The 54,143-nt window shown below is 27.5% G+C and overlaps 2 protein-coding genes across 2 annotated transcripts; one reads left to right on the top strand and one right to left on the bottom strand.

The window, feature by feature from the left end:
- Nucleotides 1–25,984: 25,984 nt before the first annotated feature.
- LOC111286605 (zinc finger CCCH domain-containing protein 55-like) lies at nucleotides 25,985–31,718 on the top strand. Its single transcript, XM_089762076.1, has 9 exons — nucleotides 25,985–27,204; nucleotides 27,702–27,878; nucleotides 29,472–29,651; nucleotides 29,739–29,836; nucleotides 29,999–30,250; nucleotides 30,471–30,579; nucleotides 30,748–30,951; nucleotides 31,055–31,081; nucleotides 31,191–31,718. The coding sequence occupies exons 1-7, from the start codon at nucleotides 26,312–26,314 to the stop codon at nucleotides 30,926–30,928; spliced, it is 1,890 nt and encodes a 629-aa protein (XP_089618202.1). The 5' UTR covers nucleotides 25,985–26,311; the 3' UTR covers nucleotides 30,929–30,951; nucleotides 31,055–31,081; nucleotides 31,191–31,718.
- Nucleotides 31,719–35,371: 3,653 nt separating this feature from the next.
- On the bottom strand, nucleotides 35,372–36,186 carry LOC111284306 (putative F-box protein At1g67623). The gene has a single exon (XM_089761562.1). It carries the CDS (start codon nucleotides 36,184–36,186, stop codon nucleotides 35,602–35,604), a length of 585 nt encoding a protein of 194 aa, XP_089617688.1. The 3' UTR covers nucleotides 35,372–35,601.
- Between the last annotated feature and the right edge of the window lie 17,957 nt (nucleotides 36,187–54,143).

Below are 54,143 nucleotides of genomic sequence, written 5' to 3'. Positions count from 1 at the left end.
AATGTAAAAGTAAGAAAATAAATAAAATATTCAACGATATTATTATTAATGTCATCTAATAATAAATATAATATATATTTATTAATTAATGATATTTAAAAGTGTTCAAACATGGTAATTTATAAAACATAAGAAAAAATAATGTACATCCATTGTTTTCATAATTGAAAAAATATATTTTTTCATATTTCAACCCATTTTCATTTTTGTTTTCTAAAAACTTATTTTCATTTTCAACTCCCAAACACATTTTCACTCATATTTTTCATTTTCTAAGAAAATAAAAACAAAAAAAAAATGGCTTTGTTTTATGAAACCAAACATTGAATTTTTTAAAATTAAATTATTATAAAAAATATGTATATATATATATATGATTTCTTTTCACAATTAATATTTTCTTTTTTATAAAAGATACAACAATAAGTTTTTCGGTCACAAAAAGTTTGGTGTGATAAAATTTCAAAAGCAAACGTGGAAAAGTCTTTTTATAATGTTGAATAGAAAATTCTCCATTTGTGGTAAGTTTGGATTCTTGGTTCTTCTATTTTATGTTTCTTTACTGTATTTTTTAGTGATTGACAAGATTATTTTATGAGTTTCAATTGTATTGTTTGTTCTTTAAAATTGCAGTTCATATATGTATTTGATTTAATTTTTTTTTCTGCTTGTGGACTTGAGAAAATTAAGACTCAAGTGTTGCCGACCATTACAAACATTATTATCTTTTATAACCTTGAAATTATTAGTGCTATTCTTTTAAGTGATACACAGTAACGTTATTACTTTATAGATTGCTATTTGTCTTCTACAATCTGTTCTTAAAGAGGATTTCAAGGTTATTAAGATAAAAGGTATAATAAGTCAGCTGATCCATTTAGTTGTTAGTAATTATAGTAGTATTTATTATCTTGCTATTGTGAATTTCTAACTGCTTGAATAGATTAAATATTTTTGGTGCTTCAATCCTCTCACATTTAATATTTTTTTTCCTGAAGATAAGCTATATATAATCTAACATATCCTTTATTAATTAGTTTCATTGGCTAATAATGATGTATTCTCATTCTAATTTAATTTATTCAGTTTTTTATTATATAATTACATAGTTATATTTTAATCATGGTAGAATATAAATTAATTATTGTTGTTTTTCCTCTTTTTAAATTGTAGATACATTTAGCTTTTAATGTTTACTATTTCGATTTAATTCTTACTTTTGATATGTTAAACAAATCTCTTTATCTTATTCCTTATAATTTATTTACAATCTCTTATATTTGAAATTAATAAAAAAATATTATAGAAAAAAAAATCAAATATTTCTTTGTTAATTCAAAATTAAAAAATAACAAACTATCCTTTTAATTTCAAATGTTTTCTTACCAAATCATCTCTTAGAATTTAGGTATGATAATATTGTTTATTATATAAAATATAGAAAATTTTAGACCAATTAAACCTTAGAAAGTTGGCTAAATAAAATTATTTCAGTTAATTTAATTAAACTAAATTGGTAAAAGTATATGTTTTTTAAAATTCATATTACTTGTTAGATTATTTTTAATTTGCTCCTATATTTTGGCCGAATTATTCACAATTTTATCTAAAAGTTAAAATCATAAATATTGATTTAAGTCTACAATCATGTTACGAGATAGTACATTTCTTCTTTAAAAAAAAAAAAAGAGAAAATAAACATTTATCATGTAATAATTTAATATATAATTATGTTGTCAGAATTCATATGCCACTTTTCTTTTTGAAAATTTGAACTATGAATAATATTTATGTTGGTCTTGAAATGCTAAATTTCATTATTAATATGGTGAATATATTTGATTTTATAAAAAATCTAGGTTTTTTTAGCTCGTGCTTCGCACGACTAGTATTATTTAATTAATATTTAATATTTAAATAATAGTATTATAATAATATTAAATATTAAAATATTCTTCAATTAATATTTAATAATAAAAATAGCATTACAATATTATTAAAAGAATAAAACATTATAATATTAATAGTTAATAAGAAAATATTATTAAAATCTTATATATTAAAGTATTAATAAAAAATATTTCATGACCAATATATTAAAATATTAAAAATAATATTAAAATATTACCCAATTAATTTTTAAAATTACATTAACGTTGAAATATTATCAAGTAACATAAAATAATATTAAATTAATATTTAAAATTCAAGTAATATTAAAATATAATCAAATATTAAAATATCATTAAAATAATATTAAAATGTTATGCAAATAATGTTAAAATATTATCCAGATAATACTAAATATTGAAGTATTATTAAATTATTATTTAATATTACAATAATATTAAAATATTAGTGAAACTATGAAAAAATAATTAAAATATTCTTAAATAGTTAATATTAAAATAATAAAAAAGTATTGCAATAATATTAAAATAAAGTTAACTTAACATTTCATTTTAAAATTCTTAAAATAATATTAAAATAATTTTAAATTTTATTAAAATTTTATTAAAACAATATTTAAATATCTTAACATGATATTAAAATATTATTAAATTTATATTTAATAATATCCTATTAATATTTAATATTATTAAATCAATATTCAATATTTTAAATTAAAATTTAATATATTAAATTAATATTTAGTATTATATTAATATTTAATATTATTAAATTAGTATTGAATATTATTAAATAATAGTTAATATTATTAAACCAATATAATATTATTAAATTAATATTTATTAATATTTATTTTTATTAATTAATATTTTTTTATAATAAATTACAAGGGCAAAATAGTCTTTAAACTAATTAAACATATTAACAATATTCTTAATCTATGTCATTCCGGTGAACCAAATTTTATAATACATATTCTATTATATTCCTCCTTTTTTATTCCCACAAAATATCGATTTCATTACCTCTTTATTCCATTCCGTGAAGCAAATGTGCCGTAAATAATAAAATATGAAAACCAATAAAGACGGATTTACTTAGACACGTGTAAACTAAATTAGTTTTACACTGTTTGTTTCATTTTTTTATATGATTTATAGTTGTTAATCCAACCATTAAATTTTATGTTCTATTTAAGTAAAATATGCATACCAAATTTCAAGTAAATTTAAAATATATAACTATTTGTGTGATAATAATAAAATTTTAATCCTTAATATATATTGAAAATGATATTATTCTCAAGCGAAATGATACAAATACTAAATATTTGAAATTTTACATGAATAATAAGTACAAGTAGATTATTAAATCTAACGATTATTTTATAACAATATTTATCATATATAAAGTTATAAAATGGTGTAAAACAAATTAATTTTATACTTATGTAATTTGATCCCTTTATTAATCATATAATATTTTTATGACTTTTCATATATTTGTCATTTTTCTTAAATTCAATTGTTGGTGGAATATGAAAAGTTTTTTTTTTTTTAAATAAAATGATTATGAAAGAGTGAAATCAATATAATAATATTTTATAGATTTTCATTTTCCGATTATTTTAATTTGCTTTGGTGGTAGAAAAATATAAAGGTTGAAAAGTTGATATATATATTTGTTCTCTTTTTAAATATTTATTTTTAAATAATTAATTGCTAAAATATGAAACATAAAAAATTAATATTTTAATCTTTTCGTATTTTACTTTTTATTTGAAATAAATATTGAATTAAAAAAATATTGAATTAAAAACTTAACATGTAATATTTATACATCATTAATGAGCATATTTATTGTTTGCAATCTAATTATGTAAAGATAAATGTGCTAACTTTTTGTATTCTATTTTTTTATGTTAATTTATTAAAAATAATTAGTATTTGTAAATATTGAAATTAATATAATGACTTTTTGTATTGTATTTTTTATTTAAACTAATTTATACTAAGAAAAAGATTAAAACATTTCATATTTGTATTTATTGTGTAGAAACCTAACATTATATAGAAATAAATGGAGAGTAAATTGTTTCTTAATATATTAAATCAAATAAATAATAAATATTTTCTACTTTATCCCTTGTTTATGTTTGTACTCATTAAAACATATGATATAACTAAAAACTCTTATTATAAGAGATCGTGATAAGAAAAATAAATTAAAGGAGTCTTTTCTATTAACTAAATGAAGTTGTTGTTTTGGCAAAAAAATTTTGAGAAAGAAATCTAAATAAATAAATACATTTAAATAGCAATAAACTTATTAATTTAACATTAAACATCTAATATTGATTCTTTTTGTGTATGTATGAACCTAGAAGTGAAATTTTATATGAAATTTCTATTATAACTAATTATCTTTCAAATATCATGCATAGTAATTACCATGGTTTTAATAATGTGTCATAATGATTTTTCGCCTATGGGGGACTCGATCACTAGACTTGGTAAACATTTTCAAGGTCGTCATTAATCTTTTTTGTACGGTTTAATTGGCCATCCAAAAATATAATCTTTTAACAAAAATCTTAAATTTTTTAAAATAATATAATAAAAAAAAAGAAAAAAACAACGGTAAATAATAACAAAAAAATAATCACAATATTAATTAATTAATTAATTAAATCTCTTAATTATCATAAAAAAATATTTTTATTTAGGATCTTATCAGAAAGTTAAGATAATCCTAAACTTGTTCAAAATTTTTAGAATATCGTTGAAAAGTTGGGATAATTTTAAAATTTGTTTAATAAATTTTAGAAACTCACTAAATAGTCGGAATGTTCCTAAAATCATTTTATTAAATAAATAAAATATCTTATGATGAGATTTTGAGAATTTTGTAAATGATAATTTTTTTGAAATATTTTTTAAATAAAGATTTTTTATAAATTCCGTCAAAATGTTGGAGAATTTATAGAATATGAAATAATAATAGTAATATTAATTTCAAAACAAAGAAATATTTTTTTCATAAATAAATTTTAGGAAATTAAATTTAAATATAAAAAAGATGACATCATCAAAATTAAAGGATTACACATGTTTAATTGGTACCGTTCCTTGAATAAGTGACGTGAGGGTGTTAATATCTTTCTTACTCATAACCATATTTTCAGACCCAACCCTGATTTTGCAAACTTAAACTTCTTTTGGTAAATCTTAATTAATTTTAAGATTTTTTATTAAAAGATGATATTTTTGGGTAACTAATCACACCCTACAAAAAAAAGATTAGTGACGACTCTGAAAATGTTCACCAAGTTTAGCGATCAAGTCCCCCATAGACGAAAAATCATTATGATAGCTTGGTGACTCCACTAAAGACACTTGAGAGTCAAGTTAAAAATTAAACATATGTCATTCAAACTTTTATTTTACAGTTTTTTCGACATTTAATTTTAATTTCTTATCTCATCTTAAAATAAAAATAAGAAAAAATGTAAAAATTTGATAGATTCATCTAGTTTTATTATGTTACTTTATTTCTCTTATATTGTTGCTAATTATATTCTTAATTTTCTTTTGATTAATAATTATTACATTCCCTCACACACATGCACATTTGCATTCATGCATGAGTTCTATACCTGGGCTTCCAAATCTATCTGTTTTTAGGAAAGAGTAAAGTAGCCACATTTTTGTGATGTTATAATGCCTCTGCTTGGGCTAGTGAAATACTTCCACTCAAGTTGAACCATTTCCGTTAGCAACCCGCTATGGGTAAGGATCAGGGGCCTTACTAATTCAAAGTGGATAACAGTAAGGATCAATTTGAGAACCTTTTTTAGCCTATGTTAATTACCAAACCATGCATATAATGAACCTTAAAAAACTAACCTTATGTAGAGCTATACTATTTTTGTAGATTATACCCCAAATTAGAAGACATGAGGGAATATTTATTTTAATATGATTACTAACCCTATTTTTCTTTGCTTTCCTTTTGTTTCATGATATGCATCATCGTAAACACTTACATATGGGATGTGCTTGTTAATGTGCCAATATCAGTCAGAAGATTTTTAGTCTAGCTACGAAAATACCATCATGATGTTCTTAATTTTAAAGCCCATACTATATAAAGAAACTAATGTGGTGATAACTCTATCATTACATGCCCAAAGTAAAATGGAAAATTGTCTGAAAGAATCTAAACAGAAAAATTTTACTTGAAGAAATCAAATTGGGACTTTAACAAAATGATTTTTTTGAGTTGGTTCAGATCTAGCACAATATAACAACTCCTAGAAAAATGGCTTTTAAGGAAAAATATGGTCATATTGCTTCACTCCTTGAGGTGTCTATGGAAAATCAGTTGATAAAAGCTTTAACTTAGCTTTGGGACCTTGCATATAGATGTTTCATATTCAATGAGATAGATATGATCCCGACAATCAAAGAGTATACTACATTGATATGGTTGCATCTCTTCAATCTAGATAAAATCTATTGGCAATATCAAAAACTTGGATCTCGAAAGAAACTTGCATGTATGATGAAGGTACCTTCTCAGAATATGAACTCATATATCCAAACAAAAGGCAAAAGTAACTGTATCCCTTAGAAAATCTTGCGTGATTACATCGTCAAATACTTAAAGGATGAATGAGGCATGATAATTATAATTTTGGTAATTTATGGCTTGATCATTTTCCTGAAGGTCTTGGGGCACATTGAGTTATCAGTAATTGACTTCCTCAGGTAGGTGGATAACAAAATCAATCATGTTCTTTCCATACTGACATAAACTTTTAGATCATTGAATCATTATCAAAGAAGAGGATGCTTTATAGGGTGTACATGTTACTTTACATTTGGGTAAAAAGTCATTTTCATCATCCTGTAGGTAAATTTCATCCTACTTATAGTAATAAAAGTAAGCCAACTAAAGAATGTTACAATGTTGAGTGGCCAGTATCAAAGTCTGAGGAAGAATGGGTATTGATTTTGTAAAATCTCACCAGTACTCAAGTTATATGGAGAGTTCCATGGATGTCACGAGAAGCCATGTTGTATAAATGTGGTGACAAGCCATAGGTTCCAATTTTGGGGTCGTAGGGAGGTATAAGCTATGCTCCAGCAATGTTTCATTGACAACTAGGGTCATAATAGTTTTTTCCTATGATTTATAAGCTTTGGGAATTAGAATTCTTTTTTGATGAGTCATGATTTCTTGGACAAATGAAAGAAATTATCAAACAATGGAAACAGACCTAGAAAGTGGATCGTGGGGAGTATATGAACAAAGCTACACCTAAATATCTGATATGAAGGAGTCAACATATTACAAGCAAAGTTGGTCTCAAAGAAGACAGACCATTCCACGAAAAAAATGCCCATTGTGAAAAGATCTATAAAGACACGAAAATTATAAAGCACAAATTTGAAAAAAAAAAAAACATGAAAGCTTGAAAAAAAGAGGCTTTAACATGTGATTAATGAGTGAAAAGATAAGACTGATAAGAGTGAAGTAAAATCTTAAGGCTTAAAAGAGAACAAGAAGAGATTTTTGAAAGTTGGCATAGGTCTATCACTTCAATGACCACAAAGCTTAAAGAATGCAGAACATCTCTGATCCAATTTATTGTCTAAGAAAGAAGAGCTTAGTTAGTCTATGGAAGAAAAAAAATACTATAAAGTCTCGTAGAGGACTTGAAACAACAAATGCATTATCGATGTGAAGCCATTCAAGTTTTGAGAGAGAAACTAGATTGATTTAAGCATAGAACACAGTATTAGAAGGAAGAATATTTGTTGAAAGAATCTCAAGCTACTTACGTAGTAAAACAGATAAAAGAAGTTAGCTTCAAAATAAGAGACATGACTCAAGAAGCTAAACAAGTAAAAGAAGAAGTTTACCTAAAACAGCATAGCCAACGCTTGACCAATTTTCTAGATAGCACTTATGAATAATACATGAGGGTGCTTCTTTTAAAAATTTTAATATTGTAATGAAAAAGTATTCAGTAAAAATAATGTGACGTTATGATGTAGTAGTTCAAGTTTAGACTTAAAATCTTTTACAAATATTAGATTTATAACAAGCACATCATTTGCATTCATGCATTTATGCATTATACGTGTATTTCATTCAATGCTAAATTTTTAAAAAAAATTATGACTAAAAGAAAGAGGCCTTCAAATAATAAATCTCAAAGAGTTTCCCTTAACTAGATCAGGTACAAAAAAAGTTAGGCTATCAAAAAACATAAATCAGACCACTCGTCATCGTTACAACATTCACTCATAAGTCAGAATCATGAAAAATGAGCAAGGATCTAAAATGAAATGGATGGAAAAAGCTTAATTTGATATATAGGAACAAATGATTAGGTCTTAACAAGAGTTGATAGAATAAATGAGTAGGTTTTAAGAAGAGACTCGAAAAGAAATTGCTATAATGATGGACATGATAAGGAAAATGACCAAGAAAAATGGGGTAGCTGAAAAAGTGACCACTAAGAAAGAGCCTCAAGCCTAAAAAAACACCTATGATAAAGAAAATCCATTATATCCACCATGGTTCACTCTATTTTATGTTTAAGCCTTTCATCAAATGCATCCACAAATGACACAAATTGAAAGGCAACCACATGCTCAGTTTAATTTACTTCTCTTCACGATTCAACCATGTACTCAATGACACATTGGTCTAAACATTGGGGCAAGTCCCATTATGGTCTTAAATTTAGATGGCCCAAGAGAACAACAGAAATTAAAGAAAAGCTCATTTGAAAAATCTGATAATATAAAAGCATAACAAAAATTACATCTCTTAAAAGAAAGCTATTGAAGGTGTAAATATTTTTTGCACAATTAATGTAAGTGAACTTAGTTTAGTTTTAGATTTGATAATTTCACCAAAGTTTAAAATACCAAAATTTGAAAAATATGATGAAACCAAATGCCCTCAAGAACATATCACCATGTTCTGTTGAAAAATCGTCGAACATACAAACAATAACAAGTTGTTTATCTATTATTTTTAAGATAGTCTTACTAGATCAGCTGCCAAATGGTATGTTCAATAAACAGGAGTCGTATTCATTCATGAAAAGATCTGACCAAGAATTTATTATTCAATACAAGCATGTCATAGATATGGCTCTATATATATTGTCCTTACAAAACATAAAAAAGAAGGCTAACGAAAACTTTAAAGAATATGCCCAGAGATAGCGACATGTTATGCTTAAGTTCAACCTCCTATCACTAAGAAAAAAATAACTATTCTGTTCATCAATACCCTTCGAGCCTCATACTATGATAGGCTCATTGGTCATGCCATAAAAAAACTTTGCTAATATGGTGATTATGGGTGAAATAACAAAAATGCCATTAAAAATGAAAAAAATTAAAGGGGGTGATGTTTCTAGATCAAATAAAGGAGGGCCACCTAAGAAAAAAGAAGAAATGCAAGCTATCACTACTGAAAAACCAAAACCAAGACCTTTTACCCCATACCACTCATATCCTATTTACTAACCTTATTACCTAACCATTTTTGGCATTTCTCAAAACCCATACCATCATCAACCAATGTAAACCAAGGCACCTATTTTTCAAACTAATGTTCATCCCTGAGCACCTCTACCACGACCTTCCCCTCAGTCAAACACCACAGACTTTAATCGAAAGGAACCCCAAAATAATTGAAAGCAATAACAATTTGATCCAATTTTTATGACTTAAATGGAATTGTTTCCCCCAGTTATTCAAAAAACACTTAATGGCCCGACAACCCATAGAGACTTTAAAACCTCCATATCCTTATGATCTTGAAGCTTTCTAACGAATTTACCTCAAACTTATCCCAATCTTTGTATTGTTTATTACTTTCGGGAAGGTCAGCTTATGAGCATCGATAACAAGCTCTCTCTTACATGTAAAATTTAAAATTTTATTTTAATCTAACAGATCAAAGATAGAGAGGGCCATCGGTGCATCCATAAAAGAATTAAGTGTACACATTATTTCTCAAGCCTCAACTTTCGACTCACTATCTTTATTGACCTTCTATTTTTCAAGGCATAAGAATAACAACTTTTAATTCTTTATCAAGCTCGGACAACTAGCGAAAATCTTTTTATTTGATTGAGATGTGATATAAAATCTCTTACTATCACTAAGATGTCTTTTAAGAGAAAAAAACTCTTTGAATTGAGGGAAAGAAAGAAAAATATTTAAATGTTGACAAAGAATAATAAAAGAAACTATGTATTGAATAGAATTAGGGGTGAGCTAAGTGATAGTTAAATTGTGATAATTAAAAATTTAAATGAATAAAGAATGAAGTGGAAACTTCAAACCAACCACGAATGAATCTCAATATACATAAGGTCGATGTGGCTCTAATTTATTAGTGACCTAATCTAAAGAGTATGATGTTATTATATTGTACACTTTTTTGAAAAAAAATAGTACCCAGAGCTCAAATGTGATGAGCTAAGCACATGTTGGGATAGTCTTTGGGATTTATTATGTCCTTTAGCTCATTTATCACATCTTTGGAGATCATGTTGAGGTTACACAAAGTATATACAAGGACCTTGAAGAGTTCATTCTACTCTACAAGACTCTTTCCCTCGTCAACATTTTTTTTAGCCAAGGTACCCCCTTCTTTTTGTTCCTCATCGAAACCCTTATCATCTAAAAAATCTAACTCTAGAGTAGGAGATAGATCTTAAAAAAGAATAGTGCATAAAAGTAGCTCACTCTTAAAAAAATAGGGATGAAGTGAAGACCCCTCAGAAGAAGACAAGATGTTAAGAAAAACTAATTGAGGGAGGAGAGTAGAAGTGGCAAGAGGTGGAAAAGATTAAACCCCAGAAGAAGAAAAACCTAAATAAGAAAAAAAATCGACCATATGAGATGGACCAACCTGAGAGATGGGGAAAGCAGGTGGATTGTAAAGTTTGAAGTCAATCTGAGTACACAGCTCTTCAATATTCAAAACTCACTCACTTGTTGTCTGAGCATTCTCTTTATTGTGTTGTTGCCATTCTTCGGACATTAAATTGAACGAATAGGTCATCTTCGTATAGTTATGACCTCTAATAACAGAGAGGATCAAGTCATCATCCTACTACTTTTGCTAACCTCATTTTGGCTCTACCCTGTAACTCTTAGCCTATCCAGAACTCATATTAAAAAACATGGTTAAAAATATGTAATAAAGTAGGCATAGAAAAAACTTTGAAGGCAAGAAAGCTATGAAGATAAAAAAATTTTAGGTTGAATTAAAAGCAAAAAAAATGAAAGATAAAAAGTTAAGCCCTATCAGTTCTTTAATATAGATGTGTTTTAGCCTAAAAAGATAGCATGATCCTTGCCACATGTCAAAGTATGGATGGGTAGACATATTTTCATTTTTTTACCTTAAATTTCCTTACTCAAATCATCTTTTTCTTCATTTAATGCTATCAAACCAGCCTAATCAGATGAACCCTAACTCGGACCAACCAAATCAGATAATTGTCAAGGGTTAATTGAGAGTCTGGTTTACTTTCAAGGTTTTAAGTAGAGATTTAAGTCTAAATTTTTGAAAGAAAACATAAGTCTCAGTATGGGTATATGAACTCTAGCTATAATCTTAATCACCTCAGACAATTATCACTTCGGTAATTTTTAAATCGATTATGCACTTATCTTGAAACACACATGCAAGATTGAATAATAATCAGGTCAGACTACGACTCAAAGTTTGTCATCATTTAGAGTCGACCTCTCTCTGTAACGTTAGCTTTTGACAAAATATGCAACCACTTACCCCACACTAGGGATGTTCGTAACAAATTTTGCTATCTAATGCTTAGACCGCTTGATGAGGGGATATAGTGTTATGGGCATATAATGGTTAAAATGGTATAATGATCTTTTTTCCTCATTTAGATTTCAGCATACACTAAAAGGTATCTTGGTCATTTATGTCGACTTGACATGGTAGGTCGGTCTGACATCTCTAGTGCCACTTTAGCTTGGTTCTGTCCTAATTGTCCCATTTTTGTCCCCCTAGCTTACTTATAAATATAGAAACTTAAGCACCATAAAACTAAGTTCATCTAACTCATATATTTCCCTCATTATTACTTTCTCATTTTTTTTTTACCTAATCCTTACTGCCTTGCACTTTAGAGTGCAAACACAAGAAACACCTCATGTCTTTACCTTTAACTATTCTTCATTTTTACATTTACAAGAATACCCTCAAGTTGGAGCTCGACACTATCAAAAACAAAGAGATTTAATTAGTTGGCACTAGTTGAATACTAAACCAATGGCACTGATTGAAAATTTAAGCCCAGCTAGGTTGGCACAAGAAAAAAAATGTTGAAGTTTCATTACAAGAGGATGTGAATCCTTGAGACATTGAACTTTAGATTTAAACTTTTCAAATTTGAATCTTTAAAATTTGGATGTGAAATCTTTTTCAATATGAATTTTTAATTTTTTTTTATGTGAATCTTTATAATTTTTGAATCTTTAGACTTTTTGAGCGTGATCTTGGATATGAATCTCTAAGATTTTTGAATGTGAATCTCTAAGATTTTTTATTATGAATCTTAAATGTGAATATCCAAGATTTTTTAATGTAAATCTTAAATGTGAATCTTGAAGGTGAACTTCTAAGATTTTCAAATGTAAATCTCAAAAAAAATTTGAATAAGAAGTTTCATTTATGGGTTTTTAGAATTATTTGAGGCCTTTACAAATCTTGAAACCTTTTTGAATCTTGGAATTTTTATGAATTTTGGGACCTTTTTAAATCTTGGGACCTTTGCAAATCTTAAAACTTGTACGAATCTTGAAACCTTTACGAATCTTGAAAATTTTACAAATTTTAAAAATTTTTTGAATCTTAAAACCTTTGCTAATCTTGGCGAATCTTGGAACCTTTGTGAATCTTAAAAATTTTATGAATCTTGAAAACTTTACGAATCTTGAATCTTTTGCATTCACTGCATTAAATAAATTCATTGCCTTGCATTACATTCATTATATTCATGTATTGCATGCATTGCTTTTGTTATGCATGTTAGAAAAAAAGAAAAGTTAAAGTTTGAGTTGCAAAATTGAATTTAGGAATTTTTAAATCTTTTCATTCATTACATACATTTGTTGAATATGCTTGGAAAGTAGGAAGGAGAAAGTAGATGTTGAAATGATTTGGAGAAAAGACATAAAAGATGACCAAAGATGAAAGAAATTACTTTGAGGTAAAATTTTTTAAAGTTTCTATGCCTTTATTAAGGAAAAGCTTTTTTCAAATGAAAGAATGATGTATAAGACCTCAAGGCATAATCTTGAAAATCAAATATCTTATTTTATTTTTCAAAAGTTTCAATGCCTCTGTTAAAGATGAGCTTTTTTTAAGATAAAAATGATTTATAAGACCTCCAACCAAAATCTCCAAAACCTCCAAGTATAATTTTAAGACCTTCAGACATAATTTTCAAAACCTCCAGGTATAATCCCTCAAACCTTCAATACTTTTCTATTTTTCAAAAGTTTTAAACCTCAGTTGTGAAAAAGTATTTTATTTTTTAAAAGTTTTAATGCCTCAGTTGTGGGGGAGCATTTTATTTTTTAAAAGTTTCAATGTCTCAGTTGTGAAGGAGCATTTCATTTTTCAAAGTTAAAGCTTCAATGGATGAGTACTTTATTTTTTTAAAGTTGACGCCTCAGTGAAGAAGTACTTTATTTTTCAAAGTTGAAGCATCGATGGATGAGTACCTTATTTTTCTAAAGTTAAAGCCTTGGTGGATAAGTACTTATTTATCAAAGTTGAAGCCTCGGTGGAAAAGTACTTTATTTTTCAAAGCCTAAGCTTCGATAGAGGAGTATTTTACTTTTTCAAAACAAAAAAAAAAAAAACCTAAAACATAGGTGAGGGAGTATTTTATTTTTTGAAAGTTTTAAAACCTTAGTTGTGAGGTAGCTTTTACAATTTTCTTTTTTGATTTTTTTTATCTAAACAAAATGGATGTCTTTTGTCTTTGTACAATTCTTGTTTCATAAAAAATATACAAAAAGAAGAAGCTATAAATGCCCTATTTTGTCCAGGGATTTTCTTAAAATTCATTGGGTTTTGAATGTTAGGCCCTAATTAAGAAGTTTTGGACCTGAGAATTAAAAGCTTAAAAATCTTAATTTTAATTTTGATTTGATTTTATTTATTGGTCAAAATAAAAAAATAAAAAAAAACATGTGATTTGTCTTGGTAGATCGCTTTTGGATTTGATTCAGCTAGATTCAATCTCAGATTCAATAATTTATTGTTGAATCAAGTATGGAAAGCTTGGGGCTCAATTCATGTTAAAAAGAGAAAAATTACACAAAATCAAATCATGGGGATTTTTCCTAAATCTGGTGGAATTAAAGTTTTTTTAATTGAATTGAGATTTGATCATTATAAAAAGACCTTAAATATGTGCTCTAACAGGGGGTCTCACAGCAATTCACTTCAAGATCAAACAAAGGCTATTGAAAATAAAGAAAATTTGGATAAAATTTTGAATCAACAAGGAAGAAGCAATCAAGCAAAATTTTACAAGAAGATTTGGTTGGAGTTTTTGGAAGGAAGATTAAGATTTATAGTAGAAAGCATCAATTTTTGAAATGTGAAAAGTTGTTGGAACCCATAATCCATTAAGATAATGTTTGCTTTCATTTTTTTTTTGGTGATTTTTGCATAATTTTTATAATATTTAATTACTTACTTTTATTTTAATATTTATTGCATGGTATTTATTTTTGTATGAATTTGCATGATTAATATTATATTTGCATGATAAGTTATTTGCCTGATATTTTATTTGCATGATTAATATATTTGCATGAATCTAATTTAATTACATGATTATTAATTTATTGTAATATTGCATGATTATTAATTTAATTGCATGATTATTGATATATTTATTTGCATGATTAATTAATATATTTTTGCATGAATGCATGATTATTAATTTATTATAATATTGCATTATTATTAATATATTTATTATTGCATGATATGATTTTATTTTCATTGTATGATATTGTTACATGGTATGATTTTTTTTATTTTTGATAGAATTTTTGTATCACCATATTATGTAAATAAATAAAAAGACTGGAATTAATTGATATGCATGATAAAAACCATATTTGATAAGGCTTAGGCAATATAACATATAATTAATTTAGTATTAATTTTGGGCGTAAAGGGGTGTTAATATCTTCCCTGCACATAACCGACTCTCGAACTTTAATTGTGTTAATATAGACTAGAACCTATTCTTTTTAGGAACTCTTAGTTTATACTTAATTAATTTTAAAAATGATATAGTCACATAGGAGGTCAATCACACCTTGATAAAAAAATATTGGTAACAACCCTATGATTTTTGTGTTTGATGGGTAGGTTTTCCCAACCTAAACATTATGACAAATTAAATAATAAAAATAACAAAAAATGAAAATTAGAAAATTAGAAAAATAAATAAAAGAAAAATAAAAAGAAAAGCAAAACTTTATGATTAGGTCAGGTCTGAAGCAGGTCGCACTCAAGTCATGCAAGTCAGGGGGTTCTTCAAAACGACGTCATTGTGGCTCAATATAAAAAACACCTTTCAGCCCTTTTCCTCATACTCTTTCTATTGCTTTTCTCTTTAACAAAATTTTTCTTTGACTTCTCTTTAGCAGTTCAATTGAAGAACAAGAACACAACCAAAATTCCAAACTCCGACACTAGAAATTCAAAAGGGCATAAAAAATTCAACACAACCTAGAAACCACCATGAATTCCAAAATCTGACCATCATGAATTCCTTCAGTTGCCACATACCTCGCCAGAATCTTTAAACTTTCATCCAAAAATTCAACAAAAAACCCAAAAAAAAATCCAAAAATTCAAATCAAATTCCCATAAAACAACCTCAAGCCCAAAAATTCAAAATTTCCAAAAATTCACAATAAATTTCAACAAAATCAAATCAGAATCCAAAGACAAAATTCCAAAAACATCCAAAAACTTCGAAGATCAAAACCTAATTCCAAAAAAACCCAGAATCAAAATTTTGAACTCAATCCTAAAAATTCTTGAACCATATTCCCAAGAACCAAGAACAAACTCAAAGAATTTTTAAACAGCTTAAATTAGGTTTCTTTGTGTGCTTGCTAATTGTGTTTTTATAGGGATTGAATAATTTTTAATTTAAAAAATCAATCAATTCAACCCGATCTTCATTTCTTTGTGATTTAATTTGATTTGATTTTGTTGTGAATTAACTTTGACTTTTTTTTTACTTCTTTAACATTTGACTTTGACTCTAACTTTGACCAAAATTAAAAATAAAATTATAATTAAAATTAGAATTAAAATTAAAATAAAAAAATTTAAATTTAAATTTAAATCAACATTAAAATAGTGACATTTTATCCTTTCGGGTCTAAAGTTTTATGATCGATGCTTAATTTACAGTTAAAGGACTGTTTAAATTTCAAAAAAAAATTTTGAATAAAATAAGATATTTACCAAAGGTAAAAGCTGTGACTCTGGCACTTTTTTTTTTTATAGTTTTTATTGCTGTTCATATTATTATGTATTAAGGTATCTGGCAACCATTAGAGTATGAAACAGGGAAAAAAATAGTGTTTTTGGGAAAAATATACTATAAGAAAAATTTTGAGATAATGAAAAGGTTCTTCTTTCATGTGATTGAAGGGTACTTTAGGGGACTTGTCTTATTTTGTGGTTTCTTTTCGGTCGACAATGGACATGAATGGGTAAGGGCCATACTGTCACATGGGTTCTGACAATTTACGTGAACGGTATCTGGGTACCACTCACTCCTTTCACTTTCAGTCTTTGAATCTCCATCAGAATTTTAAGATACATTTATATACTACTATTTTGTTTATTTTGATAATTGTGTTTTATAGGTGTTGGTGCCTTTGTGTTTTGGCATAATTTTAAATAATGATATCAATAATTAATTATTTTAATTGATTAAAATTTATTTTTTTTATGAATAAATTTTATATTCGAATTTTGTTAATGATTATATATTAAGATCATTTCAAATATATAATTTGTAATCACTCATTTAAATTATTAAATATGACATATCTTATCTTAATTTAAAAAATTAAACAATCTATTTATTTTTAAATTTTTCTTAAAAAAAAGAATAATCTTAAATCATGTTGGTCTGCATGTGCTCTTTATGTTTTATAAATGCTTGCACTGCCTAAACTTTCAACTCTATTCAAATTGCTCCCCCTACCACATAAATACAGATGTTTGTCTACTGACTTGTTTGGTGGTGGTTGCAAAGATTAATAAGATGATTTATTATTAATTTATTATTCAGATCTTATTATTATCTTAGTTTAATGAAATTTTTTGATTAATTATCATGTGATATATTAATAGTGTAGTAATTTTTTTAATTATCAAAATTTAATCTCCGACAATTTTAATAATTTAAAAAAAAAAAAAGAAATTTCCCTTTTGGTTTGGATGATTAGCTATAATTAGCAGAGTATGTTGTTGTTAATCTTCATGCAACATATGGACACGCTTAAAGGACCATTAAGGAATTTCATTGGTTGATTACTTGATATGACTTCCATGTCAAAAGAAAAAAAAAATTGAGTGCTTTAATTACAGGTGGAGTTATAATGTCAGTATCATTTACCCCAATCTTCGTGGGAAATAGCTGGCCAACTTTGCAGCAGGAAAAAATATATGCAGGCCATGAGTGTGCCTAACTTGGGTGAGTTTAGTTAAGTTATAATGTCATTATTAAGTCAAAACCATTAACATTTTTGTTAAATGAACAAAGGTGGAAATTTGACAGGGTTTGTTTCTGAGTAGTCTCACTGTTGTCACCCTGTCATAATCGAAAACAATTATATCTTCTCAATGGTTTTCGATTTTCCGTGATTCGGATTCGAGGAGCTATTGATAGTGGTATGCATCATAATCATTTCCACTCGGTTGATTTGGGGGTTGATTTCATTGATAATGTATTTTGAAATTGCTATCCCAAAAATGGCATTCTTTCTTCTTTCGGATGCCTGATAATTCTAAGTAATTTAGAACTATCTTTTGAAGGGTCTTGATTTATTTTTAACTGAAGTGAGAGTAATTATTTACCTTTGTAATGATTATGAGTGCCTTGTAATTCAATCTGCATCAAAGATAGTTAAGAAATAATAAAAAGAGTTTTATATATTGAAGTTAAAATTTTATATTTGTTAAATTTTATTTTTTAATGATAATTATATAAATTAATTAAATTAAATTATAAATTTGTATGAAATTTTTCAACAAATTCTAAGTGAGAAATAGATTCCATCATTTCTTTAAAAATAAAGGGCAAAAACAGTGTTTCCGCAATCAAATTAGTGCAATATTTCCTAGTTAATTAAGCCATCATTTCACCATTTTTTTTTATATATACTTAATAGTTTTAATCAATTTAATGAAATGTATATATTTTAATTTTCATAAAACATTTCACATATATAACTATTAAAGTCATATCACTTGATGAGACGCAAGATGTGCACTAATAATAAAATATAAATGACTCAAGACGGTGTTAGTTGCATCATGTAGTATTTTCATATTCATCTCTTAAAAAGAATAGGAAGAGTAAGATTTATGACATGATAAATATTATAATCTAAGGTCCAATGAATTTTCAACCTAATTAATTTTACTTTAATTTATAACACTAATAATTTAAGGTAATTTGCACACATAATTTATCATAGAAAAATTGATTACCTAAAAATTTTCGAATTCTTATTTTTAGGTCTCATTTTGAATACTGGTAAATGTAATGAGAGTGAGTTTATGAAATAAACTAGATTTATTATCACTGCCTTGTCCTATAAATTTCATTCTTAGGATTCGAACTCACGACGTTCAAAGTAAAGTGTTTTTTTTTTAAAACTCTAACTAGCCAGTAAGGTGTTCGCCTTGGAACCTCGTCCTCATTTACGTGGTGCAAGCTTTGTTCTTGCATATAAAAAAAGTAATTTGTTTGTATAAATACTTTGAAGATGAGGCCCATAAACTAATTGTATGTTTGGTTCACCGGAAAATGTAAGGAAAGGATTTGAAATTCTGGATGGGACCACACTTTCAAAAGTTTGGTTTAATTTTAAGTATGGAATAGCCATTTCACAGGAATCACAAATCTGTGAAATCAGGGAATTGCATTTCTTGACTTTTAGCTAAGAATAACAACTGCTGGTGTCATGGAATTAGGCCTAATTGTTTAATACCAAATCTAACTTTATGAAAAAAGAAGGAAGGATACGGTCAACGGTGGCCAAAAAAGGTTGAAACAGGCGACACAAGTTTGAGTTTTTGAAGTTAGATTTAGGTTTTTCTAGGTTTTTTTTTTTTGAAAAAAATAAATTAGAAAAAAGGAGGCTGAAAGGAACCAAAATATATATTTTGGGATGAAATCGGTGCCAGTCAATGGCGGCAATCGGTGATCGACGACTGCAGAGGACGGTGGAATTTTAGAGAGATAAGCTCTGGTTTTAGAGAGAGAAAAGTGAAGACGGGAAGACGAAATTGAAAAAAAGAAAATAGAAAGTCATAAAATTTTTATTAGTTTTTATTAATTAATTATAATTAATTAAATAACAATTGTAATTTATTTAAATACTATTTGTTTATAAAGTTATAATTAATTATAATTAATTAATTTATAATTAATAATTTAATTTTAAGATAAATTTTATTTTTATTAATTTTTATGGAAAATTTTTTATTAATTAATTATGAATAACAACTAATTTTTACTATTTAATTAATAATCAATAAAAAGAAAGAAAAAGTTAATAAATAATTAATTTTTATTAATATATTATCATTGATATTATATTTATAATTAATTTAATATAAAAAGTAAAAATATCTTTTAAACTTATTCTAATCATTTTTTTGAACTAATTAAATATATTAATACTAATTCATCTTTTATTCTATTTACCTTAATGAAATTTTATAATACATATCTTAATTTATTTTTCCTATTTTCTTTTTTTATAAGAAACTTATTATATTATCTTTTTATTTTATTCTGCAAATCAAACTTGCGGTAAGGGTGATAGGCAAACAGATTGAAACCTTCAATCATGCTAGGCCAGTCCTTTCAATTTTAATCCCTTAAAAAAATATTAAAATTACGATATGGCATAAAAAATTATTTTGAAAATAATTGAGGTCTTTGTTAATCATTAAAATTAGTTTGCATATCTTTTAATCAATAATTTTTTTATATTAGTATCCTCAAAAATAGTCATACATTTTGCATAGTTGAATTTGATTTAATGAAAAGTTACACTTTGTACTTAAGATTTTTTTCATATAAAATATCTTAATTTCATACAATAAGGTTTGATAATATTTAAATATATGAAATTTTATTTTTCAAATCACTAACTAATTAAAAGTTTATTAATCTATTTTTTATAATTATAATTTAAAAATATATCAATAATACATATTTAAAAGGATATACATATATATATATATATATATATTTATCTACATCTTCATGCGGGTCATATATTAGATATTTAAAAAAGTTAACAATTTTCTTAAAAGGAGTTTAGTGATTTTAAGTTATTATCATATTTGAAACATTAATTTATTTTCGCTTAAACTTCAAGATCATTATCATAAAATTAAAAAAAAAATCTTCAAATAGAGCAAATTAAAAGGGATAGTGGGACGAATGACATCTCTTTTAAACCTACGTAATAAACTTCATTTAGGTCTATTATTATTTAAATATTAAAAATACTTTTATATGAATATTTTGATATTTTAAAATAAAATTTATAGTTAAATTTAACTAAAAAAAATCAAATCGTACTTAAATTTAAATTTTTGTCAAAAATTCAGTTTAAGTCAAATTAATTTATTATAAAAGTATAAATAAAATAAAATTTGATAAATGATAATTAAATGTGTTAATAAATCAAGTTAGATTGAATGTAAATTTAATTCATATTTAATATTAATAGTTTATATATTTATTTAAAATTGAACTAATATTTAAAATTTCAAAAAAAATTTAAATTTGTTTATATTAAAAAAATAAATTTTAAACTTATCTATTAAATTTAATTTATATAATAAAAAATTTAAAAATAAAATAAAATTTTACTTATATTTATTTATTTATAATATTTTAATTATATTTTATTTAAAACAGGACGAATCTTAATTTTTTTTATTTAAAATTTAAATAAAACTAAAAATTATATCCTAAATCATTTAATGATTTTTTATATTTTATTCAAATCTTTTAAAATTTGGAATAACCTTTGAATTTGAAGGGATAACTCAGACCTTTGGACGTGGACCCTAGTGAAATAATTTCACGTCATGATTTACTATCATAAAAAGGGGTTAGAAATAATTGAAACACCACCCTTTGTACGATGGGCCTTTAAAGAGAAAGTGATTGGAGAAATTAAAATTTTCTGATACTGTCCTTCTTAGTTGTGCGCACATCCAAAAGTAAATATCTATCCTTGGATCCCCACTTCACAATCATATCACATGAATCATTGCCATCAGACGGTGGAGATTTCTTCTCATGCAAAAACAAATGCTTTGACTGACACATTGACATCATTGAGGCTAAACATTTTTTTATTGCATCAAAATCTTTGAAAAGATTTCATCACATAACAGAACAGGGATGTCGCAGAAGAAAATAAATAAAAAAACTAACAGAGTTGGGGCAGTGGTACTTTTAGATTTTAAAATATTTATTACTGACTCTGGCAGTCAAAATCTTGGTAATTTCTATTTTCATTTGGGTGGACCAATATATTTTTTACTGCACCACAATATTCTTTTAGGTAAAGTTCTGAGTTACCATGTTCAAAATCTAAAAAAGGTAACTTTTTCCTGCTACATGCCATCCTACTCTCATTTGGAGTCAGAAATAATAAATGCTAACATTTGCATTTGCTTTCATATGGAAAAAGTTAGGTTAGTTTTAGTCATTAAGCATAAAAAATTTTTGAATTAAAATTAAATAATTATTTTTTATATAATATTAAAATTTTAAATATTTGTTTTTATTAAATAAAAATTAATTATTAATATTTATTTTCATCAAATCAAAGATTTAAATAAATAAAAATAAATGTTAAAAAATTAAATTAGATAAAAATAAATATTCAAAAACTCAATTAAATAAAAATAAATATTTAAAATTTTAATTAATTACAATAAAATAAAAAATTTTAAATAATTATTTAATTTTTGTTCAAATATTTTTTTCATACTTAAGCATTTGTTTTTAAACATGAGGTTCAGAGTTGTTAATAAATTGTTGCATTGGTTTGATTTTTTTACATGAAAGTATTACAAAACTTAGGATTTGCTATAAATCCCATTTTATTTTTATATATTCGAGATAAATTAAAGTGATTATAAGAATAAGTAATTGTCATTAAATTATACCACACATGATTTTTATGATATATTTTTAATTTATAATTTTTAAGTCATAATTTTTAAAAAATATTTTGAATTCATTTATTTCGTTGTTTCGTCAACACTAGTTAAAATGTGACCAATTTTGACGTTCATATTGATGTTTGCATTAAAAAAAATGAGCTCCTTGGATTTTTTTTGTTGAAATTTATGTTACTCTGACAGTCAGGTAGCGCTTATTTGACATATTACGTTAAAATATTAATGATAGTTAATGAGATGGGTGGATTTAAAACAATTTTTAAAAGTAATGGATTAAAATTTAAAATTTTGAAAATAAAATATTACAAAAATGTCATTGATTTATTAATTTTATTTAAGTATTCTTTAAAAAAAAAAAGTTTTAAGTATTCCATATATGAAACACATACTACTCAAATGTTATCATTGAAATTTGTTTCCTGTTGTAAAATACTAAATGTTCAATTTAATCCTAACGTTTAAAGGGATGTTCAATTTAACATCTGATTTTTTAATTTTAATAAATCGACTTAATTTATTTGAGATTTAACAATTAAAAATTTTTATAAAAGAAATATGGGATGTGTAATACATGCAAGTTAGTTTCCGTGAATAATAATGATATTTTAATGATTACATGTAATTTTCATTTGATGTGGATAATGATTTCATTTATTTATTTATTTGTTAAAATGCCTTAAAACCTACTTGGTTAATTATCTCAAAAATCTGATTTCGGGAAAATCATTCTCACTCTATTTCTTAAACCCAGAATTGATTTATCCAAAATCTATCCAGAATGAAATCAGGCAAATTGAGACTTGAGATATTATATGGTTGTAAAAGAATTTGAATAATTTCTGATAATAGAAAATAAATTCTTGAATCTTCTGTGCAAAAAAAAAATTTTTTTTTTGGTGAAATTTCCTGACGGTCAACGATTGGGTTGAGGTTGCTCGGAAGAACGGAATGAGATGAAAAATGGTTGGCATATTTACTTCAGCAAACGTTTAGGCACGATTAAGTGCCAAAAAGTGAAGCTTTCCAAATATCCAATGTTAAAACCGAACGGAAGAGCTCATCCGAAATTGATCTCCCACCAGCCAATGCTACAAAAATCGTCAAATTCATAAAGCTCTAGCGAAGTCCTTCTCCCCAGAATTTTCTATATAGGTTACCTTCATTAAGCTCCCTCCAACCTTTATGCCAAAGTCGATTAGAACCAAACCATTGAGGAAACCATTGGTTCATCTGAAACATTTGGAGAGCTTCGAATCATATTAGAGAGCAGCCATTCAATGCAGAAGGATCATATGCAAAGCTTGGAGTTTCTGCGGTCACCTTTAAAGCTGGTATGGTTCCAGTATTAGGGTTGGAAGAAATCCTCAGCTTCAAAATTCCTGACCAACAAACGAATCCTTCAGCTTAATCAAGAAAATTGAAGGAGAAAAGAAAGGGTTCTTTAATGGAAAGAGAGAATTTTTATATTTATTTAATTTTTAATTAATTTTTCTTCAAAAAAATTATTTACATGTATATATTCTATTTGGCATATTATTTGTATTATTTGATAGGGATAATAGTCACTTAACAAAACTAATGGCTCATGTAATACATCTTAATTTGTTAAAATTAAAAAAAATTAAATCATGAATTGAGTAACCTTTCAAACATTAGAGATCAAATTGATCATTTAGTGGTTATAAAATATATGAGTTTGGTGTTTTTTTTCCTTGCCAATTTCTACTTTTTTTTTTATAGATTAAATTGCTATGAGTTAGAAGTTTATCGGTTAAAATTAAAAATAGCAAGTTGATGTTGAATTTGCCAACTTGGTTACAATTTTTTTTTTCCTTTTTGCACAACACTCACATATACCATTGTATTTGTAAACCAATTCATACAAAAAAGTACATAAACATAGAAACATAATAGGAGTACTAATTACTAGTATAATCTAACCACCATTTACTAGAAAAGGAAAAATCATGATTGAATTTCTATTTTTAGGAAAAATATATATATATATATATTTTAAGAAAATATATCTTAAGAAGTTCAAAATTGTTTGTTAGATTGACAAAATCCATTTTTCAAAAGAATGATAAAATTTTTGTCTTTGGTTTCTTAATGTGAAATTATTTCGAATAATTTCCATTTTTATAAAAATAGATTACAAATGATTGCAATGCAATTAAAAATAATTAATAAATTCAAATTTTAATTTAATTTAATTTAATTATTTTAAATAATTATGTAAAAAATATTTAGTAAGTTAATAATTAAAATCTTAACATTTGAATTTTTTTATTTCCACACCGTGATTTTTATTATTAAAAAGTAATAAAAAAAACTAAATCAGCTAAGCTATGATTAGCATATGATAAAAACATATCTATATATATAATTAAATTCAATAAAATTCTTTGCTTTCTTTTGTTGGATTTGAAGAAGAAGATTCCAATTCTTTTTAAAGAGGAGAGCAATAGATGCAGCAATATATGCAGGCAATGAATTGTGCCTCCTTCGACCATAGCCCGAAAAATAATTGGGAGCTAATGGACCGCAGGATGTTATCAAAATCCATCACACGGTGCGTTAGCTCTAAGAAAGAGATTGCATTCCACTCCATCCAAAAGTACAATGAAATCTAAATGGTCCATTGCACTAATCAACTCATGGAATTAGATCGGTTATTAAACCGGATTTCACAATAAAATTTATAATTTTATTTTTGAAATATCTTGTAAGTGACAATCCCTTTTATTAATAATTCAAGATTTAATCACCAATAAGTAATTGATTAAATTAGTTAAAGTTCGTTTTCTTCGACGAAAAGATTTTGAGTTTAAATTTTGCTGATGATTATTTGTTGAAGTTATTTAAAATACACGACCTACAATCACTAATCACTTGTCTTAAGTTGTCAAATATGATACATTTTATCTTGATCTGAGAAATTAAACAATCTATCTACTTTAGATTTTACAAAATCAAAAAAATAATTCAAGATTGAACCACTTAATCAAATATTATTTTTATGAAAAATTATCAAATATAATAATAATGTAATTTTTAAATTTCATAAATGAGATTAATCAAATAACACACATTTCTTTAAATATATTAAAAAAATAAAAATAATTAAAAATATATTAATTTCTTAATTCAATTTGTAAATTTAAGAAGCTTTGCTTATAATGTATTAAATAAAATTTTTGTTATGTGATTATAAATATATATATTTTAATATTACATTTAAAGTTTAATTAATAAATAAATTGTGAAATAAAACATTAAAGAAATCGATTGAATCGAAAATTGGAGTTATATAGAACACGAGATTGAACAAATCATTGAAAAGAAAATTGAGTTTTCGATAAATTCCTAAAACAATTTGGTTATTAGAACTGACAGCAAATCAATAAAAAAGGGCTTTTTTTTTTATCACTTCGTTGAAACTCGAACTTATGAAAGCTTTTAGAGGTCGGCCAAAAAAAAAAAAGAAAGAAAAGAGGGAGAGATGAAGCCGAAGCTCGCTCCTCTTTCGCTTCAAAACCCTTCCCATTTCCCTAATCAACTCCCTTTCTCTCTTTCCGTCTGATTTTCATTTTTATTTTCATTTTTTATGTCTTTTTGAAAAGAAGACAAAGAAAAAAAGAAAAAGACATCGAAAACCCAAAAAACCCATAGACGCCACTTGCTTTTCACACTGTGTCTCTTTCTTCCCTTTTGCTGTCCCCTCTCTAAGTGAACAAAAAAAAAAAAGAAGCCAAACTCCACAGTTTCCTCAGGCACAAAATAAAACAAGAAAAGAAAAGAGAAGACTGAAAAAACCTCCATGGATCTTTGTGATACAACCAACGTTTTGTTCAGTAAAATCAAAAGTTTAGAACCAGAAAATGCTTCAAAAATCATGGGTTACATCCTTATCCAAGACTTAGCAGACAGGGATTTGTTGCGTTTAGCCCTTGGTCCTGAAACCCTTTTACAGTCCCTTGTTTTCAAGGCTAAAGCTCACTTAGGACTGTCTTCATGCACTTTCTCTACTCCTTTGAACCCAATCTCAAGACCCAACAGCTCCAACTCCAACTCCAACTCAAACAATTCACAAAACCCACTTCCTCCATCATCTCCTAACCCCATTCCAAGAAATGGCTTCTTGGAATTTTCAAAGAGGGTGCCTTCTTGGTCTCCTGCTATTAGCCCAAAGTCAAGTCCTTTTCTTTCCTATGAAAATATCCGCACTGGGTCTGTCTTAGTTCCTCCAAGGACTGGGGATGATTTTATTGATGAGAATCAAATGAGTGATTATTTTTCATTCTTGAATGATTCTTCCTCTTCTAAGAATGAGGACTTTGCTGGTCATAGAAGGAGTTTTTCAGCAAGTGATGCATGTTTTGGGACAGCTGAAGAAGCAGGTGGATTTGGTGGTCTTGTGGGTGGTTACAAGCCTTGTCTTTATTTTGCTAGAGGGTTTTGTAAGAATGGTGATAATTGTAAGTTTTCACACGGTGTTGGTGGTGTAGCTGATAATGTTGATGTTAATACTGTTATTGTTGGTTCTCCTAGTAAAATGGACCCCTATCATCAACACGAGGAAATGATGAGAATGAGAGCAGCTGCTCATCAGCAAAGATTGGCTGCTGCTCATTTGATGGCTGGTGTTTCTTCTCCCCTGCCTTACGAAAAAAGCATGAATATCCTCTTGCAACAGCAAACTGATGCCCAGAGGTACAGTAAAGATTCCCCATTTTCGGTTCCTGCTGTCTTTAATTTTTTTTTTTTTTTGGGTTGGCTATTCTTTGTTACGGCTCTTAATTTTTGTTCTAAACTTGGTCTACCTTGGTGTCTATGGGATCCACAAAGATTTCTGCATTAGGGCTTGTTTTGGTTTTACATAAAATTTGCCCAGAAATAAATTAGATATTGTCATTTCTTTCGTAGTTTTGCTGCTACAAATTGGTTTCTTTTTGTCATTATTTATTTATTTATTTTTGTGGTTTACACGTTTGCTGGTTGAATAGTAGAGACATCTTGGCTTTTGTCTTTGTTTGATGCTGTGATGCATCAAGTTCTTTAATTTGAGTTTAGCTCAGCGGTGGTTTTTTTTTTTTTTTAAATTAAGATAATTGTTGGAGTAATGGTTAGTTAAAAAACCATAGCATGGGTATTAACATAATTTTCTTTTATTTTTAAGTTTTTTCATTTGGCACACTTTGATGCTGCAGAGCTGCTGCATTGATGTTGAGTGAAGAAATTTGCAAGTTTGCCCAGGGCCGATCTGAGAGGAATGATTTGTTGTCCATGGGATTGGCAGAAAAGGCTAATTCAGCTTCAAAACAGATTTACCTGACTTTTCCAGCTGATAGTACATTTAAAGATGAAGATGTTTCAAACTACTTCAGGTATCTATTGCACTTCTAATCGGTCAGGCATTTTTTTCTCTGATTTTATATGCAGTTTATGATTTATCATAAGTCTCTATGAATGTTGTTGAGTGGATGCTTTATTTTGAATTATTTGTCCACCATACATTTGGTTTTGATATTGCGATTTACATCATAACCATTGCTATGGTACTGCTTTCGATAGTATGCAGTTTGACATCCTTACCGTGATGGTTAGCCGTTACCTTATTGGAGCCATGATCTCAAGGATTATATCAGTCAAACTGTTAACTGTATAAACTTAGTTCATTCTGATAATATACTTGATGGATGGAAAACCATGGTTGATTACATCTAGCTTTGAATCCTGTTGCCTTGTCTAGCTGTTGCATTAACTTTGATAGAGTCATCTTTATCTTCTTCTGAAAACCTACTATTTATATTTCAATACGCTACTTTTTTTTTTGGAGATATGCAATCATACTATACTTAAATTGCTAACAACTGATCATCTATAGTTAAATTTTTATCCCATTATACATTGTGTAATATTTGAAAGTATGTTAGAGTAACTATCCTAAACACTTTTTGATTGCTGTTCAACTCTTCAGGTAAGAAGGGGATAATCAATTAAATATGATCCATCTAGAAGCAAATGATCATATAAAGGACATGTCAAAATGTCAATAGTGCTTGCAACGATGAAAGGATTATACAAAAGATTGCAGGCATATTTTAAAGGAGTTCACATTTTTATATTCTATTTATGTTCTTATATTAATATTTACTGGTGGATAAAAGATTTTCAACTGGAGACCACTTGAAACTAACTCATTTGTTAATTTATGCAATCTTTAATTGTCTTATTTTTTTCTTTAGTGCCAGAGGATATATGGGAAGTTAAAGAATTGGGTAGTTTTTGCATTTTGGGTTGAAAGAGGAAAAATGGGTTACAAGATTTAGAAGTATGGAGAACCAGTCCACTTACTCCAAGGAGTGATCAACTGTTCAGCAAAAGTCAATTTTATATCACATCTAAAGGAGCAACATGCCAATGTTACCTGTGTCAATATCCCAGGAAAAAATTTCAAAAGAAATTCTGTTTTTCTTATGAAAAAGTAGAGGTTTAGGGAGGCTCGGGTTGTTTGTGGAATTGGTCAAACCTGCAACTAAGCTGTATAATAAGCCCGGCAGTGGTGAATGGACAAAATTGATGTTTCTGTGGATTGGAGATGGATTATTGCTGGATATGCGTGTTTGCAGAAGAAGCAGATTTGATAATTTATTTGAGAGACAAATGTGGTAATATGAATAGGGAGGTTGAATTGCTATACCATAGACATAGGGTTTTGACATTTTGAGTGACCTAGAAAATTGTTTTTTATTACAATAGAATACAATTTTGAGCAAAAGGAACCCTGTTTATATATCTACCTTTGCTTAACTGAGGCTTCCATTTAAATGTATGTTGTTGTCAGTTGCTTCATTTTTTTAATAGAAAATTCTAGAAAGGACTTACCAAAGTGGTTTTGTTTGTTATGAACTAAGGTTTATGAAATTCTTAAATTTTAAGTTTGTGAATTAACTTTAGTTCTCCTGTATCTTTTAAAGCATGTTTGGACCAGTGCAAGATGTGAGGATCCCGTACCAGCAGAAGCGAATGTTTGGTTTTGTTACTTTTGTCCATCCGGAGACTGTGAAGCTCATTTTGTCCAGAGGAAACCCCCATTACATTTGTGATTCACGTGTGCTTGTTAAGCCCTACAAGGAAAAAGGAAAAGTTCCTGACAAGTATGGTATCTTCTCTTGTTTTCTTTTTATCTTGATTCTTACCCTCATCTTGCGTTGATTTTACAACTGTTAATGGAACTATTGCAGGAGGCAACAACTGCAACAACAATTTGAGAGGGGGAACTTTTCTCCGTGTTCAAGCCCTTCAGGGCTTGACTCTAGAGAGCCATATGACCTTCATTTTGGTAAGAAAACAAACAAGCATGGCTTTTTGTGGGGCTTTCTATTCATGTTGTTTTTTGCTTGAAATGACAGGAGGGGAATGGAATGTTTAAAATGAGTGTTGCTCTTGTTTTATTTTATTCTTACTTAAGATTTTGAGGTTCTTAATTTCTTTTTATATATAGGGGCAAAGATGTTCTACAATGCACAGGAGATGATGTTAAGAACAGAATTGGAAGAGCAAGCTGATCTCCAGCAAGCTATTGAACTGCAAAGGAGAAGGTTCATGAACTTGCAACTTCCAGACTTCAAGAATGCCGGTATTCATCATCACCACCGCAGCCTATCTGTTGGTGCTTCTGTTTCCTTGCCTGCTTATTCCCATACCAGCCTACATGGTCATCCATCTAACAGCATTAAACAAGAAGTCTCAGAAGGTTTGCTAATCAGCCTCAGTTCTATCTCAGATTATTATCTTTTTTTTTTTTTTTTTTATTTGTGAATCTCGCTTTGGTGGTTGTGTGTGCGTGAGTATGTGGATAAGTTACCTTTTCCCCTTTTCTAAAAATGAAAATAAGACCAAAATCAGTTGGAAAAAGAACTTTTCTGTAGTGAAATTTATATAATTTCTTGTGGCATTCAATGGTGATAATACAGCTGCAGCTGTTTCCTTAACCATGAATGTTGCCGAGCAAGAAGAAGTGAATTCAGCTTGTGTTCAGAAAGGCGGAATTGGAAATATCCAAGAGTGTTCCAATCCCAAAGGGTATGATGTTTCACTTAACAAGAAGGAACTTAATTTTGAAATTTAGATAAAACTTCAACGAGTACAGATGCTTTATATCTTATTCAAATCTATTATGTACTGCTGTCTTATGAAGTTGATTGTCATTTAGTTGTCTTTCTCATTTGTTTTTATTTCCAATGAGAGCAGTGTAGAGCATGCACTTCCTGATAGCCCTTTTGCTTCCCCGAAAAAATCTACTGAAAACCACCTCTCGGAGTTTCCTGCTTTGATGGGAGTAAATGGAAGTCCTGCTTTATGTGCTACTTCATCTTCTGAAAATGATCCATTACTGCCCATAACTTCTACTAGCGACATGGCTTCCATTTAAGCTATCCTCTTCTTAATACCAAGGTACTATCACTGCTTTAACATTGTTGTAACTTGACCTCTCCTGCTACAATTACCAGAGTAGAAGGTATTTTATTGTAATTGAGATTTATTTACATTTTCTCAGGTTTTAAATGAACTGTAGGAACTAAAGGTAAGCATGGCCAGAACTCAGAAATGAGTAACTATAATTTATGAACTTATTTTTCTTGAATTCCAGTCAAATGGCGATCTATTAATGTTTTGATGTGATACTGATGCAGAAAAGTAGAGAAGCATATACAAGAAGAATCCCCCATATGTGTATAGCCAGCTTTATAAGTGAGGAGTAGATCTGTAGAGAATATCTCAACATGATCATCATCATCATCTTCTTCTTCAATACAATACCACTAACAGCAAATGCATATTGGATACATAAATGACAGATAAACTGATTTTTGAGCGTAGGGCTTTTCTCTTTTCTCCTTTCGTGGTAGGTGTGTATTCCAACAGACAAAAGCAGCAGAAACCCAGGATAGTTCATTATCATGTTGTCAATCTGTGCATCTTCTTTTACCCTATGTGATAATAACATTATGTAAAGCTGAATTATATGAATGCACTGAAGTAAGAAATGTGTACATTTATTTAGTATTAGTTTTGGACCTTCAAAAGGGAAATGCATTGAAGGCTGGAATTGAGGGGGAAAAGATCAGATCGTTAGAAGATGGGTGTGGTAATTGGTATATTATTTTATGTTTAACTTTATTAGCAGTTATATTAAAGTGAAGAATGCTGGGTATTGGAAAGTTGGTAGCAAAGCATTTCTCTTTTAGCTGTGCAGTATCTGTTACATGGGCACTTTGTCTCCATATTTTTAGGTCCACATGAAGATTGGTGGGTTAGAGGTCACTCTTATTCTCATCACATGGGGGCTTGACATTATAAAAAAAGGAATCAGGGTGTCACGGTCACAGCTCCTTTCCTTCTCATGTTTCTGGTCATGTAAATGTTTTATTTTTTGAATCTTTGCTTTATTTGCCGGAGCCAAAGATTTTCCAAGTTCTGAGTCTTTGGTGATGATGTTTGTACTCTTTAACTGCTTTTAGTTTTGCCTTCACCAGATATTTTCAAGTTAAAAAGGGAAAAAGGAAACGCGAAAGTAAAAGAGAACAAGTTTTTTTTTTTTTTTTTTAACCAAATAAAACCTGAGTACTTAAAGTAACGGTGCTGTGGAGGTTAAATTCATGAATGCCATTATGCGTCAACTTAATCAAGGGATGGTTTCTTTAACGGCAGACTAATGGAATCAATTTTTTTTTTTTTTTTTACACACCACGAAATATTGATATTTAGTAATATGATGGGAATTTTTATTTCATAGAAAAGGTCTTAATCCGTAATAAAGTGGTTTAAAACAACACATTACCAGCAAGTTTAGTTTGTATTTGTTGTATTGTTTTGTTTCCGACATTCAGAAAAATCGTTGGACCACTCTATATATTGAGTGGTCAGCACTCAGCATTTATGAAGTTATATATCTTGTACAGCTTCCATTCCACTGTGTCACTGTAGATATCTGTTAAAACAAGACTGCTCATGTTTTTTAAAAATTAATATTTCGAATGATCGTTAAATTATAATAAAATATTTAAATTTAAAAAAAAAATATTATTTAAATTATAAATTTATTAATTGATGTGATATTTAAAGGATTATATATTTATTATGTGTAATTCTTTGAAGTTAATCACTTTAGCTTTAAGATAAGTATTAAATTAATTAACAAGATCATAAATAAAATATTATATGAGAGATTTTTAAAATTTATGTATTATATTAGATATTTTATTATTTCTTGAATTAATTGAACAATATGATAGTCTTACATTTTTTTTATCTAAATAATCTTTTGAATAATTATTTAAGGATTTGAATCATTAATGTGCTATTTTATCATAAATAATAATTGTGAAATATATTTATCATTAAGCGAGAATAATGATCCTAGATTATTATTTGAAAAATTAATATCAAAGATATTATGTATCATCTTAACAGATTTTTTGTTTGATTTTGGGTACTATTTGACATAATAGGCTACCTAACACTATTACATAATATTATAATGATAATGACTTGACAAAAAAGACTATAGATTTACGTATCTTTTTAAATGTTTTATATAACAAAATAAATAGTTTTATAAAATAAATAAATAATTTCAAAATTGTATATAACAAGACACTTAATCATTGCGGGTGTGTACAAGGTAGAAATTTTATATAAATGTATCATCTTCGATAATGCAACTTAAAGATTTCTTATTAATTGAATTTTATTAAAATTTCATAAATTTAAATTAAAATTAAACTAAATGAAGTGAAATTAATATAAAAAAATAAAAAAAAAGAGAAAAGGAATAAAAATAAATAAATAAATAAATAAAAATGAAGTAGAAAAACTCATATTTTAAATGAATAAATTTAAACTTGAAAAGGATCATTTTTTATTCTCGAAAAATGAAAGGTGAAGGGATTCATCAAGAAAAATTTCCTACTCTTATAATAAGATCGTGTGATTGGATGCGCAAATAAAACACAAATAAATCAAAATCAGCCAACACTTTGATAAAAATCCTTTTAATCTTCACAATATTATTCTTAAAATCCAAAAAAAATGATTTTTGAGACCAAGAACTCACGACTGATTGATACTAACAATGATTATAATATTGCTTTTACCTAGAAAGAAGCAAGAATGATAAGTCTGAAAGTACAATTCACAGACCTCCAAAACCAGCTCAGAAACAACAGCAATAAAATACGTACCAATATCTTTACTCCAGTAAATATGGAAATGCATGACACATCGTGTTCCACATATACATCAGCATCAAATCTCGAATCATTCTTCACACCCTTTCAATACCAACCAAAGACCAAGCCTCTTCCGGTATCCCCTAGAACAACAGTCTCTTCATTTGCCCAATCAAAAACCTTTCTTCACCCCTTTTTCAGAATAATTTCCCTTTGGAACAACAGAAAAATGGATTAACATATTCAAAGAAAAACAACATGTTAAACACAAGCCCAAGAGAATTGCGAAAGACCCATCTCTGACTTTGTCCATCTTATGGGTTTTTTGTCTTAAAAAAAAAAGACTGAAAACTAAAACATAACTTATGTGAGAGTTGCATGATGGAAGAAATTAATTGTCTATATTCTCCTAAACCAACTCACAAAACATATTAATACAATTTGCAAAGTGATATTGGAGTTGGAGTTAGAGCTCAAAGTAACGAATAATTTGTAACATTAATCCTTATTTTAATTGATAACTAGTGTGTAGTTATTGACGAAGTCAGAGATTAAATAATTTTTATTTTAAAATATTAAATTATTTAAAATTTTATTTTAATAAAAATATATTTATTTAGTTCATTTGATTATTTGATTTTGACTATTTTTAATAAAAATATAATAATTAATGAATAACATATCTAGATTTTCTCAATTATTGTAATTATTTGAAATTAAAATTTATTTAATAAACATTTTTATTTAATTATTTAAAAAATTATTATATTTTATATATTTAATTATTATTTTTATTATTTAATTAATTAAATTATTTTTAATCTTACTTTTTTGACAAATTAATAGTTTGATATATGTAATTTATACACAAAATTAAATAAATAAATGGGTTGGCAAATATTTAAATGGTTATTGGGGGTTGCTTTTTACTATCACATCAAAATTTTATTATTTATATTTAAAATTATTTTATAATAAAGGGTAAAATATAATCTTTATATAATATGAAAGAGGTAAAATCAGAGTAAATAATAAGAATATATAGCTTATATTAAATCTGTCGTTTTTTGGATTTTGGTTGTCTGAAGCACTAAACTCTTAAAGCTTTAGCCAAAGCACCATCAGAGCTGGAAACACTGCAGAAACAGCATGAGGAGAAAATACTAAAGATCCAAGAGCTCAAGAGACAAATCGAAGCTGTGAAGCTTCGCCTGGAGAAGAAGAAGGATATCCCAGATGAGAAAAAGGAAGCTTTCAATAACCTAAGCAAAAAATATAACAGCCTGAGAGAGGAATATAACGCATTGTTGGGGAAAGGTCAAGGGAGCAGAATTGAACAATCGCTTCAGTTTCTTCTTGCAAGTCAGGAACATGCTACCCTACCGACCTGTCATCTTATTTATCAGAAACTGCTATAATAAGCTCTCTCGTAAATATTTAATGTTTTGCTTGGTTCATCAGTTATGTTCAATTACTTTGTTTGCTAAACCAAAAAGACTTCAGTCATCTTTAATCATTAATAGCAACTATAATTTAATCAAAACTTCTGAATTCGCGTGCTGGTAGAAAACTGATTTCTTAGTTCAGATTAAAATTCAAATTCTCCCCAACTCAAATTAAAGAAAAAAACACTTATGAATCCAATTATATATTCTTTTAATAAAAGAAGTAAAAGAATAGATACAGAAGAATTAGCTATTACATGCACTAGGCCGACTAAACGCCTTTAGGAACTCTTTTTTCCTCAAGCATAGTACAAAAAAAAGTCGCTTCACGATCCCAAAAGCAGGAGTCACAACAAGGGCGGTTATCAACTATGTCTACGTCGTTTCTTTCTATCCAAGGATTGTGTTTTCTAGGCGGAATGTCATGCTCACAATTGCGGCCTACTACTTTTGCTTCGTTGAAAGAATTTTCTGTGGCCCAGCCAAAGAGACAAAGACCCACACATATCACTCAGGAACTTCTCTGTTTTGGAACGGCAGCTAGCAAACTTGAAACGCCTTTTGCTAGAAGCAATGAGATAGAGAGAAGACAAAACTTGAAGCCCTTGTTTCCGTAGCTCACCGCCCAAACAAATCAAGATAATGCCATAAGTATATATGGCTTCGACATGACCTTTTTCGACTACTTTCTTCAAGTAACGCAACCCTAAGTCTGTTTTCCTTCGGTTGAAACAATTTAACATTCCTATCCCATATAATGCTTCTGGATTCCCGGCTTCTTTGCAGAGCTTAAAGAAAACTTTCTCGCTTTTATACCCTGGGAAGAAGCTGTGTTTCTCCATTGAAACATTCTCAAAAATATGATCATAGTTTGATGCACCAAAAAAAGCCTTACAACTTAGCTTGAGATTGACGAAATCAGAAACTGAATTGGAGGCCGCATGCCTAAGAACCTCTGACAACATCTCCTCTGAAAGAGACTCAACAACGGTGTTGGCAGTTGTATTCATCATGGTTACATTAGAAAAAAAAAAATATAAAAGAATTTTGGTTTTAAAGTGTGAAAAATTTTAAAGATAATTATATATTTATGATATAATAAAATCTCAAAATTTTTTAATTCAGAAGTAATGAAAATGTTTATTTTAAAATATTTATTTATAATGAATGAATATATATAAATTTTTATATAAATGATTATGATTTTTATATAATCATAATCTTTATAAATAATAATTTATTTATTTTTAAATAGTTATATGACTATTTATTATATGATAATTATTTCAAATTAAACATAATTATTTAAAATATGAATAAAATTAATATAAAAATTAATTTTATTTTTCAATAATTAAATATTTTTATCTAATGAAAGATATATCACATTTTAAACTACAAACAGATTATGACTCATAAAGGAGCTTGTTTGTTCTCAAATCAATCCATGCAATGCAATACTATTAGAAGAGGTAAAAAGAGAGTTTTTCTTTTTTCTTTTTTTTTTGAGGAAACGTACAAAAATAATTTAGAAGAAAGCTATGTATATATAGGATGTAGGGAGGGGGATCAGACGCGGACTCCTTAATTGTTAAGGACTATGAAGAACAAATCATATATTTGGCAAGAAGTCATAATTCCTACCTCGACAAGGATTAACGCAACCTTCACTTTGCCTTCCACTTTTTGGCTTATTGATTAAAAAATCTTAAAAAAACGTATATTCTTTAAAATATATTAAAAAATTAATTAAAAAATGATATGTGATCAGCTGTCTATAAATCTCACTTATAAAGTTAAAAAATATAATTATTAGTGTATAAAAAAATGTAAATATAACTTAATAAGATGTGTGAAATCTTCCTTTTAAAATGTAAAAGTTGATTTGTAAGAAGGTGAGAAGGTGATTGAATTTAACATCATCAAAGGTTACTCAAAAATGAGGGAAAATGGTGCAGTTTTTAACAGTTTCTTTGATAGGATTAATGGTTACATGAGAAAGTGTCTGGAATTTTTGTCGAATTGTCATTCTATGAGTCTTTTCCTTTATGCGTATGGTATTGCCACGCCTTTTGGCAGCATCTACTAATTTAGAATTTAATTTGAAACCCATATTTCGGCCCGGACATTTTCGGGATGCCCCTAATAACCAATGAATGGTAAGTACTTTTCCTTGTGTGGATCTTATTTCAATAGGAACTTGATGAGTCGATCCGCTAACACGTCTTGTTTTTACTGTTATATCTGAAGTTACTTCATGTATTGCTTGACGTAAAACAGATAGTAGATTTGTTTCTGTCTTTTGTTGAATCTTTTTGAAGGCTTAATAGAGAATTTAATAAGCCAATAATTTTTTTCGTGTTTCAAAATACAGTTAACCAACATGTTAACTAATCGATTACGATAAATTGGATCGGATTTTGTAATTTTTTTAAAGTAATACCTCGATGTGACATGAGCGTAAAAGGGGTTAAAGAATCCCTTTTCTTTTTATAAGGGATAAAGTAATTTATTTTGGCTTTTTGACCTTATATTATAGGGTGGATCTCGAAAGATATGGGAGTTAGAAAAAGAAAATTCTCTTAGTTTATAGACTAATGGTTAAGCAGGTCTGCTTCAGACAGAGCAAATGTAACTATCAGTAAATTTATTTCGAAGTGACCAATATTTTCAGCTTCAACTTTTGATCTACTGCTTTAATATTGTTGTATCTATGAAGTCATTTCTTGGCAGCTCTGATTTACACTGAACATGTGATTTGTTGTTGTGGTACATGAACATGTGATTTGTTGTTTGGGAGGGACAAGAATTGACATATTATATGAGAAGTATTTTGCAGATATTGCTGAGGAAAGTATTTATCTTTTGATTAATAGTATCTGCAATTATCTATTTCATTGGCCTATACTGCATGTAAAAATTTATTACTTCAATGATTATGATGTTACAAAGGCTTAGGGTTGCTGAGTCATAACATTTCATGGTATATTTTGATTTAAAGATGCAAAAATTTTTAAGAGAAGTTGGAAATTATTTCAACCCCCCCCCCCCCCTTTTTTTTTGAAGTTTATTGTCATATAATAAATGCCTAGAATCCTTAATCTATGAGACAAGGGTTACTCGCACAATTCTTGTTTCTGTAATTTTTGAAGGGAACTTTGTGAGTTGTGTGCTTGAGAGCAAGCCATTTCTTTAAAAGATGTGTCCAATATAAAAAGCATCATGTTAGCAGGCATTCAATTATGCTTGTTTTTGTTTAGACTTAATACAATTATTTTAATTTTTGACTTAATATTAGTTTGTATATTATAAAATAATTTGTTTGTAATTTTAATTTAAATATTTATTAAATATTTTGTATTTTTTTTATTTATAAATTATATGAAATCATACTAAATTAGGATTATAAATAAATTAGTATTAATAATTAAAAATGTAATTTAAAAATAAAGTTTTTAGGATAGTCTTAATATTTATATTAGTGGGTATTGATAGTTGATAAAAGATATAATATTATATTTACTATTGGTATAAGCAAAAAATTTTAAAATACGTAAGGTTATATCGACAGACATTGATTGTCGGTAAAAGATATAATATAAGTTAATTTTTTGGTATAAATAAAAAAAAATTAAAAGATATATAAATCCATATTAGTAGAAGTCAATCGTTGGTAAAAAATATAATAATGAAATATACAACAGATATTATAGAATAATTATATATTTAACGACGGATTCAAATCATTAGTATATCTTTATAACCTATTTTGGCAACTAAAAATCTATCAATATAGATTTATACCGACAAGAGATATATAAACAATTAAAAAAGCGTTAGAATACATATTTAGATCATTGGTGTACAATTTTTTTTAACTATACAAATAAATTATTAGTTTTTACTGATTTTTTTTTTTTAGTGTTAGTATATAATAGTTTTTTTGTAATCTAAAAAAGTATTTCATTGAAGGTATAGAAAATACTAATTATATTTTGTGACACTACTTTTATTTTTAAGCTGACTTTTGTCCGTTAAACACATCTCTCATGAAGTCGTCATTCCCCTATTTTCAAGCAAATGAAATCTGTGGCATTAGAAATTTGTTCAACCAGTCTGACCTTCTTGAGCTTAATTTAATTCTTAAATTTTTTTTTACGAGGAGTCCTACCATCCTCCAATCAAATAAATAAATAAAATGCATTTCATTAATTGGAATGAAATTTTCCTTCAATAAAAGGAGAAAACTAATGAATTAATTTTCCAATTTTTATCACCACGCAAAAGACAAATTATAACATCTTCATCACATATTAAAATGTCTAAGATTTGAGTTAAGATCAAACAAGAATAAGTTATTGTACCATAAAAAAGAAAGAATAAGTTAATTATACATCTATATACCTGTTAGTTAAAATCAAATAAAAATATTATAAAAAAATCGAAGAAAAAAAGCATTAAACCATTTGGATCTTTTGTTCAAAAAATTTAATTCGAATTCTCTGGTCTCAATACAAAACATATGAATAAATCATGTCTTAAGTCACACTTGGATAAGAAAATTACTCATCTTTACATTTAGGTAGTGTTTGATATAATTTGTAAAATTATCATAATAATATAATTATTAAGGTGATTTTGATAATATCAAAGTGATTTTAACACTCGTGATTTAAATCACTTTATTTGATTATCAATGATGACTTTTTAAAAATTAAAGATCACTGTATTTGGTATTACTAAAAACCAAACATTATTTTATTTAAAAATATGAAAATAACCATACATATTATAATAGTTATATAAATTAATAATTTTATAATTGTTTAGAGATAACAATTTGTAAAATATTAGTAATATTTATATATTTTATAATAAAATATAATAAAATTATTAAATTAATAAATATATTTATTAATAGGTAAATTTGTTTTTATAATATAAATTATGAAAAAAATATTTAAATTAGAAAATGAAACCAATATATTAAATTCATAATAAAAAAATAAAAAATTATATTATATATAAAATATTAAAAAAAGTAAAAAAATATATACAGATGATTTTGAATTTGTTATAATGAATATTAGTTTGTATAGACACCCTAATTGATTTAGACCTAAGCCCATTGGGCCTGGTTCAATAAGGTCCATATTTTCAAGCCCAATAATTCATTATTTTATATTTTATCTATTTACTTATTTATTTTTGGGTTTATCCTTTTGTTGATTAATATTTGTTTTTTATCTCTGATTTTTTGTTTTTTTTTTATCTTCAATTTTTAAGATAATAGGATAATAGTAAAAAAAAAAGTTAAAAAATAAATGAATAATTATGGTCATGAATGAGGTTGGCAAAATTGTATGTAGATTCAATCTGTAAGCAATAAATGTTAATACAAAAAATTGACAAAAAAGTGAATCATAATCGAATAGGAACTCTTTTGCTTGGTCCTATAAATACACAGATCATAAAAAATAGAGAGAGAAACATAGAATATAGAGATCAAGGAGATCACACAAAGAATAGGAAGATCACACATAGAAAAGGCAAAAAATATACAGTAGAAAGCATAAAGATCAACAAAAATTAGAAAAAAATTTAAAGATTTCTAAAAAATTTGGAAAATTCTCAGATTCTGACAAAATTTTTTAGATTTCGGAGAATTTTTCAATGTTGGTTGAATTTTCCAGTGAATTTTTCATCATCGGCTGAAGATTCCGATGAATGTTAAATTTTTTAACGAATTTTCGGTAAACTAACCTAGATTTCTGTGACATTTTCAGAATCATGTGAAGATTCAACCGAAGTTCTTCGGTTGTAGAGAGAGAGGAAGAGAAAAAAAAGATGAGAGAGAGAAAAGAAAGGAGATCTAAAGCAGAAAGAGAGGATTCTTGCTATTTATATCCCATCAAAACAACATCGTTTTGGCATTAAAAAACCTTTTAGGATCAGCGCGTTTTCCATTTGGGTGACTCGACCCATAGCATCGACCCGCTTGTGACCTACGATCAGCCTTTGCCTCAAGTCAAGCGGAGCTGAGCTATCATCTTGAGCCTTTCTTAGTTTTCTTCATTAAGTTGAGTCGCGTCGTAGCCATCAAGCCAAACTGTTTTTTTTTTTTTTTTTTTTTTTAATTTTATTTAGTATTTTATTTATATGTTTGTTTATTTTTTAGGTTTTTTTGTATGATTAAGTTTAGGGAAAATAATAAAAAAATATAAAAATTTTGAATTAAATATTAATTATCCAATGATGAAATTTTTAGAAATTTCAAATGGTAAATTTTTATAAAATTTTTAGGTAAAAAATTTTGTCTAAATTTGTCCCAAATGGTGGAATGATTTAGATAAAATTTTAATAATAATAATTAATATTATTTTCAAAAAAAAAAGAAAAAAATTAAAAAATTAAAAAATAATATAGATTTTGAAATTCAATGCTAATTACCCAAGGATGAGATTCATAAAAATTTCAAATGAAAATTTTTTTAAGAAATCTCTAGGTAAGAAATTTTTTTAAATTTATCCCAAATGGTGAAATAATTTAGATGAAATTTCAATAAAAGTAATTGTATTCTTTTTCAAATAAAAAATTTTGGCTGAAAATATTTGTCAATTATCCAATGATAAGAATCTTAGAAATTTCAAATGAAAAATTTTTAGAGAATCTCTAAGTGAGAAATTTCTTTAAATTTATCCCAGATAGTGGAAAATTTAAATGAAATTTCAAGAAAAATAATTGTCATAATATTTTCTTGCCAAAGATAAAAAAAATAAAAAAAGAGAATTTCTAAATATGCCCAAAATGGTGAAGAATTTAGAAATTCAAAAAAGAAGATATTTCTAATTTGACCCAAATGGTAGAATAATTAGATATATTTTCAATAAATTTTTTAAATATAAAAATGATTAAATTTTTTTCGATGACGGAGTCTCTTCAAGAAAACAAATGGGATTCTTGAATACTCTTGAGGTAAGAAAATATTTTTTAAAAATTTTAGCAGAATTATAGAGAATCTTAAAAGTTATTTTCAATATTTGAATATAAAAATTTAAAACCATTAGAATCAAGACCTTAAGATAAATTTAAAATAAAATAGTACCATATTTTAGATCGGCATGTGGGGGTGCTATAACCTTCTTCATATGTAATTGAACTTCTGAACCCTGTTCTGGTTAGTAAGCCTGAACATATTTTTTTAAGGACCCTTAGTCAAGCTTAAGAGCTCCTTAAAAAGATAGATTTATGAGGTGACCAATCACACCTAGACAAAAAAAGATTGGTGGCGACTTTATTTGTTAAGTCTAGCTATAGATTTATGGATTTATATGTTATGATAATTTAGCGACTCTATTAGGGACGCTATAGAGGGTCAGGCCATAACAATTTTAAGTTTATCCTATCCTTGGGTCTAATGGTTGTAAAGTGTAATAATGATGTTATTTTTTTGTTTACTAACATTGTTTTTCTTTTTTGCCTTGTGTTTTATTTATGGGGTTTGAAAACCTATATGTTCTTTTGCACACACTATCACATGCATTTGCATTACATGAGCTTTATACCCGGGTTTCATCTCTCTTAGGAAAGAGTAAAGTACCTACGCTCTTATGAGATAAAAATCTCTGTAATGCCTAGCAAAATACTCCCACTCAAATTGAATCATTTTCGTTGGTAGCTTGTGATGGGTGAGAATTGGACTGCTTTACTAGTTTGTAATGGATGATGATGTAAAAAACAATTTGAGAATCTTTAGTGGTCAAATTCACCTAACCTTGCACAGAATGTACACTTAAAAGGCCAACCCTAAGATAAAGCCCTTTCTACCCAGTGATAGATGTATATCAAAATTAGGACATAAGAAGGAAAAATTTATGTGATATATTGATTATCTAACCATTTTTGTTTGTTTGGCTTTATGCATTTGCATCATGATAATATCATTCATCATTTTCATTATCATATTTAACATTGTCATTTGCATCATTTTCATATAGAGAATATTTACCGCATAGTAGTTATTGATCTCATACCAATATCTATGGAAATGTATGTTAATGCATTACACATAAAGCATATCATTTCTGATCATAATTATGGTATTCAAGGTTCAAGGATAGCTCCACCAAATAAGAACCCCACACAATCAACTCGCCAATATAATATAAGAGCTCGAGCCAAACAAATAGAACAAAAAAATTTAAATCATCTCGAAAGGATAGAGAAAGCTTAAGAGAAGCTGAAAATGGAGTTGAATAAGATTTCGGATGCCTTGAATAAGTTAAACAAAAAAAAAATAGAAGGAAATACTAGCCAGTAGGACTATCTATCACAAAAGGTGGATAACCCTTTATACCCTTTTGATTTTAGGTTGCATCAAGCTTAATTCATATAAGACCCACCACCATAGCAGTTCACATATCCTTTAGGGTATACATACCTTGGAATACTATTAGCTTCAAATCCAAGACAGTATCAGAGTTATGTAAATCTTATTTTTACTAAAAAAATAGTAGAACTAGTATCAATCCCTAACTTGGATGATCTAGAAGAGAAAGAGAAGTTAAGGCCTAAGGAGAATGAGACTTTAAAAGGCTCAAAAGATGAATAGAAGATAAACTTGTTAAAGAAAAGGTTGCGAGCCATAGAGGGAATCAATTTTTATGATTTTATAGATGCTGCTGGGCTCTGTTTAGTCTCGAATGTCATTATTCCTCTAAAGTTCAAGGTTTCAAAGTTTAAAAAATATGATGATACAAAGTGCCTAAAGACCCATATTACCATGTATTACTGAAAAAGGCTGTCTATGCTAATAATGAAAAACTATTAATACATGTTTTTCAAGGTAACCTTACAGGCTCCGCTGCTAGGTGGTATGTTCAGCTAGATAGGACCTGTATTCAGTCTTAAAGCAATATAGCCCATGACTTTATTAGTCAATATCGGTATATCATAGACTTAGCACCTGATCACTTATTTTTGTAGAATATAGAAAAGAAGGTGACTGAATCATTTAAAAAGTACATCCAAAGGTGAAAAGACATAGCTACTCAGGTGCAGCTTTCTCTGATTGAGAAAGAGACCATAGTATTGTTAGTTAACACTTTAAAATCTTCCTATTATGAAAAAATGATAAAGAATGCAACAAAAAATTTTATCGACGTGGTGATTTCAAGCGAAATTATTGAGAATGCCATTAAAAATGACAAGTTGAAAAGAGGAAAAACCAAGAAAGCGTTAAAGAAGAAAGAGACTAAAGTTCAAACCGTAACCTTTGATAGATAGTTTAGAGGATATCAACCCTATCCACCACAAGGTTATTCCCTATATTATCTTGCTGTGAACAATATCTCACCCTACCTATATCAACTTTCTCTACAACCATCTTATCCATCAACATATCAACCTGCTCCTATATACAACTTTAACATTCAACCTCCTGAAAGACTCCAAATTCATTATGTTAACCCAATAAGTATTTCATGAGAGCTATGAGCTACCTAAGAAAAACTCGTATTTGACCCAATCCCCATAACTTATATGAAGTTATACCGAAGCTTTACAATAATCACTTGATTGCCCCTAGTAGTCTCAAGCTACGCAAGCGACTCTATCCCAAGTGGTATGATACTACAGCTCACTGTAACTATCATTATGAAATTGCTGGTCATTCCACTAAAAATTACACTACTCTAAAGCATTTTTAGCATTTAATCTAGCCTAGGATCCGCGCGTTTTACCACCTAGAGGTTTAACCTATAGTGCTGACTCACTTTTTGACTTGTTCCAACCTTTATCTCTTAAGCAAAGCAGAGCCAAGCCATCGTCCTGAGCTGTTCCAGCTGAGCCCTTTAGTCGCCAAGCCGAGCCATTTTCCTGTTTTGATATTTTATTGATCTATTTATTTTAAAGTATTTTTGCATAATTAAATTTTAGAAAAAATTAAAAAAATCAAATATAAAATATAAAAACAAAATGAAACACTAATAATTTTTTTTTTAGAATAAATAATAATTATTCAATGATGAAATTTTTAGAAATTACAAAAGATTAATTTCTATAAAATTCCTAGGTGAGAAATTTTTCTAAGTTTATCCCAAATGGTGGAATAATTTAAATAAAATTTAAATAGCAATAATTAATATTTATTTTCAATTTAAAAAATAAAAAATACAAATTTAATAAAACTTTTTGGAATTTAATGAGATTCTTAAAAATTTCAAATGATAAATTTTCTAAGAAATCTCTAGGTGAGAAATTTCTCTAAATCTATCCCAAATGGTAAAAAAATTTAGATGAAATTTCAATAAAAGTAATTATATTTTTTTTCCAAATAAAATATTAACAATATAACCTAAAAATTTTGGTTGAAAATAATTGATAATTATCTAAGGATGAGAATTTTAGAAATCTCAAATGGTAAATTTTTTAAGAAATCACTAGGTGAGAAATTTCTTTAAATTTATCCCAAATGGTGGAAGAATTTAAATAAAACTTAAAAAAATAATTGTCATATTATTTTATTTCCAAAGATTAGGAAACTAAAAATGGAGAAAATTTCTAAATAGGCCTCAATGGTGAAAACTTTAGAAATAAAAGAATAAAATAAAAATAAATTCCAAGGATGAAATTCTTAGTAATCATAAATGGATGATTATCTATGAAATTTTTATGTGAGATAATATTTCTAATTTGGTCCAAATGGTGGAAGAATTAGATATATTTTTAATATAAAAAACCAAAATAAAAAATGACTTTTTATTTGAGGATGGAGCCTCTTCAAGAAAACAAATGGGATTTTAATACTATTGAAGTGAGGAAGTGTTTTTAAAAATTTTACTAGATTGATGGAAGAATATTAAAATTTATTTCCAATATTCAATAGTAAAATTTAAAATCATTAGAATAAAAAATTTAAAATAAAATGGTACCATCTTTTATATGGGCATGTGGGAGTGCTATAACCTTTTTCATATGTAACCAAATTTTTGAACATTGTTCTGACTAGTAAACCATAACTTATTCTTTAAGGAGCCTTAGTCAAGCTTAAGAGCTCCTTAAAATGATAGATTCATTAAGTGGCCAATCACACCTAGATAAAAGATTAGTGGCGACTCCTCTTATTAAGTCTAGCTATAAGCTGTTGGATCTATACGTTATGATAGTTTGGTGACTTCACTGTAGACACATAGAGAGTCGGGCCATAACATTTTTAATTTATCCTATTCTTTGATTTAATGGTCTTAAAATGTAATATTATGTTATTTGTTACTAACATTTTTTCTTGTCTTTTATTCTTGGTGTAGACACCCAATTTGGTCCAGACCCGGATCAATTGGGCCTGGTCCAAATGTGTTGGTTTACTTTGTTTTTTTTTATTTTGTATTTTATATTATATATTATATTATATATATATCTTTATCTTTTATGTATTTATCATTTATTTATTTATTATTACTATTTATTAATGTATATTTTTATCTGTTAATATATTTATCTATTTATATGTTATTATTTATCTATTAATTATTGTTTGTCTATTAATTAATATATTATCTTTTTTTATATTATTTATTTATTTATTTCTTTTCTTCCTTTAATTTTTCTGATTATCCGATTGGGATTAGGATTAGGAATAGCTGAGATTCTGACGTGAATTTGGGGTTGGCAGAGTTGGGATTGGATTCAAAGATTGAATCCAAATCCTAGGGGAAATTGGGATTAATCAAAAACTCTTCTGATCAATCCCTATAAATAGGTGCTGGAAGAACATAAGAAAACACATACAGAGAAGATTTAAAAGCTGAAAAAAAGTTTAGAGGCGTTAGAATAGTTCTAGAAATCGATGAGAAATTTTTGGAGAATTTTTTATGATTTTTTTCTGGAAATTTCTAAAAAATTTTCAGATTTCGATTGAATTTTTTGGTGAAGATTAAATTTTTCGATGACTATTCCAGTCAAGTTCGAATTTTTCGACCAACTTTTCAGTTTTTGGCAACCATTTTTAGAAATCGATCAGTTTTTCGATTAACTTCCGACGAAAAACTCAGATCAACGAAAAACTCAGATTTCGATAAAAATTTTCAGAATTCAAAGGGCATTTAATCAGAGTTCTTCAGGTTTTAGAGAGAAGAAAGAAAAAAAAGAAGGGAAGAGAGAGAAGAGAAGAAGAGATTTTGAGAAAAAAATCGACCTTCAGCCTTATATACCATCTCCAAAACGATGTCGTTTCTGCGTTAAGTAACCTAGAAGATTCGCACATTTTGCCAAGATCCAACCTGACCCGAGTGTCGACTCGCGTGCGACCCGCATCTCTGAACCGTTAACCGAGCCGAGCCGATATCCCCAAGCTACGTTTTTGAGCTATTTTTCTTCCTTAAGTCGAGCCGAGTCGAGCCGTTAAGCTGAGTCGTTCCCAGGTTTTTTTTGTTATTTATTTATTTATTATTATTATTAGATTAGATTTGTTTAATATTTGTTTATTTTATTTTATTCTTATTTTAATTTTATTTTTCTTTATTTTAATTTTTATTTTATTTTATCATTTTATTTCCTTTAAATAAAATTCAAAAAAATATTTTTGAGGAAAAGTTGAAAGTATCAATTTTCTTTGAAAATAAGCTTTTTTTAAAAAAATATTTTTGATGAAAAGTTGAAAGTATCAAATTTCCTTGAAAATAAGCTTTGTAAAAAAACTATTTTTAGAAAAAAGTTGAAAGTATCAATTTTTCTTAAAAATAAATTTACAAAAAAAAATATTTTTGGGGAAAAGTTGAAAGTATTAATTTTTCTCGAAATTAAAAGTTCTAAAAAATATTTTGAAAAAAATTGAAAGTATCAATTTTTCTTGCATAAAAGCAATCATTTTTTATTTTTATTTTTTAATGTTAAATAATCAGACGATGGAGCTTCTGCAAGTGAAACAGTAGTTTTCTTACATACTCTTGGGGTGAGGGGATTTTCTCAATTTTTTGCTAAAATTATTAGAGTTAATTGAGAATAATTTCTAATAACTAATTACTTGGTAAATTTTTAAGGCTTATTGGGTAACATAAAATTAAGTTGGTACCATATTTTGATGGTCGTTGTGAGGTTGCTACAATCTTCCTCACATGTAACCGAACTCCTGAACCTTGTTCTGGTTAGTAGAGCCGAACATATTCTTTTAGAAACCCTTAAACTTAAATGTTCCCTGAAAGGATAGATTCCTTAAGTGGCCAATCGCACCTAGATAAAAAAGATTGGTGGTAACTCCTTCAAGTCAATGTCTAGCGATAGATCCTCAAATCTAGATATTATGACACTTGGGATTTGAAAATTATATGTTTCTTCACACACACTATCACAACTTCACATACACTATCATATGCATTGCATTACATGAGCATTATACCCCGGCTTTGTCCTTTTTAGGAGGTAGTAATGTACTTACGTTCTCGTGAGATAATAATCTACGCAATGGCTAGCGAAATACTCACACTCAAATTAAATTTTTTCAGTCAATAGCCCATGATGGGTGAGAATTGGAATGCCTACTAGTCTGTATTAGACAATGATGTAAGGAATAATTTGAGAACCTTTAGTGGTCAAAGTCATTTAACCTTGCATATAATCTACACTTAAGAGGCTAGCCTTAAGACAGAGCCATTCCTATCCATTGATAGAAGTACCCTAAAGTTAGGATACAAGAAATAATAGTTTGTAATCTAACCATTTTATTTGTTTCACTTTGTGTATCTATATCATCTCAATTATTATAATGCTTACATTATCATATCATTTAATTTTATGCATCATTTTAACTATCATGTTTAACATTGTCATTTGCATCATTCTCATATAGAAAATATTTGTCACATATCAGTTATTAATAAATCAGATCTCATACCTACATCCATAAAAAGTCAAATGTAATCAAAGTCTATATCAGTTCACTATGAATCTACTCATAAATGAAAATCAAGTCAAAAGAAGGTCAAAGACAAAAAGGTAATTACTTCCTAGAGGGTTTTATTTCATTATTGTTTGAGAGAAAAAAGTACTAGCCAACAGGGCCATCCATCATAAGAGGTGTTTGACCCTCTATACCATCTTGGTTTTGGTTCGCATCAAGCCCAATTAACACATAATGCGCCACCACAGCAGTTCACATACCTTATAAGGTATAATTATCTCAAAATGCCATTAGCTTCAAAACTAAGACGATATCAAAGTTATGTAAATCCTGTTTGAGAAGGTAATAAAACCAATATAATCCATGATCTAGATGATCAAAAGAAAAAAAAAAACTAAAAACAAATGTGGTTGAGTCACTAAAGGAATCAATAGCTAACAAGAAGATGAGTATACTAGAAGAAAAGTTAGAGTGGTGGAGGGAAATAGTTTTTATAAGTTTGTATATGCTACTGAACTCTGTATAGTCTTATATATTATTATTCCTTTAAAGTTTAAAGTACCAAAATTTAAGAAATATGATGGTAAAAAGTGCCTAAAGACTCATATTACCATGTATTGTTGAAAGATGATAGCCTGTGCTAATAATGAAAAGCTGTTAATACACATATTTAAAGATAGCCTTATTGGCTCTACTACTAGATGGTATGTGCAGTTGGGTAGGACCTACATTTATTTTTGGAGTGATATAGCCCGTAACTTCATTAGTCTGTATTGGTATATCATAGATCTAGCTCTTAATCATTTTTTTTAACAAAATATGGAGAAAAAGACAACTGAATTATTCAAAAAGTATGCCTATAGTTAGAGAAACATAGCTATTTAAGTGCAGCCTCCTTTAACTAAGAAAAAGACCACAGTGTTATTTGTCAACACTTTAAAATCTCTATTATGAAAAAATGGTAGGGTGATCTCTAATGAAATCATTGAGAATGTCGTTAAAAATGACAAGTTGAAAGGAGAAAAAGCTCAAACCAAGAAGGCACCAAAGAAAAAGTGTTGTTTGTCAACACTTTAAAATCTCTCTATTATGAAAAATGATATGATGATCTTTGATGAAATCATTGAGAATGTCGTTAAGAATGAGAAGTTGAAAGGATTAAAAGCTCCAATCAAGAAGGCACCAAAGAAAAAAAAGACTGAAATTGAGGTTGTAAGCTTTGAAAGACAACATTTTAGTGGTTACCAACCTTACACACCATGAGTTTACTCCACATACTACCCTGCTGTAAATGATAGCTCACCTTACCTATATCAGCTAACTCCACAGCCATCTTACCCACCAATATATCAACCTGCTTTTAGAACCTAAACTCCAATACACAGTCTAAACATTTAACCTCCTACAAGACCCTAGATTCATTCTGCTAACCTAATAAGTGGTTCATGAGAGCTATAAATTACTTAAGAAAAACCCGTATTTGACCTAATTCCTATGACCTATATGAAATTATACCAAGAGCTCTATAACAACTACTTAACTATCCTAACTATTTGGAGCTACTCAAGCTACCCTATCTTAAGTGGTATGATCCTATAGATCACTGTGACTACCACTATGGAATTATTGATCATTCTACTAAAAATTGCACTGTCCTAGAACATAAGGTACAATAACTGATTAAGGATAAAATGATAAACTTTGATATAAGAGGGATAACAACACCTAATGTTAGTGTTAATCCATTATCTAATCACAATGTCAATACTCTAAATAAAGATCGAGAGTTGGTTTGATTCAAAAAGGCTTGGTAAGCTTCAATGATTTAGAGGGACATAATTTTGAGAAAGACAAGGATGTTAAGGCTAGTTGAAAACTGCTCGTCATTTTGAGATTTCTTTCAAAGTAATGTTAGGATTTCTTTTATGTAATAAGATTTTATTTTTTATTATTTTAATAAAAGGCAAGTTGATGCATTTCATTATATTTTCTTTTTCATCCAAACCATTATTCCATGCTTTGTTATTTTTCATATATTTTTATTCCCATTCTCAAATTCTAAATGATGAATGTTTAGTCAATGATAGCAATAATTTTGGGATTTGATTTTGAGCAAAAAAAGTAAGGTGTTAACAGATATGAAATAGATATGTCTTGAAGATATGCAATCATTTATAATGATTTATGAGTTTGTTTTTGTTCAATAAATAATTTTTAAAGAAAGCATTCACATTTGATGTGAAAATGGTTGTCTTTCTTTTACCATTCATAAAACTATCCATTACTACCCCCTTTGAGCCTATTATAATTTTTTTTAAAAGAACCTCAACCAAGGATCACCTTTCATATTGAAAGGTAAATTTTGAGAATAACCTACTTAAAAAAAATAGGCAAAAGATCACAAAAGGCTTTAAAGATAAATTAAAAAAAAAAGAAAAAAAAACCCTTACAAAAAAAAAAGACAAAAATGAACACCACAAATGATTTGGGGTAAAGTAATAAGAATCTTTTTGTGAGAAATAAGATGAATAAAAAAGGAAAAAAAGTAGTGAAATGATATGGAATGGGGCAAAGTGCCAAGTTGCATCACATGGGAAATGATTTTTTGAACCATTTAAACATATGTTTTGAGCCTATTTTATCCATTTTTTTCATAACCCTTCACCATAGCCTAAAAATTCATTTTGATCAAATGTAAATGCTTGAATTGAATGATCATATATTAAACTAAGGCATGCTTATGATGGTGCAATGAAATCATGATCTGTTCTCATATTTTAGAGATTGATATGCGATAGATATCAATCATGGATACAGTAAAAAAATGTGAAAAGTAAAAAGAAGAGAAAAATGAAAAAAATGAAATGTGAAAAGATTAGAAATGTGAAAAAAATGAGAAAAATATGAAAAGAGAGAAAATGAAAACTCAAATTGAAAGCCCAAAAGGGTGATTTTGGTAGAAAAATATTTGAGCTGAAAATTAGATGGATAGTCAAATATATGGAAGATAAAAAACATATAAAGTTTTTCAAAGCTGGGGTAAAGTTTAATGAGCTCAAAATGATTTTGAATGTCAATAGAATAAGTTTTTGAAAAGAATTTTGGATTAATGTTAAGAATTATCTAAGTATTCATTGTTTATACATTATTGTACCATTAACTACCATCCCTAGTGATATGCTTTGAATTTGTTTCTTTTCTCATTTATTTTTATACCAAACTCATTTTTATGTTGATTACCTTTCTCCAATTCACCTTGTACTCTCTTACTTTTTCATCTCTAGAATACTTTAAAAAAATTTATGATTGCATTATATTTATCATGATTTGAAATGATAATTAATGAATGATAATGTTCATAAAAGATTCTTGTATTTCTTTGAAAAGAAATCCAAGATGATAGGGGCAAAAAATGGAAAGATGGAAAAAGCCTAAAAAAGTGATTTGAAAAGATAAATGGTTTGATCAAGTGATGAATATGGTGATGGATTAGTCAACATAACCTATGAGTTATGGTTAAATGTTGAAAATAATATCGATTAGTGGATGAAATTTATTCTGAAATTGTTAGTGTTAATAAGCTAAAAAAAAAAGTATGAATTAGTGGAGTCTTGAGAACCATATTATCACAATAAATTAAAATTTTATGACATTGACATCCGTATTACATGCATTGCATTTGCATTGTTGTTTACACAATACATGTATATAATTTGAAGAATATTTAAAACTTTGGTTTGGCCATGCATATTCAACATATAATGAATATTTGAATCATAGTTTAGAATATGACATCTGCATTGTTATAAAAATCTAGACTGTTGCATTTGCATCATTAAGAAAATATTTGTATCATTATCATGACATTTTTAAAAATGTTCGATGAAAGATTAAGAATTTTCATGATGAAAATTTTTGAACTTTTTGAGGAAAGCTTTTTAAGATAAGGTGGGAATCCTTGAATGAAAGAATATTTTATGAGAAAAACATTGAGAATGCTAAAGTTATGGAGCCTTTTAAAGAAGCATTTTTAATGTTAAAAATGATGAGAATTTTTGTCTTTAAGAAATTTTAAATGAGAATCTATGTCTCTGAGTTTTAAATGGGAATATTGAAAATGTGTGTTAATCTCCAAACTTTTTTGAATTCAAATCTTTAAAGAATCGGATGTGAATCACCAAAAGTTTTTGAATGAGAACCTTTGAATTTAGATATGAAACTCTAAAACTTATTGAATGTGAATCTTGAACTTGATTAAAGACAGAGTCAAGTTGTTTGAAGTTGGAAGAGTTCAATATCTAGAAGAAAGAGTCTTGAAAACTTAAGTATCATGATTGAAAAAAAAACTAATTAATTGACATTTTGCATAGCATGCATTGCATTTAAGAATGTCCAGTGCATGAATTTAGGAAGCGGAGATATTTTAAAATCCCACATAAGGAAGATATATATGAAAATTTTCCAACGAAAGAATTTTAAATTCTTATTTGAAAAAAGAAGATCTTTGAGGTAAGATTTTGATTCATGAAAAATGATATTTCTTAATGTTAGGAATGATTTGTAAAACCTTCAGGCATAATCTTTTATAATTTCTTATGATGATCTATAATTCTGGACATGATTGTCGATGAGCCTTATTTATTTTTCAAAGTTGTTGAGCTTATGCTTAGAGGAGCCTTATTTATTTTTCAAAGTTGTTAAGCATCTGTTTAGAAGAGCCTTATCTATTTTTTAAAAGTTGTTGAGCCTCTACTTAGAGGAGTCTTATTTATTTTTCAAAGTCATTGAGCCTTTACTTAGAGGAACGTTATTTGTTTTTCAAGGTCGTTGAGCCTCTACTTAGAGGGGCTTTATTTATTTTTTCAAAGTTGTTGAGCCTTTACTTAGAAGAGCCTTATTTATTTTTTCAAAGTGGTTGAGCCTCTACTTAGAGGAGCCTTATTTATTTTTCAAAGTCATTGAACCTCTATTTAGAGGAGCCTTATTTATTTTTCAAAGTTATTGAGCCTCTGTTTAGAAGAGTTTTTATGTTATTCAAAAGGTTTGAGTAGCCATTTAAAAAATAAAAAAAATATG

The sequence above is a fragment of the Durio zibethinus genome, chromosome 6 (assembly GCF_047325235.1).
Source record: "Durio zibethinus cultivar Kanyao isolate XHJ-2024 chromosome 6, ASM4732523v1, whole genome shotgun sequence".
Classification (NCBI taxonomy): Eukaryota; Viridiplantae; Streptophyta; class Magnoliopsida; order Malvales; family Malvaceae; genus Durio; species Durio zibethinus.
The sequence above is the reverse complement of the archived record's forward strand: the minus strand, read 5'-3'. Positions and strand labels throughout refer to the sequence as shown.

Coding starts and splice junctions, on each gene's coding strand:
- LOC111284306 (XM_089761562.1), bottom strand. CDS start 36,186: ATGATGAATACAACTGCCAACACCGTTGTTGAGTCTCTTTCAGAGGAG.
- LOC111286605 (XM_089762076.1), top strand. CDS start 26,312: ATGGATCTTTGTGATACAACCAACGTTTTGTTCAGTAAAATCAAAAGT. Junction 27,205..27,701: donor CAGCAAACTGATGCCCAGAG/GTACAGTAAAGA, acceptor TTGATGCTGCAG/AGCTGCTGCATTGATGTTGA. Junction 29,652..29,738: donor AAAGGAAAAGTTCCTGACAA/GTATGGTATCTT, acceptor GAACTATTGCAG/GAGGCAACAACTGCAACAAC.